This window comes from Centruroides vittatus, unplaced genomic scaffold (genome assembly GCF_030686945.1).
Source record: "Centruroides vittatus isolate TY-2023 unplaced genomic scaffold, ASM3068694v2 contig_459, whole genome shotgun sequence".
In the NCBI taxonomy this organism is placed as follows: Eukaryota; Metazoa; Arthropoda; class Arachnida; order Scorpiones; family Buthidae; genus Centruroides; species Centruroides vittatus.
Window position 1 is genome coordinate 165,745 of NW_027122255.1, and position 54,091 is coordinate 219,835.

Below are 54,091 nucleotides of genomic sequence, written 5' to 3' on the forward strand. Positions count from 1 at the left end.
TGCAACTATTTTTTATAGAATATATATATATAATACATATATATACTAATAATATAATACATACAATTTATATACAGGGTGGGCCAGCGAAAACGAAACGGCAGAGTGTTCGTGTTCGTCCAAGCAAAGCGCTCGGACAGGTCGATTTTACTCTCGAGGGGACATCTTTTGCAATAAAGTTTTTGCGATTCTGAATATTAACTAAACAAACATTTTTTTCGAAATAAATGTTTGTTTAGTTAATACAAAATAAATGAGTTTTTAAAATTTTTTGTTGTCTGTTGTATTCTTTTTTTTTTTTTTTTTTTTTTAACTCTTTCCGCCCTGTGGGCACTAAGAGGGCCTCTTTTAGTAGGCCCATTATGGGTTCGGCCAGGCCCACAATGGGGCGACCGGATGGTGAGGGCGGGGCCCGACATATCCGAACGGACCACCCCCCCGAAAAATTCCTGGGGATTATTCGACCCGTTCGGATTCGATCCCGGGTCCCCCAGAGCGGTAGGCTGCTACCTTCACCGCTCGGCCATCCGGCCGTCTGTCTGTATGTATTCAAAATCTCAAAAACTTTATTGCAATAGATGTCCCCTCGAGAGTAAAATCGACCTGTCCGAGCGCTTTGCTTGGACGAACACGAACACTCTGCTGTTTCGTTTTCGCTGGCCCACCCTGTATATATATATATATTAATTTATTATATATATAAATATATATATATATTTTGAAATGCTAACCCCAAGTAGATCTTTGCTTTGCTGATGTCTGGAACAGGCCTTGACAATTACAATAGGAATATTTTGAATACAATAATAGCAATATTAATGTTGTTTCTTCTAAAAAACGATTGTAATTTACAAAAATGTCACATTTCAGCTTTACTACATTCCTAAAATGCGCTATTACTTTATGTTCATAATTTTGAGGTTTTTCTGAAAGATCTTTTATAATTGGTTAAACTATATCTAAGATAAAGCAAAATACATGCAAAAAAAAGGGATTAAATAAAAAATTTGATAAATTATTCATATCAGGTGCAGGAGCATGTAAAAATTCAAGGAGCAAAAAAAGAAAAAAGAAAATGGTCGCGATTTTCTGTTCTAAGATGCCCTGAGTTTTCATCAATAGCACTTATAATGTATCTCTAAAAATATTTCATTGCTATTTAAATAATGCAATATAAAGTTGAATCCTGTTTCGGTAGGAAAATCATCCCGCTGCAGATTGAATCGGTAATATCAATATGCAAGAATAATTTACTTTGCCTTAGTTTCCGATCATAAAAAATATAATTTATGAGTTGTTGGATTAATGATTCCATTAAAAAAATTATAGGACTTATAAGAGGGACAAAAATAAATAAACTTTTTTCTTAAAACGAGCGTTTTAGCTTAATTTTTTATTTTTTTCTCTTTAACTCTTTCCGCCCTGTGGGCACTAAGAGGGCCTCTTTTAGCAAGCCCATTACGGGTTCGGTCAAGCCCACAATGGGGCGGCCGGGTGGTGAGGGACGGGCTTTTTTTTTTTTTTTGTAACTCTTTCCGCCCAGCGGGCACTAAGAGGGCCTCTTATAGCAAGCCCATTATGGGTTCGGCCAGGCCCACAATGAGGCGGCCGGGTGGTGAGGGACGGGGCCCGACATATCCGGACGGACCACCCCCCGAAAAATTCCTGGGGGATTTCTCGACCCGTCCGGATTCGATCCCGGGTCCCCCAGGGTGGCAGGCTGCTAACCTTGACCGCTCGGCCATCCGGCCGCTTGGGACGGGCTTTATTTTATTAGTTACAAATTTATTTAATTTTTAAAAAAATGCATATTAAAACTAAAAATAATGCTTTAAAGCTATTGTTATAAATTAAGTATTAGTTGAATTATTTTTATTCACAATTTTGAATTTTTTAATAAGATTTTATATTTTTTTTATATTATAGATTCGTATATTAAAACCATATTTTTTCATTAATGTAGGGTGGCAACATTTAAAAATTCAAAAGTGTTAAATCAATTATTTAAAATTTTAAAAAATGCAATTTAATTAATTGTAATTTATTATTTATTAAAAATTAATTTTAACTCTTCTGAAAATGCAGAATCATCGATAAATCTAATGTAAAAAATTTGTTAGAAAATTAATAGATTTCAAGATGGCCGCCTCCAATGGAGGAAGGAGTTTGTTAGCTTTGACGAAAAATGTTTCCACCTTCATTCGCCCTTTTGAATTTCGAGTAAGCTCAATGATAATAAGCTAATTTGTGATTATTGCACGAATAAAAATTGAAATTTAAGATGTTTAAATTTTATTAATTTAAACATACTTTCCCATACGTAATGTAAAAATATCACTTTATTCATATTACAACAATTTTTATAAGCAATATTGAACCAAAATGCATTATAAATTATATAATTTAGGGAAATACATTAATACAATTACCTTCTTAGTCAAAGTTTGAACTAATTTTATTAAGAAACGTAGAAACTTTACAAATACTTTAATTAAAAGTAATAAATTATAGTTTAGTTTTGTTTTGTGTGCTTTTTTTAGATGACGATTATGCCTAAGAAGACACAGATACAGCATTAAATTAGCTATTGTTAAAATATTCATGTTGTATTTATATCTTGTTTAGCATTATTTTTATGTCTTTTATTTCATTTAATTATTTACACTCTTATAAGATTCTTGTGCAATTTACCTTAATAGGATCTTGTGCTAAAACACCAGCTGACATTCATAATTTGTCATGATAAAAGTTATAAAAATGAAAACATTTTTGTAAGAATAAGATATTTTGTATTACCACTCCCTGTAACAATTTTCAATTTAACTAAACATTAAAAGATTTTTTTAAAATAATTTTTATTTAATAAAATTTATCTTTTTGTCTGCATAATACTTTTATAGTAAATGTTAGAATTTTTTCAAATGATGAATATTACAAAATATTTTGGTGTGTGATTCAGTATTCTAGGAAGTGATATTTTATGCATGCATTATGTAAAGTTGAGAATCTAGCATAAAAAAATCCAGTTATAATATACTTTATTTCAGAAGCTAAGCTCAAGGCTCTGATGTGTAAAAACTATAAGTTATAAGCTCTTAAAATCTTATAATAGCAAGTATTTGATGCTACTAATTATAAGTAACTGTATAAAATCAAATTGCTTATGACTAGTAGCTTGTAACTTTTATGAAACTTTTTATTCAACAAATTTCACATTTTAGATTAAAGCCAAATGATTACCAGATTGTATTGGGCAATATAATCTGGCAATTATTTGGCTTTAATCTAATAATTGGGTTTATGAATGTTTATATTTGTATACATTTTGTTTGTAATTTGTAACAACTACAATAGAGCCTTGAATGTCTTTTCTACAGTTTAAAAAAAGTATTTGCATTAAACTTTATTATTTTTCAGGTCATATTTTAATTTTAGTGATTTATATTATATTTGTGATCAATATAGATTATTTATTATAATTACGTAAATTTATTTTGCACAACAGCTAGTACTCAAGGGCAAGTGATCACCTCCCAAGTGATAAGTACAAAAACTTCCAAATTTAAAATTACAATAAAATAATAAGTAAACAAATAAAGACCAATAAGAGTATAAAAATTAATATAAAAATGGTAAAATGTTTACATTTCTATCACATAAAATTATTTCCTAAAAGAGAATAATATATAGAAGTAAAAAATAAAATAATGTAAAAAGATCTTTACATTGTCATTTGTGATTTAAAAAATTGAAGTGAAGTATATCCTTGAGACATTTTTAATGGCTACAATTTGTTTGTTTCAGTTTTTCATATCTGGAAAAAAAAGTGCAGCTCAAATGTTCAGTCTGTTGAATTCACATTTCTTATGAATATTAGCACATAAGAAATATTAGCACATTAGATATCTTATGTAGATTTGATCTATTGTTGTTTTTCATTTTCTTTTCTTATGTATTCTATAACTTGCAATCTTTATAAGTTGCCAACTTGGTTAACATAGTTAAAAATGCCTTTTCATAGTTTATATATAAAGTTACATAATAATAAATATTGTAATTTCTGATTGTGCTAAATGAAGAAACCTAGGTAATTCAGGTGAAAGAGCTTTCAATTTTATGTAATTTCAGTAAAACTTTCTACTAGTTAATAGTACTGATGACTTTTTATTAACTAGTTTACAGCAACAATCATTTAAGTTAAATTATACTTTTACTTCTGATAGGAAGGATTTCTGACGTATGAAAACAAAGTTTTCTAGTTTTATTCAACTTATTAGCTGTTTTTGTTTTATATTTCATTATTTTCTATTAGAAATTAAAGCAAAAGATTATTTATATTGTATTTAATTTTGAAAATTGTCTGTGATATATTTATTATAAAAACAATAAGCTTATGAAAATTTATAAAAAGTGGTATAATAGTAATCTAATTAAAAATATTTATATAATAAAATTTATATAGTATGGCTTATCATAATTTTGCACATTTAATAAATTTTAACTTCCATTTAATCTAAAAATCTATAAATGTCTTAATTTGAAATAAAATTTTTTCTATAAGATTATTGCTGTTTTTTATGTAAGCCCCACTGTTTTCATTCATTTCATTAGTATAGAAAAAATAACTTAAGTCAATTGAGAGAATCAGCAAGCAATTTGTAGTGATCAATTTCACAGAATGCATTGCCATAGAAGTTGCAAAAAATTATTTACATAACAAAAATTTTCTCTTTTTATGATTTTCAGATAAAAAAAAACAGTAAAAATAAAATTTTGATTGCATTTTCATTAACATTTTGTCTTATATTACATAAAATGATTGAAAGTGATATTTTCATATACAATTCAAACTATTTTTATCAGTGTGTTCAATAATATTAATATATATATATTATTATTATTATTATTGAATTATTTAAAGGAAAACTTAAAACTATAAATAAAAATTCTTTTAAAGTAGAAATTAGAAGCTTTTATTTTAGTAATTTATGTTTTTCCTAAAATACAGAATATAATAAAATTTTAAAAATATCTCAAAGGTTATTAAATTGCATTGTTGGAAACCAAAAAATAATTTCAAGTAAAATATTTTTAATTTTTTTATTTCCAAGATATAAAGTGTACTTGTTAAGATCATTGCAGAGATAAACTGATCCTTAAATTACTGAAAATATTGAAATATTTCTTTTTTATTATGTAATTTAATCAGTAAGCTAGATCATCCAAATGAAAATGGCACTGGATGCATAGCAATAGAGCCCCAAAGAGGAATGAAATTTGAAAAAGAAAATAGAATAAAAATATAACAGTTGCATGATGCAACCATTAATTACATGTATAGTCAAATACCTTTTGTCCTGGCCTTGTCTATAAGTGACAAATCCAAGTATATTAACATGATTATGAATTCATACATCATATTGATGATGATTATTTATTATATTATTTAATTTTATCTTATCCTTTTTTCAAATCAATTTTAATTTCATAACCATAAAATTAAGATTGATTTCTATTGAATTTGAATTGATGACAAATATAAGATTGTTTTATTCAGGTTATTTTTTTGTTTATGAATTTTTTCTAATTAATTAGCATATTATCTTTACACAAACCATGTACTTAATAAAATGAAAATATTAAGTAGGTTCAACTCTAATAGCCACATATAAGATTCTATATTTAAGTAGATATTAATAGCCTGCATTGTAAAATGCTAGTTTATGATGATTAAATTAAGTAGTAGAAACATATAAATAATATATGAATTGTAAATTTATGTTTCTGTGCTTCATTTAATCCAGTGTTTCTCAACGGGGGCAATATCGCCCCCATGTGGGTGTTTTTCCACATTGGGCGGCAATTAGTAACAATTTATATTTTGGGGGCGAAAAACAATTTTCTGGGCAATATAGTAAAACATTATATTAGGAATAATTAGATATTTTATTTGTTATATCGTACAATAATTAAACAAATAACATTATACTAGTCACTAGTTTATTCAATGCAATACGAATTTGGCATTAGCCTCGGCCCTCGGCATCGGAATTTTGAAGGTTGCAGCAGGGATTCACAGCGAATAATGCTGTCATCGCAATAAAAAGCATTATATTTTTATATTTGTTAAATTTGTTAATACTTATGTTTTTTAATTTTGTTAATTATATCAAAATCTAATACATATTCTGAGTAAATAAATGTTTAATTTTTTACAAGTATATAATTATCAAAGAAACTAATAAACCCAACAAAATTTTTTTCGAAGTGAAGGGGGTGATGATTCGTTAGATGTTGAGAAACACTGATTTAATCCAATATAGTTCTAACATATATCTATATAAAAGGGATAAATACAAGTGAGAAGCAAAGTATAAAAGTTATCTTTAAAGGCAGTGTTTTCCGATTTGTGGGGTGCAAGGCTATTGCAAGGGGGTGTGTAGTTTTTACCAAATTATCATTTTTTAATACAAACTAATAAAAAAAAAAGTCAAATCGTTGCCAAAAAAATGAATCAGCAAAATGATTATGTCTAATTCATAATCTTTGTTCAAACGACTTGGGTATAAATGCTAAAAATGCATCCACACTCTTGCCAAAACATCTCGACAAGAGTCGAGCATCGAAGAGTCGAACAATATACTTTATTTAATAAGGTATATTGTTTTGTAGTCATTAAATAGATTATAAGAACAGTATTTATGAAATTAGATTGTTATGAAAATTGAGGGGTGCAACAGTTTTTTCTGAAAAAGAACCACTGTTTAAAGGTATTAAAACAGTTGATAATACTGAATGTAAGTGGATAAGATTGAAATATGAATCTGTCAGATTATAATATATAGAATATCAGTGTACATATTGCAATAAATTTTATCAAAAACATATGAAGAGTGAATTATGTGATGATTAATTAATACCTGATATACTTCACATTTCATATGAAAGAAAACAAAGTACACTTATTAAAAATATGATTACAACTCTTATATAAGTAAATACCATTAAATTAAAACTTTATTTTATAATTTTTTTAGTTTTTTAAACTTTATGATTATTGATATAAGTTAATATGTATTTGTAGAAAACAAATGTATTACCACTTATTAAGGAGCAGCACCGAGCATTGACTGTATATCCAGTAAGTATACATATATAATAATAGTTTAACATTAAAAATACTATTTATTCTTTGAGTAGAACAATTGTTAGAACACAAAAACAATAAAAACCAAATCTATAAAGATTATTACGTATATAAAGCTAAATATTTAGGAAAATTATTAGTATTTTGATAGAAGTATTTCTGTTTAGATATATTATATATTGTAAAGAAGTAGGAAAAGTATTTTGAAATCATTGTAATATGTTGAAGAGATTAATATCACCTGTTACAGCTGATATTAATATTGGAAAATGTTAATGCTTTTAGCATATTTACTAAATATAACTATATTTGCATCTAATCAATTTATTTCAATGAAAGATGATGTGCTTGTAAATGTACATTATCTGATGATGATACAATTATTAAATTTAATGTTTAAAATTCAGATAAAATTAGTGAAACCTCAAAGTAAGAAAGTTCAAATGATTCCTCTTTGGACAGAACTAGTAATCTGTTTTATAACCAGAGATTTCTTGAAATTAACAAGAAAACATTAAAAGTATCTAAAGAAGTAAACTTCAAAATTTGTTTTATTGAGTTCACAACCAAGCCCATCATCAGGGAATATAATTGTATCTCTTGATGATGGACTTAAAAAGTACTTGACAAACTGATTCACATGTAAATTAGTGAACTCTAAGCAAATGTTTAAGTTTATTAATTCAGAAATTGGAATTTTAAACATATTTGATATTTATGTGACAATGTGTGAAGCACCCCTATGCTTCGCACCACGGGACCAAAGGGTCGACACCGTGTTTGCGATGACTAGTTCATCAGGACTGACACAGAAACCTAAATTGCTGCAAATTTCATTTTTTAGCGTGAGCGGTCCCATTTTTAGGCACTTGGATCCAACACAAGAGATGGCACAGATTGAGGAAGTGCACCAAATACAATTCTAAGAATTCTCCATTTATTAAACTAGTTATACAAATAAGGTTAATATTTTATATTTAAACTTTAAAGGTTCCTTGCGAGTTCTAGCTTGGAGAGAGTTTACATATAAGGTTCATAGATATGTGGTAAGGGATCTGAGATGAATTGAAGGATTGATGGAGTTCACTTTTAAGAAGTACAATTTGATGGAGGAAGGTCATTAAGGTAACCGATTGTAGATATCCAACTCTGACTAGGGCGAACTTCAATGATGACGGATTCTCAGGTGAATGGCTGTCCCCTTGTCGGCAGATGAACTCCTCAAAGGACGGACGAACTGTTGTCGTCATCAGTCATTGCCTTTTATTGGGGGTCCTCCCTCTTTTCTCCCTTGCCCTTTTTTGGCAATGTTGCAGTGCCTATGTCCAATAACAATTTCTCGTCGCCAAGTTCTAGTGACACATTGGATATATCATCTTGAAAGGGAAGTGGCTCCACAGAGGAATAAAATCATATCCTTTACAATTTTAACAATTGTAGGAAAATCTTATAACAAGTTTTAATTTAATTTTCACCTGAAAAAAAAAAATTAATTTTTTTTTTCTCAAGTCCAATCTCACATTTATATATTTTATAAACTTATTAATTCCTTTGAAATTAAAAGTAAACAATGCTAAACATATTTTCTTGTTATTAAAAATAATAGTCTAAACAATTTTCTTGATCAGGCTAGTCAGTTAAAAGCAAAATATGGAGGTCGATTTATGGTTTCAATGCTTCCTGGAGATGGCATTGGACCTGAAATGATGGATTATGTGAAGCAAGTGTGCAGGTTTGTAAACTTATGTAAATATATATTTTTAAATTATAATGTTATAATTTTGTTGTTTAATTGTTACTTGTTCTCCTGAAGGATTCTTTAGTCATAAGCATAATTCTTTGGTAATGAACTATATTCTGTATCGTTTAAACATCAGCTTAATTGAGGAATGTACAATGAGTTTTTTACAGTGGTCAATAATGCTTTTTTTAGATTTATTATAAAAGGTTTTTCTTTTTAATCAACTTTTGAATTTATTTAACCTTTACTTAAGTTTTATACAATTTATCAATACAAAGTTTATTTATCAAATGGTCACTAATATATTTAAAAAAAAAACAAAGATCTTTAATAAAGGACTAAAGAGGAGCAGAAGGCTAAAAATGCATTTCCTGGTAAAACAGTTTGCATAGTCAATTACTGGTGTGCTCCTTGTGTGATTAGTTCCCTTCAGCAAAATTTATGCTTATCACTAATGTATAATGTTATAAATTGTAGTTATTATGTACATATAGTTGTAAATGTTTTGGTTATAATTTAATACATAAGCAGTGTAATTTTCATATGAAACTTATTAATTTATTAATTATAGTCTCTTTGACTAAAAGCAAAAAATGAAGTAGTATTAATAAGCTTTATTTAATTAAATAAGTATTTATAAGTAGAATGTTATTTATTTTTGCATTATTGATAGATGGATTGTTAAATGCTTTTTGTAATTCTGTTACACCTAACATGGCAGTTTGTCTGCTTCTTGGACTAGAGTGAATAACTACAATTTATAAACATGTAGGAAATTCTTCACTGCAATTTAAATAGAGACATTTTTCAAACTTTCTGTCATTTTAAGTTTATTATTTTTTAAAAATATCATTTCATAGTTAAGGTAAAATTTCTATTTTAAAGTCACTCATTTTATGCTTTCCTACTTTTACCAATGTTTTAAATATTCTATTATTATTTATTAAATGTCATATTTAACTGCTGTGTTTTTTTATTAATTATATTTCCTTTAGTTAGAAACCAAAGAATGATGTAGAATTTGTAAACTTTGTGATCTCAGTGCATTGCAAGTCAAATAATATTTCTAGAAATGAAATTTTGCTTTTATAATGCTAAATTTACAGGAAATCAGTTTGATTATTGATAGCTCTTTAGAGAGAGTTTTTCAGGAACCAGTTATACAGATTTGAGCTCTTATTGAAGACTCCACTACGAGATCAAAATTTGTCTGATGATCTTGCCTGTACATGTTGAAAGTTTGCAGACAGTTGATTTAAATTATCAGAGATTTTTAAATATTTTATATATTTATATAAATAAAAATATTTATGCAATAAATAATTAGATATATGTATTGATTATAGAGCAGGAAATGTTCCAGTGGATTTTGAGGTAGTGAATTTAGATTCAACCAAGGAACATGTAGATCTGTTAGCTGAAGCTATTACATCGATCAAAAGAAATGGAGTTGCAATTAAAGGTATGTATCATTAAAAACTTAATTTATATATTATCAACTTTCCTAAAGTTTTACTATCAAAAATCTTAAAAGTTTAGGCAAATTGTTTATAAAAACATTTCTTTTCTTTTGAGATTTTTCACACACAATTTAATATTAGTGCTCAAATGATTTTTTTTTCTTTTTGGAAATTTTGAAATTGTAATTGGAAATTTGAACATCCTTTTAGACAAAATGGAAAAATTATTTCATTGGTGGAAAGTGCTGATATCAACAATGTCATAACAAGATATTTCTGAAAGATGAGACAAAGTTATAGGTGTACTTCAAAGATGGACTTTCATGTTTTAGAGAATGTGTCTGTATCTCTTTTGTATAAAGTGATGTTAAAATTTTCATACATATGTTAGACTGCTATTTTAATCTGAAGATGACTGTTTAAAAAAATTATTGAAAACATTTGTTTTTGTTATTATTTAGTAAATTGTTGGAAATTACTGGCATTTTTCATTATTTATAATTAAGTCCAATTTTTTGAATAGTGAATAGTTTTCATTGTAAACAAGAAGATCCATTCAAAAATTAGTTAATGATTTATTTATAGAAGTCAATTATGTTTTTTAATTATGATTGCTTACATATCATATTTAAAGTAAACAGCAGTTAAAAAAAATATTCATTTTTAATTTATTTGTTTAAACTTTTAAGGATGTTAGTTAAAATTTTTATATTAACAAATTCCCTGTTTTTTAAAATTTATTAAAACAAAAGAAGAATTAAGTTTACAAAATGCTGGATTATTTATTTTGTAACACAATATTGTTAATTACAGTAATTGCTTTTACAATTATGCATAGCATGAGTTAATTTACTCTCTTTCAATGTTCTATCCTTATCTTGAATTGATAATCCTTCCTGTAGGATTGTCATCTGTTTTGTCTCAAAACATGAGAGACCAGGAGAGGGATCAAAAATAGTTGGAATTGATTGAGCAGAACAACAAAGTTATTTATAATTGGACTAGAGGAGGAGATAAGAACTAGGACAATGAGAAAAAGAGATAAAAACTAAAAAAAAAACTAAACTAAAACATCATTACTATGTTAAGGTCTAATAACATCTGCCAATTAAATTGCTAATTAGATTTACCTGAATGATAAGCTATTCAGGAAATCCCTTAACAAATGTATTGATAAAAAGATATATTTAAATGTCAAAAAATATATATATATAAAATCCACTAATCTGAAGAATAAAATAAATATAATTGTTGTTGTTAATTTTTGTGGTAATTTTTAAAATGATAACTTATGTTAAAATAAAAGATTATTATTTTAATTTTAAATTATTTTGTTAAAAATATTATTATTTTTTTTTAATTTTTAGGGAACATAGAAACAAGACAACACAGTAAATTATTTAAATCAAGAAATGTTGAACTAAGGTAAATACATAGAATATTTATTTCATTAAATTTAATATTAAAACTATTTAAATGGTTTAAAAAATTTATTATTTTGACATATATGAAGATAATGAAATTAATTCGAAAATGTTTTAAAAATTTAATTATTTTAGATCAAAACATATAGTTGATTTAATTTTAAAATTTTAATGATATGTTTAATTGAATTATTATAATCAAAATTTTTGTAATATTTTCATTATTAATTTTAATGTCAATAATATTTAAAATATACATTAACACGTTTACAATGTTTGATCAAAAATATGTAGACTTTATTAATAAAACAAAAATATATTTTTCAACTATTTAAACATTATCGCCCTCAAAATAAGACTCTTTCTCTGGAATCACTTTTTCAGTTCTGAAAAAGCTGCCATATATGTTGATTTTGGAATGGATTTGAGTTCATTTCAGAAATTCGTAGTAATTTTCTCTCGAGTCTTAAAATGTCAACCATTTAATGCTTATGAAGCTGTGGAAAAAGAAGTCTGTTGGTGACAAATCCAGGGAGTAAGATGCTGAGAAATGAAAAGGAAAGAATTTTGTGCTAAAAATTCCTATACTAGCATAGCTATGTAAGGTCTTGTATTGTCATGATGTAAATGCCAAGTTTTCCTCTTACATAAATTTTTCTTCTTTTGCAAAACTTATGGAAGTGTTGCTCTTAAGTGTTGCAAAATACACAAAACTCAATATTGACAGTATATCTCCAAAACTGGATTTGTATAAATACACCACACACACAAAACCAACACCAGCACTATGAAAAGAAAAATTTACTAATGTTTTTGTCTATATGAAATAGAAATCATCAGGTACAAGTGATATAGAACAAAATGACTAACAAAAATCGGAAGTTTTTAACATAACATATAAATTTTAATGCACTGTATTCTAGTTACATAATCAATTCGAACATTTAAAAAACTTCAATTTTTAATAGCTGTTTTGTTCTATATCGTTTGTACTTGATGATGTCTATTTCATATAGAAAATATTAGTAAATTTTTCTGTTCATAGTGCTGATGGTGGTTTTGTGTGTGGTGTACTCAATATTGACATTTGTTCCAAATGGTATATATTTAATGTTGATATGTGCTTTTTGTTCTTAATTACTTTTATTATACCAGTGTCCACTTTGGAAGTTTTTGTGTACTAGGACTTGTTATACTGAGGAGTGTTTCTCTTCTCTAGTATAATAAGTCCTAGTTCATAAGAATGTTGAAAGTGGACACTAGTATAATATAGGTATATATTTAAGTTGCACTAATCCACAACAACTTAAAATCACAACAAGCATAACTTTTGCATTTGAATGACTTACACATCTTTTTTTGGATGAGTTCATCTAATTGTCTCCATTTTCAGGATTGTCATCTAGTTTTAAGGCTATATTCATAGACCCGAGTTTTAGAGTATCATCATCACATTTAAGCAGATCCTGGACAGTTTTCAAGTATTGGTGTTTGTTTTGATAAACTTCTTTATGGGGAATTTCAATATTAATGTGTAATATCTTTATAAGCCAAACTCTGTGTGCTCGTGAGATCTGTCTGGTCACTCAAAAAATCCAGTTACAACTGATCAAATATCTTTATCTTTTCTTTTCAGAAAAACATGACATATGCATTTCAGATTGAAGTGTAATTAGCAATCCAATACATCAAGAAAAAAAATACATGTAACACTGAAGAGGGATCGTTAATTACACTTCAATCTGACATGCATATGTCATGTTCTCTTGTCACTCTATTGTAAGCTGATACTTGATGGAAGAAACTTGAAAGTGGCTTAGAAACGGCAATGTGGCTTAACATTAGGAGAAACTTTCTCCTAATTTCATATTCTTTTCTTTGCAATTTTTAAGTTTGTTGATTAAATACAGTGATTCATAAAATAGGTTCCTGTATTATCAGATTTTGTGTATTTATTAATTACGATTATTATTTTTTTATTAATTATTATTTTATTAATATTTAATTTATTTTTGAATCAAATAAATCATTTTATTAAATTTTATTTGGTTCTATAAAATACAAGGCCAAATTATTTAGTTCATATTTATTATGGAGTCATGATTTTAACATTAACCAACAAATAAATAAAAACTTTTACTTCTTTTCTAGCAAGAGAGAGTTCCAACACCATTTGGGAGACTGGAATAATTCAACAATAAACACATCTGTCAAAAAGCTTTAATTGAATTCCAACAAGATTTAATTTAAAATAAAAACTTTCAGACTATTGTTTTCAATCTGCAAGTAGAAATCTTCAGGACTGTATACTTGATGATGGTATACTTGAATGGTACAATAATGGTTTTTGAAAAATTAAATATTTCTCAAATACATAAAAAATAAAAATAAAAGGAAATAGAATGAGGTACAAAAATAAAACTAAAAAGTAACCAATCAAATTATATAAAATATAAACGAGAACATTCCATTATAATATCCCTTCTTCATGATGTTATGTCATAGCTTGTTACTTGATCATATAGGGATTGCCATGCATAAAATAATTGTTGTTGTTTTTAAAATTAACATAATTGCCCTTTATTTCAGATTTAAATATCTCCAAAGCTTCAAGTATCATGATGTAGTTGCAATGTTTTGATCTCTTGATGATGGAATTAAATCTCACTCAATTAAGGCTCTTTGATAGATATGTTTATTAAAGTTTTAATATAGTGATGAATGTTTTTGGCCTAATTTATAGGTCAACATCAGGTCTATAAGTTAACATAAAATTCATATGTTCAACATTTGGAATGTCTTTACATTCCAAAATTAATTTTACTGATTCAAAAATTTAAAAAGAATTTACAGATTTTTAAAATTTTTTAATAGAATTACAAAGAATAATGTGCAATAAATTTAAAAAAACTTTTCAATAAAATATAGAAACCAAATAAGACCAAGATAACATACAAAACATTAATGCCAAGAATATGATTTACATTTGCCCTGTCTCTTTGTTTACTCTGTGGTTATAGCAAAAAAAGTGTTATGCTGAAGATAACCATTCAGTTTTTTTGAAATTGATTTTTGTTTCAAGTCCATTTTAATATTAGTTTTCTTTTCTCAGTTTTTCATATTTATTTTATTTTTTTTAAGTTTTAGTTGATTTTATATATATTAAGAATATTGTATACATCAAAAACTACTTTTTATTTGGAACAACTTTACTACATTATGATAAGATTTATTATTTCTTGACCATCATTATTTCTAAAATAATGTTTAATTAAATTTATTGTTTCCACACTGCAGATTGTAATTATGTAAAGAAAACTTACAATGGAAAAAAAACAACAGAAAATCATATCCAATTGAAATAACTACATATCAAAAATAAAAATTCATTTGTGATGATTTAATATAGTCTAATGATAGTCATCCTATTAGTTATATTACAAAATGGCATATAAAGTTATATACATTATAAACTTTTCAGCAAGAAAACTGCTAAAATACTTTATATTTTACTCTGACTGTACTTCAAACACTGTATTAAGTAAAGCAAATTTATTTAACACAGATAAACAGCAATATTGGTAGCAGTATATGTTGTAAGTAGTTAAATTACTTATCTTTAACATGATATTGAAATGGTATTGTGTTCTTAGAACTCGTAATGTTAATTTTCTTTGTAAAAACTGAATCAAATTGCTATAATGTTTTACTTGTTCATCATAAGCACATAAAAATATTATTTACTACATTATTTAAGTAGATTTTGAAATATAAATGTTTTAGTTGTTCTTGAAACTAAAACTATAGTTTCATAATTACCAATAAGTATAGTTTCATAATTATTAATCAGTGTTTCTGTCAAATGATATTATTATAAGTTTTCTATCTTTTTAAGTAAAATATTTATAGTATCGAGTGACATGTTTGAATATCCCTCTTTTATATTAAATTTGTTTGGATTACAAAAATTCAATTATTCTAAATTTTCTAATGATTATTAATCTTTCAGATTACAGTTAGATCTGTTTGTTAACATCCTTCATTGCAAAAGTCAACCTGGAATAAAGACACGTCATAACAACATTGATATTGTTTTGATAAGACAAAATACTGAAGGAGAATATAGTTGTATGGAACATGAGGTAAATAAATAATTCTAATATTGATCTATGTTGTGTAAACATAGAATTTAAATTAATATTTAATTATTGATGCTTTTCAATGAACTTATTTTCAAAAACTATAATATGGCTTTATAGAATTTTTGACAAATTGTGTAGAAAAATTTTGAAAATACAGTTTTTATTATAAATTTTATAATATTTAGGGTGATTCATTTTAATCAATCCACTGGAATAACTTAAAAAATATGCATCCTGCAAAAAAATTCATTAAACTAAACATGTTAGACTTTAAGAGAGCCAGAAGATGACACTGTTGGTTTCATCATAGATAGTGTTACAATTGGTGAAAACAAGGTTAACCTCATTTTCTTAAATATGAATTCCCATTTTTAATCAACACATCCACACAGTAAGTGGGAATTACAAGCCCTGTTCTAGGCTGATTCTTTTCTTCTAGAAAATTCTAAATTTATTATAATCATTAAATCTGATATAAAATGGCAGTATAACTGCCTATCTTTAGACAAATTATTTAAATTAATTACATAGCTATATTACAGCCTGATAATTCATCAGTAGTTTGATTTTTTTATGTTAATTAAACTTTTAGTAGAATGCTTAATTATCACAAGTCCTCTTGCCTCTCACAGTTTTCTCCTTTTGCAAATGATGATCAAAGACATTTCCATTTTCCTGAATGTGTAAGGCAATTCTTTGTTAAAATGTTTCACAGCTTTTAGTGTCACATTCCATAGTATATTTGTTAAAAGCAGTTTGAATTTTCCTAGAATCTTCTCTAGTTATTGGTTCCTGTTCATAGAGAGCATTCTTTAAATATTCTCATAAATAAAAGTCAGCAAAGTCAAGCCTGATGATTGTGAGGACTGTTGTACTAGTCCACAACTTTGTTTTTCTTTCTTTTCGGTTCATATTTTAGAAAAAAGTATTTCAGAAAATTGTTTGTTTTTTATACAGAATCATGATTTCCATTTAAGAAAATGAAATTGAGTTTATTTTTATTGGTTGTAGCACTATCTATGACAAAACTATTAGTGTCATCTTATGTCCTTGAAATATTTTTAATTTGATGAATTTTTCAGGATGCTTATTTTTTGAGTTATTCCAATAGATTGATTAAAATGAAGCAATCTGTTTAAATACTGTATGTGTATTTGTGAATGAACTCTTATAAAGTTTGTGTATATTCATATAAATAATTATGAAAGAATATTTTCTATCATATGTTAGAAGTAATTATTAATTCTAATTAGAAAAAGTTAAAATATACTTTTAAATTTCAAGTTCAAATCAAATATCCAACTAAAAGAAATAGAATTGCAGTTAAATAAGTTAGTTATCCAAATAATTTAATTGCATATCTTTTAATAACTAAAAGTAGAAAAATTTATTATAGTTTAGGGTGTCCATAAATTATCTTTACAACTTCAGACATTGGTACAGAAATCAGGAATTGAGATATTTTCACACAGTTCTTGTAAGCGAAACATAAACTCTCTTTTCTTTAAAAGTTGAACAATGACTCCACTGACAAAGTTTACATTGAGCTCTGTGTGGGTTTGTGTGTTCCATCATACTGAATATGACAATGATCAAAAATTGGAGATCTTGCAGTTGAGGTAACATAAAGTTTTCCAGCATGTTCAGGTAAAAACTTACATGAAAACATTAACTCTGTTTTTCAATGAAGAAAATTGGATTAGTGATTCAACTTTACATTAGTGCACACTATGCATTTACCTTTGTGTTGTCTTGACTTCTTTTACAAAATTCTCAACATCAATCACAAATACACCTGTAAGTGAAGAGAAATATTTGTATAAAAACTTTAAGAATATATTGCACATACAAAAAACTATGTGAAAATATTTCTATTTCCGATTTTTGAAATTTGTTGAAAGTTTAAAGTTCTAATGTTTGTTAGTGAATAGAAATAAGAATTTTATCATCTTCCATTGTATTAAAATGTTTGTATATATATTGTATAGATATGACGTTATTAAATTATTATTGCTTATAATAATAATTGTTTATTTTTATTTTTTTAACTTTAATTATCAAAGAATGTTTCTGGAGTTGTGGAAAGTTTAAAAATTATAACCAGGAAAAGATCGGAAGAAATTGCTCGTTATGCATTTGATTTTGCTCGCAAATATGATAGGAAAAAAGTAACAGCTGTCCATAAAGCTAACATTATGTATGTATATTTTATTATATACATATATTGTGATTCATGATAATACTGTACTTTTATAAAATCCTATTATATATGTATTTATATAAAAATTCTTAATGATTTTATTTAATTTTTTCTACAATTTCAGGAAATTGTCAGATGGTTTATTTCTAAAATGCTGCCATGAAATAGCTCGAGAATATCCAGAAATTAAATTTAATAACATGATCATTGATAATTGTAGTATGCAGGTAAATTATTTTAAATATAAATTTTCAAATATAGTCTACTGTTGTTATATGTAATAATTTCAAAGAAATTTATATTTTGCTGATATATGTCTGTTATTTTTATTATAACAATATAATTAAATAGTTTAATATAATGAATTAACTAGAAGTAATATAATAACTGTTATGATTTTATGCATGTTTATACAGTAAAACACCACCAAATTGGACTTTGAATAACTTAAACAATATTTTTGAAAAATTATACAGTAATTTAAAATTTTTTGACAATATAAAAATTATAATTAGCAAGTGTTTTTGATATCCATAAGTTTTTACAATACTGTGCATTATATTACTGTAGTTGATAAGTTACTAAAGACTGTACATTGCTTAATACTGTACTGCCATGAAATTTTTTGAGCTCATTTCCTGAAATAACAAATTCAGAAGCATAACTTACTGAAGCTTAATAAAGCTTTTGTATAGAGCTGATCATAATAAATTACTATACTGTATATTCACCTTTTTGTTTTCCACATCATCAAAGAAAACACCCCACTAATTCTGACTTTTATAAACTTGGACAATCATCACCTCTTATTAGTCTGAGTTACTGGAAGCTTACTGTATATGTTCATAAAAAAATATGATGTAAAAAATCCAAAAGAATTATAATGTTTATGGCATTAATTTATTATCAGCGTACATTGTATTTTTGAATCATAAATGGTAAGAGTTTTTAGAAATGTCAACTTTATTACTGAAAAATTTTTTAAAAATTGGATCATCATTCTTAAATTTAATACTTTGTTTGGGTATTTTTGAAATAAACAAGTTTATAATATATATACAAAATGTATTTAAAAATGTATGGACTAAAATCATACAAAATGACAACATACAAGAAAAAGTTTGTGTTAACTTTCAAAACATATTCTTCATGAAACTAAGCACTTGTTAGTATGATCACAAAGTTTTCTTATGCTCATGCAATAAGTTTTGGCAAATATTTTATTTAATTCCTTTGCTTTACAACAGTGTGAATGCTAAAAATAGCCTTGAAAATTTTTTTTAAGTGTGAATTTCAGTTTATAAAAGAGAATTGGATATAGGTTGAAATAATAAATAGAATAGATGGTGTATAGTAATGTTATCAAAAATTACTTTATAATTTAAGTGTGTTTATTTATCTACGCGACAACATATAACAAGCAATTCATTTAAAAACACTAACAATACAATAATAATTGAACTTAATTAGCATATAAAAATAAGTGTTTTCTTATTACTTTAAATTACATTGCTAACATATTTACAACTATAATACTTTATTATGTATAAAAAGTATGTCTTTAACTTTAAATATATTTTTGTTGTGTCATGTGCAACAGTTCAAAATTTAATGTAGAATATGTTAAGAAAAAATGTTGTTCTCTATTTATGTATTGATTAGGTTGGGCAAAGGGTAATTTATTATCCGAAAAAAACTTTTGTTTTAGAATTTTATATAATAAAATTCAGTACAAAAAGCTTTTCAGTTGAAGTTTCCTCTAATTCTTTATGCTCTCTGTGTTTAATAATTGTTGGTGAGCAATTATTAAACATTAATAAAATTAAATAATTATTACTTTTATGCACATAATATAAATAGTTTAATTTAAATAAGTATAAGTAATATAGGAATATAATAATTATAATAATATATTTTTATTATAATTAGATTTAAATTATTATTGTATACATATAATAATAATTTTATTATAATACTTTATTTAATTTATAATATAAATTTAATAATATAAATAATTTATAATATAAATTAACCAAGCAGGCTCAGAGCATAGAACAATTTGAAATATTGCATAAATATTTATATTTTTATTATAAAATTAAAATATATAATTCTAATGATGGATATTATATTTCAGTTGGTATCCAATCCTAATCAATTTGATGTCCTATTGTTACCGAATCTCTATGGAAATATTTTAAATAATATTGCATGTGGTCTTGTAGGTGGTCCAGGAATAACTTCAGGAAAAAATTTTGGAAAAGAATATGCACTTTTTGAAACAGTAATTATTTCAACTTTAGTTTTCAAATTAAAAATTTTTGAATTTTAAAACTTACAATATATTAATAAATATTATTTCTCAAAGATTGCAAAGCCTGATATGTATGTAGAAACATAGTCAAACGATTGCCTTAAGTAATTGGACTATAACTCCACTAATGTAATGATTAATACTAAGTAATTTGCTACTAGAGGTAGATGTTAGATGCCATCTCTTAACTAAATTAATAATTATAATTTTAATAATTTAGAACCATCTGGAAGAAAAGAACTGACCTGGGGCAGGGGATGAACCTGCAACCTCCATTTGCCATGTGGTTCACTTGCTAGTTGCACCATCTGGACCCTGAGCAAGCCTTCCAGATGTATTTAAATTTAGATATAACCTTACATGGTTAATCAGTTCTTTTCTTCCAGATGGTTCTAAATTATTTAATAAATTATTAAAATTATAATTATTAATTTAGTTAAGAGATGGTGCCTAATGTCTACCTCTAGTAGCAAATTACTTAGTATTAATCATTAAATTAGAGTAGTTATAGCCCAATTATTTAAGACAATTATTTGGTTATGTTTCTATATTATTACTTATTTCTAATTTACAAATAATCTTTAGTTAAATTATCCTTGAAAATTCAAAATATGAATGACAAGAGTTTGAATATTTTCAGTAGTAACACTTGTACAATGATAGACTTGTGTGAGTTAAATAAGTAAGAAGAGTCAAAGGAATCTCAAATGTATAGATTAAGCCTAAAAGTGTATCCAATCATTATTAAATATACTGTTACAGAATGAAAATTTTTGCTTTAAGCACTACTTTCAAGGATTGTGTATACTAGGGATATCTGTTCTGAGAAGAGGGTAAGCTGTAAAAGACAAGATGTCAAAAAATAAGATTTGTTTTGTTTTTGAATCATCATAGCAACAGACATTAAATGAATGTGAAATTTTCAACTGATTTTTTAAAAGAATATTGTTAAAATTGGGGATAAATTTTCTGGCATACAATATTAAAATCTGTATTAGATATTTGTTGAACAGTGATGTTTGATATTTTGATTATATACACTGAGTTTCATTTTTGCAAAGGTATGTAGAAGAAAAAAGAAAAATATCACCCATACAAACCTCTTAACTTCTTAAGAACTTAAAATTCCCTTCTGGTGGAGATTTGCAAAAATTTAACAAACTCCCTTCTTTAAATAGGGTTTTATAAAACTCATTTCAAGCAAAGTCTATTAATTATAGTTGACTAATTAAGTTTTGATGATTAAACATGTCTGTGAAAACAAGCTACACAGGTCTGATAAATATGTTTTGGGGGCCATACTTGGTCTGTGGGCTGTAGGTTGGAGACTCCTATGTTATACTATGCATATACTATGTTAACTAAGGATTATCTGAATATTCTAGAAAATTTTAATCTTTGGATAAACTAGAAGTGGTTTTTTTATAAAATTAAATTTTTTCAGGGAACCAGAAATACTGGAAAAAGAATTGCTGGAAAAAATATTGCCAATCCAGTAGCAATGTTAAATGCTGCAGCTGATATGTTAGAGTATTTACAGTAAGTTCTAAAATTATACAATCAAAAATTCTAAATGTATGAATGTAATACATTACTTATATTTTATACAGGTTGAATAAACATTCTACAATTTTGAGAAATGCTATTGATAAGACAATAAATATTGATATGGTAAGATATTGTTTAAAAATTGTTTTGAAAATTTATTTTATACATTCCGTAATAAATAGAAAAATTGCAACATATTTTCAGTAGCCGAAATATTTGAAAATTTTTTTTACTATTGAATATATCCTAGTAGTATTGATGAAAACAACATATACATTCTTTTGATACACTAATATTAACAAACAATCTGCCAGATTGTTTATTAGGCTATAGTAAGACTAATTAATAATCAGATACAAAACAATTGACATAAATGTATGTGGATCTGTTTAAAGTTGTAAAAAATGAATAAACCAAGTGTCAGTCATGCTGTTTTGAGTTCTAAAAAATGAACTTTAGTTTGATATCAGTTTGATGACTGCACAGAAAGGTACTAAGCTACTGCCATGGGATCCAAATTCATATTCAGTTTAAACTTTCATAATTTATTTCTTTTGTTTAGTACAAATTTGGGCATATTTCTATATATTTTACCTTTTCTAGCTGTGAACCCATTATGTAATCAGAAAACTTGCCTATAATTGACTCTATAGTCTTAATATGCTTGTTTCTTGTATTAAACAGCCCACCAGTGGTCAAGTGGATAAAACCACTGAACACTATTTACAGGTTTGCACCTCATCAATGGGCTGGCCATGTGGAGTTTTCTGCATTTTCTTCACATTTGTAACACCTAAATAGAGGCCAGTTTCCCCATAGAAAGTCTTTCCAGGAGACATCCCTCTTGGCAGATTATCTGTATTGAGTTGCCATATGAGTATCCCATTGTGGTTGTGTTGCCATCTTGTATAATGTTATAAAAAAGATAGTGGCATAGTTTGAGCTCTAGGCCAAACTTGTTGGAATTGACGTCTCTGATAAATTGTTGAATGTCTGGTTTTTCTTTCCCTATATCAAGATGTCATCATCATAATGTGCATATACTAAAATGTGTACAGTGTATTTCAGTATTGATAGTGGCATATATTACCATCTTACACAAGATAGTAAGAAAAAGCCTACTTTTATAATTAAATTTCAATAATAATTAATGTAATTAATCTATTATGTTTTAAAATTAATTTGGATTTTTCTAAATCAAAAATATAGCATATTTTTGTACAAATAGTTCATTTATTTCATAATATAGTTGATTTTTCTTTTGATATTGATAAAGAAGTATGTTTATTATATCTATATTAGTAGTTTTTAAAAGAAATTTTGCATTATATATAATGATTTTTTATTAGCTTTGTTTAAATATATCAGAGTAAGAATAAAATAAATTATTAATTTGATATTGCAGTAAACCAGAGTATTTGTTTCACACTTCAATATTCAATACAACACATACAAAATTCATTTATTTATCTAACATTTATGTAATAGTATGCACATTAGGCACTTGCACCTTATCAGTTATTATGAAAATTCAAATTACATTAATTTGTTGTAATCACATAAAATTGTTGTTAAAAGAATGAATTTTAATCTATGCAATTTGAATTTTTATGGTACTAACTGATGAGAGACAGGTACCCAAAAATTCATACTGTTACAGAAAATGAAGTATTGCAACTTATCTTATTATTCGATAAATAAATGATTTTGTAAGTCTAGTGTTGACAATTATAATGCAGAATGAGTATTTTTCAGTTTCCCCAATGTAAAATTAAGTTAGAAATACATGGTCATAGAGAAGGAAAAATTTCTCATTATTTCAGTGAGTTTTTAAGAATAAGTTTGATCAGTTCTCATTGCTTCTGAGATGATAAAAGTATTTTGGATGGCTTCACAAATTATATATTTTATATAAATGTGTCAGTTTCAGATAATTAATACAATGAATTTCTAGAGTCAATATTATATATAATGAAGATAAAATTTCCACATATCTATTAAATATGTTGTTATAGTATCTTATAATTATTGTTGATATATGATAAGATAATGTTATAATATCTGTATTTATATTAATTTATAATGTTAAATTTTTGAGAAATAATTTATATTTTCTTACTTATTTACTAGACATTATCTAGTAAGAATTATCAATATTAGTATTTCTATCTTCTGAATTTATTTTCGATAATATTTTTATTTGAATTGTAATATATAAGTTGAAAAATGTTAACAAGTTTTTCAGCGAAACTTCACGAATGGCTGTAAATAATAGTTTTCGCAACACAATTAAAAAAATAATTTTTTTATGCGGTCAACAGGGACCGCATAAAAAAAGTCTCACATAGAAAATAACTCAAAACCGTACGAAATAGAATTTATTGACAACAGATGTCAGCACTTGACTGCATCGTCTGGTCTATCGTCTGTTTTACATATTTTTGTCCAGGTGGTGTTTTGTTGACTTAAAAAGTAAATTATTTCATTTTTCGCATATTCATGCAATAATATTACTATAATAAGTGCATTTATGCTATAATAAGTTTATTTAGCTATAATAAGTCAACGTGAGACATGACGAATCGCACGAGACTAGTCGCCAACTATACCGCACAAATTAAAAATTCGCATTAAAAAAATCGCACAAATAAAATATCGCACATAAAAAGAGCGCATAAAAACAGGTTTGACTGTATTTCTATCTTCTGAATTTATTTTCGATAATATTTTTATTTGAATTGTAATATATAAGTTGAAAAATGTTAACAAGTTTTTCAGTGATGAAATACATCATTCATTTGCTTTTCTTAAGTGGTAACCTTTAGAAAAGTGGATTAATGTCTAAAGTTATAGCTATAATTTCAACTTAACTTACAAATTACTTACTATAAAACATACTTTCCATATCTTTCACAACTATAAGTTATGGAGAATCTGAACTGTACAGCATATAAATTAACTACAGACGTTAATGGCTTTATTTTTATTTAAAATAATTATATGAAACATTCAATATTGAAGTCAGGATGTGATTTAATCTGGATAAACCTTTCAGAATACTATGCTTCAGCTTCAGATCTACACAGCTATAGAATTTGAAGAATACACAAATTATGCTTAAGGCTGATTGTAATCTCTTTAGTTATGCATGTGATTTAAAGCTTATGGCATTAAAAGTGTAATACTTTTTCTATGGGAAAATGCTTAAAAACAGAAGCAGTTAGAACCAAACAGTTTTTGCAATAGAATATTATTTAATTTTTTTATTCACATATGATTTAGCATTTTGTAATGAAATTCATTGATTTTCTATGATTTTAAAAATTTGTAGAAAATTAACAAATTCAATTATCAAAATTCTGAATATTATGTTAATAGAAGAATTAAATTGGATTCTTACAGAAAACTGTTTGGTTTTATCTGCTTCCATTTTTGAGAATTTTTGGAAAAGGTTTTTCCTGTAGAAAAATCATTAAATTTTTAGCTGGAGATAATGTGCAATCAGCTTTAAGTTGAAAGTATACCTATGGCTTCACACATTTACCATTTTTTCTGAGAGGAGGGATGCAAACCAACATTTCTAACTACTATTATACATATTATCATACATCTAATGTAATAAAGTTACACTGTTCTCACTGAAGATTGATTCACTTGTTCACTAACATTAAATGTTTGAATAGAAGCAAACTTACAGAAAAATGAAATAGTTAAATTCAAGTGCCATCTGCCCATTTTTTAATTTTTTTTTTTTTTAATTAATTTGCTCCACATTATTTTAAATAACAATATTGTCTTTTGCTTTATCTTCAGTTATTCGATTATTTTATCAGTTATTTGATTTTTCAATATTATTCATAGTTATTTAATTAATATTGTTTATATGAAAAATTACTTTAAACTGCAACAGATGTGGAAAGTACATTGCAAAGTGACATTAAATATTGGGATTAAACTGCTAAAGATGGTCAGGATTCCATAGATCACCTACTATTATATATGTATCTTAGTGGATTACATATTGTATATAATACAAACAGGGTGATTCGAAAGGTCTTAGACAAACTTTAAACATAGGTCAGGAGTACAAAAACAAACCATTTTTACCTAGGAACATATAGCCTCAAATGCCATCTGGAGTTTCTAGAAGTACAGGAATAATCATGCTGATAGGAATACGAGTAAGGTATACAACATGTTTATTGGAACACTCGAATGACATTTGCAACTGTAGTTCCTAGATAAAAATGGTTGTTTTTCTAACCTACCTTTAAAGTTTGTCAAGACCTTTTGAATTATCCTGTATACATTACAAATAATAACATTTATTTGCTTTTTTTATGGAATTATTAAACATACAAAAGTAAATATAATTCAAAACCAATAGTTTTTAATTTAAGACTGCTTTTTTATATATCCTAAATGAATTTTAGAATTAACCAAATCATTTTCATATTAAAAATATATACATTTTTGTACTTATTAACTTTCCCAACTCAACAAAGGTAGGCTGTATCATACAGGATGTGTGTTTAAAAGAGCATGGCAATTAATTTATTTGAATTGTCATTGTAAAAGGTATTTGGGTCTAAATTCCTCTTCAGCTGTTGACAATTCCTTAAAAGCACTGGTCCTGGGATGGAGTCACAATTATAGATTTTATAAATTGAAATATGATCTAAAAACTATGTAAAATATTCTACAGTTTAAAAAACTCTTAAAAATTTGAAAATATTAAAACTGATAAATAAAATCACATAAAATTATTGTAAATCTGCATAAATTATTTCATTTAATAGATATTTATACTGTGTAAATAAAATAAAAAGGGCTAAAAGATAAAAATATTTTTTAAAAATTTTTTCAAATTTATGAATAAAATCAATAATGAAAGTTAAAAAATACATATATTTTATTGTTGCAGTGTAGAAAATTATGTAAACACATTTCTTTCTTGATTTTGTAAATCAATTACTGACATTTATTATTTTTTTCTAAATTTAGTAAATCAATTCTAAATTCTAATTTTGAAGACAAAAACTATATTCAAAACTATTTACTGTAAAGTTTACCTTTATTTATAAGATATATATCATTGTTCTTGTTAGATTCTCTGGATTTACACATTTCAAAGTCTAATTTAATTAAACATGATTTAAATTTAATCAAAATAAACAAAGAAGATATTGTGTATCTGCATTAGTATAAACACATTAATAACCTTGTAATATTAAAATATTTGTAAGAAGAAAAAGTTTTGAGAAGTTTTGACAATTTAAAAATATAATTAATTAATAATAATTAATAGTCGTTTTTATAAAAAAAATATCTAAGATCTGTAGAAGAAATAATTTCGTCTGATCAAATATTAAAATTTCTACTGGTTGAATTTAAAATGCACTTAATAAATGAATAAATTTTAAAGAACTAGATACAAAAAAATAAGAATTTTGTATAAGTTTTAAAATCAAATGATCAATTTAATATTAGGAATATTATAATATGAATACATTTACTTATAAATGTTATGATTATTTACCAAGAACCAAACCTAGCTTGTAACTTATGTTCATAAAGCTGGCTTTTTGTGACTGATGACAAAATAATTTGTGGATGTAACTTGCACTTTACTTTTGATGTGATATAAAAAATTACGTCTTATTTCTGTTTAGTTTTTGTAAAATTAAATTGACTTCTTGATTTTATAATTTTAGTAGATTGATTGTAATCATTCACTATTCTTACTCATACAATATTTTGGCAAATGAGAGATAATTTCAATTGTATCAGCTATCTCACAGATCCATGGGAAATGTACTTTGTAAATATAAATTAGATTATCATTAATAGATTTCAATACTAATTTACATTTATTTGGATGTACTAGTAAATATACTCAGCATTGCTTGATATTGTACATTGCATCATGGAAAATTTTAAAAAACACAATTTACATTCAAAAATAGTTATATATATACAAAAATAGTTTTTATTATAAAACAGATTTACATACAATATTTTTAGTTTTTGAATAAAATAATACAATATTATCAAACACTGCATATCATTGGAAAGGGAACGGTAGTTAATGAATTTAAAGCTTGCTTCGTATCTCTGGAGATGTGTGTGCAAGCTTGCGCTGAAAACCAACATACAAGTTCACTTACAGAGTGATTTATATACTGGCTGTTTTGTTCAACAGTTGCACACACACTGTGATGGCAAGTACCAATCGATCCAAAAACAGGATTCGTGGTATGACAGAAAGCTAGGTATCAGTTTGGATACTTGATCTAGGAATTACAATTAAAAATGCAATATTAGCATAAAATAACCCTCAAAAACCTCTAGGTACTGTACATGTCCTGTACTTGCTCAGAGCCTAATGTTCATTAGTGCTTTAATATTAAATAATGCCATAATTCTTTAGTCAGATAGAAAGGCACCCAGATTTTGGAAAGTTTGGTTGCATTTACTCATACCATCTTCAAAAAATCATCTTTATATATATATAGATTATAATATAAATATAGTTTTATTACTTAATTGATTCCTGAGGAGCTGTTATAAAATGAATCATCATATTTCATATTGATTCACCATCATAAGTTGTGAAGTTACATACCTAGACAGGTTCTGATTGAGATGAATTGAAACTCGTAATAAAAGAAACATTAATTTGTATTTTCGTACTTGATTTTTAACTTTTACCCATTTTGCCTTGTGAATGCTAAGGTGGCTATCAAATGTTTTCCCAAAAGGGTAAGAATTTTGTGTGTGTCTGAGACCTGAAATAGGCTCAGAGAGAGAGCAGAGAGAAATACAGAGATATATCTCCTCTCTCTCTCTGAGCCTATTTCTGGAAATAAAATTTAAACTTATAACAAGATCAAAATGACCAACAAAAACAGTATGTCAAGTAAATATGTCATCTCATGCATCATACTACCACAAAATTTAAATCATTTACAACTACTAGAAGTTTTAAATAGAGGTCTACTGTATTTAAAAATGTAATTTATTTCATATTTAATATTATTCTATTGTGTTATTTTGTTCAATTTCATTCATAAAATTCCATGATGATAGATTTCTGCTAAAGGAATATAAAACATTGTAACAAGACTTGCTTTGACATATAAATATCAATATTTATTCAAAGTTAGAACCATAGTAATGGCTAGTTTCATAAACATACTGATTCTCATGATCACTATTGTTAAACAGCATGGGGCTAGATGATATTATGGTTGGAGATGACATAAAAATGGGGCTATTGTTTATCCACTTCATGGCTTTGGCTGGACCAAATCTGGATAAAGGGTATCTTATAAAATATAGCTAAATCTTGTTTTTCTCAATAGGAAAGAGATATTAGTGACCCTATGATTCAAAATTAGAACTGTTTCTCAATAAATAGTAACTAAGTAATTACCATAAAATAAAACATTTTTAAAAATATGTTAATACTATATATAAAAGGCAGAATCAAAAATAAATGAAGAAAGAATAACAGTTTTATTATGAGAGAATTTATTATATGTTTTCTGTAAAATAATGAAATCAACATCTTTTTAATGACTTTCCAACATTGTATTGACGAAGTAGCCCGAAACCCATTTTTTGGGTATCTGTTAAATAGCTTAGTGCAGCACTCAACTTTTTGTGATGACATAAAATAAAATGTTTTAAGATACTCCTTTAAACATGGAAAGAGACAAAAATTTATTGAAGTCAGATGTGAAGAATAAGGCAGCTCTGGGAGCACAGAAATCCTCTTTTGGCCAGTTACTATTGGACAACAGATACTTGATGCATGACATAGTACAATGTGTCTTGGGATTGTCAACGATGAACTTGATACAGATTGTCTATTGATTGCTGACAACCTTATCTAATTTCCTCTTAAGTTCTAGTAATTATATAAATCATGTTATGTGCTGCTGCTGATCTACTTGAATGTAAATCAGGTCACCTCTTCCATATCCTTTTTCAATTACTTTCTTTTATATAGTATTTTCATCATAAACCATTTATAAAGTATCATTGAAAGATATTGAAAATTTACAGCAAAATTTAATGTTAATCTATTGTTCCATTTTTAATATTTCAAACTTTGGAAGCAGTCTCTTAATTTATCAAGGTGGTATTCTCATATGTTAGTAAGCTTACTTAGCGCACTTGTCAAAATATGTTATTACACATTAAGCTTTACTATACAATATGAAACTATCAGTCAAACTGCCATCTGTCATTTCAGTTCCCCTTTTTTGTTTTTTTGCCTTTACCTTGTATATTTATTTCTTATTGAAATGATTGATAAATTAATTAATATGAGGTATGAGCATATTAATTCTGGCTGTCACAGTTACATCCATTAGGAGCTGGTCTAACTTGCAATAGCAATCCAGCCTATAGAGATGACAGATGAGAAACAATGCTCTGACTCATACTATTTATGATAAATTGTGGGGATCTGGGTCACTTCATGGTGGTAAGCTGAACATTTTATCACGGATTATCCGACCAACTTTATTGAAGTAGTATTTTATTAATTATACAAATTTCTTCTTTTAATATATTGTAAATATTGTTTAAGCTACATTTTAGATGTGATCTTATTTTTGATTTGATCATAGAAAGTTAGCTTCGACTGTATATCAAATATAAATAAATAAGAAAATGTTAAGTGTATTATCTGATTTTATAAGTTAATTTTTCAATAATATTAAAATTTTTAATATTCAGAATCTAAGGAATTACCAAACAGATTGAATTATAAAAAACTTTTTGATGTGTTTGGAAAAATGCGGAGACGTCCCTGATTCATTCAGTTTATAAAATAAATATATATTAGCCTACATACTTATTTATTTAATTTTTATAAGTTAAATTTAAATTATAATGTTTAGATATTCTCTGTTCTTAATTATCGTCATCAATTTTGCATTGCTTTAACTGGCACTTTCTATAATTAATAATGAACAAATTGTATTGCTTGAACTGGGAACTGGAGCAATGATGTTTGTTATATATTTGAACTTTATTTATTTATTTATTTTAAAACAAGTTATAATGTGTTTATTTACAGATTCATACTCCAGATTTAGGTGGAAGTGCCACGACACAAGAAGTGGTAGGGAATATCGTCAAAGAAGTCAAGTCAAATACCTCTCTGTGATGTAAATAAAAATCTCGTGCTTCCAATCAGATGCAACATACCATATGCTTCACTCACTCGATTTGTTAGAATGTTATTTATATTGTTGGAAAGATTTTTGAAGTAGATAAGAAATTTTTTTGACATATTTTAAGTATGGTTATTTTATAAGTAATCTTTATTTTTAATTAAAGATAACTTGAAAGATGAGCTAAGTGGACTGCTCCAAGCTTTTTGTTAAAAGAATAGAATTTTTTTGAGTCAAGAAATATTTATTTAATGAAAAAAAGAATTATTTTTTAGAATATTGTGAGGTAGACAAAATAGTTTATCATTTAATATTTGACAATTGTAACGTGAATGGAAAATAACATTTTAATCGTTAATGTAATTCAGCTTATTGTAAATAAACTATTTAACAGTGTAATTCTAAATTTAGCATAATTTTTTTTTAGATTTTTTCCTTAAAATATTTACAAGCTTATTACTTAAATTATCATTCTCTTTGTGACATTAAGTATTTTAAAAATATATTTTTGGCCAAATAAATAGACTTTCCCAAGTTTAACGAGCGCAAACAGTTTTAGCTACTGCGTAATTTTTATTCGGCTCTTACGTAGCAACAAGAAACATATTTACTTACCAAATATTACTAGACTTTTAGGCAAGTTTCCATTTATCAATTTTTCCCTCAATTTATACCATTATTTTAGACATTTTAATGAATTGGATAACAAAAATTGCCATTAATTCAGTATTGAAACTTTTATTTTCTTCATCTTTCAAATATTTAACTAATATGTACTGTATATTAATTTTATTGTATCAATTAATTAATAAATTGTTGACATAACATTAACTTTATCATCCTTTATTGCTTTATGAAAGTGTCCATAAATTGATAAAAGTATCATTAAAGTAAACTGCATTTGGTAGATTAATGTCAAGTGTAAACAAGGGAAATACTTTTGACTTTGGCCTAAATATTTTCCTTGTAAAATATGAGTAATTTAAACAAATGAAATAACTGCTTCCCACTAATAAACATAAATAATAACAATGATAATCCTTGATTCTCCGACTTAAACATTACAATTTGTCATCAAAGTTAAATAAACATAAATAACAACAAGAATAATTCTTGGTTCTCTAGCTTAAATACATTGCACTTTGTATCCAAGTTAAATATAGTAAAACTTATTCTTGATTTATTGACTAGATTTGTACATTTATTTATAATTTAATGATAAATATTATAGTTTTATCTGTAAATTTACTCTCAAGCTGTCAAAGAGTTAAATTTTCATTGTTTTGTGTGCAAATTTATCCCTCTTAAGCTTTCAAAAAGTGAAATTTTGACTCATCACAGATACAACAGATGTTCTCCCTTATCAATTCCCATAAACAAACGTTTAGAATTACATAAATAGCAGAAGAAAACAAACAATATGATAATATCAAGATACATAAGATATGTATCATGAAAATAACTGGTTGTTGGCTGTAAGAAAACTCTCACATCTTAGAACTTTGAGACGTCACGCAGACAGAAATATCAACATGTATCATGTAACCCCCTTATCAATTGATACTTTATACTTAAAATAAATGATTTTTCCGGTAGGCTGCTACGAATAATAGAATCTATCACGGATAATCCAACTTCAAAAAGTAGGAAACGTATTTATTAAAGAGTGTCACGTTATTCATGTGGAGGGAGAGTTGGGAAAATGGGAAAAGTTTTAACTTTTAACGTAGAACAAATGCACTTAAAAGTTTCTACACAATTTTTTTTTTTTTTTTTAAATTGTGCTTATTGTTATTTTTTTAAGATAATCCAATAAAAAGTACATTACGTGGAAAATATAAATCTTTGACCTTCACAGAGCCATAGCAGACACGAATAATTAAAGTACAAACCTTGAATGTGCAGTTTTTCCCCTTTTTATTACGAAATAATCTTTTCTGAGAATTTTCCAGTATATCATTTTAAATTTGGAAATTCTGTTTTTCAGGATTTGCTATTTTAATTTTAGCAAAATACATGATAAGTAATCATGCATCAAAATTTGTTTATAACATTATATCTAACCATTTCTAATTAGTTTTAGACTAATTTTTATTTTATTTTCTTCCAAAAAATAGAATTTTTAAGTTTCAATGGGGTTGCCATCTTGTTTTACTATTGATTTTTTTTTCTTTTACTTTTGATTGACAGCACGGAGGTGACTTTAGAAGAGACCTTGGACTAAAAACATATCCTTCGATTATATTACTCGTACTGCTACAATATTTGTTTACAAAGTGAACAATTGTATTTATGGCTTTATTTGTGTAAAAAAGAGGGTTTTTTTTAGATGAATAATTGATGAAATTTTTGTTTTATTTAGAAAAAATTTATTTTAAATTCAACTTAAAACATTTATCTTATAATAATAGTACCATAGCAAGTTGTGGGATAGCAAAAAAGTCAGTTTTGTAAATCCGAAGAAAGTATTTTTTGCTGTTGTTTTCACTAAAAGAACACGAAAGTTTTCTTGAAGATTTGTTTCTTTTTTAATAAATTGTATTTTCCACTGTCTCTTCTTCGGAACCGTAACCCGTTTCTCTTAAATTATCTTCAAGAAGACGAGGATCGGAAAGATCTGATTCGATTTCTTCGTTGTCGTCGTCGTCGTCTTCCTCCTCCTCTTCGTCGTCTTCTTCGCCTATTGCTTCCTCCTCTGGTAGACTTCGATCATCATCTGTTTCCTCCTCTAACGGCTCTTCTTTCAGCGTATCGTCATTATCTTCATCATTATCGTCGTCAGTTTCTAAATTTTTCACACCATCATCATCATCGTAATCTGTCACTTCTTCGTCTCTCTGAGAATCCACTTCTTTCTCGTTTTCTTCATCTATTTTTAGTTTATCATCATCATCATCATCCATTTCGTCTTCAATAACAGGCTCACCAGCTTCCATCATCATATCTTCTTCATCGTTGAGAATGTCTTCCATGTTGTCGTCTTCTTCTCCTCTGAAATCTTCGACTTTTCCCTGAAGGCTCCAAGGAGCTTTTTCGAATTCGGACGGACTGATTTGATCATCGTCTGAAGAATATAACAAGAATTAATCTTCAAAAAATTGTTTTTTATGCAAAAGTTTATAATTATTTACAGAAAACGCAAAAATTACAAAGGTGGAAACGTCATCAAGTGGCTCGATGCCGTCCCCAACTCAAACAAGAATAATCTAAAATTACAATGGTTACGTAACGAATTGCGCTTGTTTTTAGAAAACGTGTTGGGTGAATAAAAGTCCATTTATAAAAGTTTTTCCCCCCCTGCATTTTCGTGCCTGCCGATGAAAAATGGCACCAACAAGAAGTGGTGTGAATCATTCTTAACAGAGTTGAAAATTTGCAAGAATCCTACCGTGCGTGACGTCGCACAATATTCCCTTATCACACGTTACGTCATGGCGCGTGACGTCATATACGTACAAGGCCATATTTTACGAAGGCCCACACGAAATTGTGTGGTGTCACGCGCGTTTTATAAAGGACGATGCAGCGAAATGTAGAAGTTTTGTAGTGCGACGTTGGTGAATTTCAGGAAGGGTCACACACACAATTTCCCGTTCGATTGTTTCGAATAATTTCTTTAGAACCATAAAAAAAAGTTTATTGAAAAGAATGGTTCCATTCCAATAATAAGCACGTGATGCATTAAGAAATAAAGAGTTGTAAAAGGGGGAGAAAGGGAGGAAAACAAGTCGAATTCGATTCTTTTTCAAAATAACAATCAAAAAACACAATCAACAGCATCGACGTCGTCATGGCAACGTCGCGACGTGACGTCCCATTACGTAATAGGATTGCGTGGTTCTCGCCCGGTATGTTTTTTGGCAAGCTTCGACTTCAATTCGTAGAAACCGAAAGAGAATTTAGAAAGGATCTAAAATATACGAAGGTTAACTCTTCGACTTTTATCATCATGTGATTCGAACTTTTCAATTTTCTATAGAATATAAACCCTAACACTACTTTTGTGTGCGCCCGTGACAAAATTGTTGTAATTTCGTTACGTAATAATACGTCATCAAATTTAAAAATTTTTTGAATTTATATAAAACAAAATCTTAATGATAAAAACTCAATAATTAATAATTATACAATTATTGAAATGAATGTTTTTAGTTAAATAAAATGATTCTTAAAAATTTGCGCTTTTATGAATTTTTTGAGAAATTTATCTTTAAAAATAAATTTATAACGTGTATTTTTTATTTAAAAAAAATTAATTTATTCGTCTCGAAAATTGATCCCGCGATCAAAGTCTGCAGGTGTAAAGAATTTCTCCTCTTCTGAGTTCGTTGACGTGTATCAGGTGCCAAAAAAATAATTATTCTTGGTATTAAACTGGATGAGGTGGGTGCCCTTCCAGATCAGGGGTGCAGACGGAGGATTCCACAAGAAAAAAAATAAATAAATAAAACGCAGCTGGATTGAGGAGGATCACGAAGTTGCCTATTATTAAGATGGGGGTTCTTTTTTTTTTCTAATTCAGAAACTACACGACTCGAGTTACTTGCATTTTACTTGACCTTCTAAGTTTCATTTTGAATAATTTGACACCCACGTCCGTTTAATAACGTTACAAAATTTTTTAAAAATATTCCTGGACACACTTCAAGGACGATAGAAAGATGCGTAGATAACTAATGGAGAAAGTGAAACAATAATTTGAATTGCCCCCCTTCTGTTTACATATTAATGACTTGGAAAGCTGCTGTCTACGAAACACGAGTTTAAGGTTCTTTTTCAGGAAAGTAACGTCGGAGGATGCAATTATTCGTGGATCCAAAGATTTAGAGTGCAACGGCTCATTGAATGAATTAGGGAGCACTGTTTAGGGAATCAATAATATAGGGAAAGACAAGGATCAATGGTTTTGGAAGCAACTATTTACAGAAGCAAACCGTTTAGGGAACAAACCAATCACAGAAATCAATGGTTTAGAGAGGCATTATTCAAGGTATCAACGGTGTAGGACCGATATTATTCATAGAAATCAATGCTTTAGGAACAATTATTTAAAGAAAAAATGATTTGTGGAGCAACTATTCATAGAAATCCCGTGGTTTAGAAAGAAACTCTTCGGAGAAATAAAGATTTAGGGAGTAAATATTCAGTAATTAACAGTAGAGAGCATTTGTTGAAACAGAATAATTTAGGGATTAACGATTCAATGAAATCAATGGTTCAGGAAATAAACCGTTGATTTCTTATTCCCTAAACTTGGTTCTTTAAATCGGATTTAAACGTATAAACATTAAATCACGAATTTACCTCTTAATTAATTATAATTTATCCAATGACGAATTAAAATACAATTTTTCTTGCGTGTATATTTTCTAAATAACGACGCGTATATTCATCATCACAACCAAATATTATAATCACTTTAATTATAAATTTAACGGAATAAAAATTAGACCTTTGGGACGTGTCATACTTTCATTAATAATGAACGATCTTAGGACAGACAAGCAACCGATCTTTTCTTAGAACGATTAATATTAATTACGTGAATTAATACAGCGATGATGATATTCTTTACAGTACCCGAAGGGATTTAAAAAATTTCTTTAAGTTTTGCGTGAAATTTGTTTAATTTACTTAAGGAAAAACAAAGGATAATGACGTATTTTTCCTATATTTTTCCAAGATAATTAAATAAAGGTGTAGGAGGTAAAATAAAGGTGCTATAGTCAAACAGTGAGGAGTTACATGGAACAAGTAAAGGTGGGAGAAGGAAGAATGCGGCAAGAACTATAGAAAAACCAGTTTTTCTATAGGCGGGAATTTGATGGCGTTGTCATGACAACTCTCTCTCTCTCTCTCTTGTTTGTAGATTCCGCATCAGTCATCCACAAATTCCAATGTTGAAAAACGGAATATATTTTATTTTTAGTTTAAAAAAGGGAGTTATATTTACTAAAATAAGTTTTCTTATTATTATTTATTAGTGTAAATACACTTTAATAGCCTACTTTCTACAGGAGGAGAATGTTTATTTTCTTTGGACAAAGTCCTGGAAGTATTAGCAAACAGTGAAGAAAGCTTTAAAAAAAAAGACGTATATAGAAAGAATGAGTGTTTTAAATGCTAAAAAAATGATATATATAAATATAGAAACGACAGCATCATCATAATTGAGTAACGAAGAGGAAACGGTGCTCAAAGCTCGTATATATGTATATAAATAAAAAGCACCCCTCTGCCAATTTTAGTTTTATTTTTTTTTTTTTTGGAAGATTTTCTTTCATTATCATCCGCATCGCTCGAGATACAAGGATGTTTTTATTGATATTTTTAAACGCAAATTTCACGTGTTAAAAACTACGAAAGGAGAGCGCGTGTATAGATTTATATTCTGGAATTTTAACTCGAAAAAAAAGAAGAAAGAAAATGCGATTATTTTAAGAAAATGGGACATTTTAAAATATACATTTACCATCATCATCAGCATCAACGAAAGGTTTCTTGGCTTCTTCGTGCGATGTTTCCGATACCTCAGCCAATTCTTTCAAATCAATATATCCATTCCCGTCCAGATCGTAGCTACCAAAATCTGTCGGTAAAGGAACAGGTTGGAAGTCCTTAACCTCGGTTGTCTGGTTTGTTGCTTTCTTATCAACGGGATAACACGATATTGCAGCAACAAATAAATAACATATGATCAAGTGACTGCTTAAAGAAGCCATAACCGACCCAAACACGTGTAGACGATTAAATGAGCTGTGTGTGTGAGTACACAGATTACGAGTGGTGCTACTAACTACGGTGGCGCCTTGAAAAATCGTGGACGATAAGGGAACTACCCTTAATGGAAAGCACAGGTGGATTGAAAAATTCCCGAATTTTCTTGAAGAGTTGAAGGTCGTTTCGTGTACTTTTCTACGAAATTGCTTAGAAAATTGATCGAAAGAGTTGTTTTTTTCCTTCTCGAAACATTTTTTATTATGTTTTTTTTTTTCCTAATAAAACTTATCTTTATTACTTTACTAACTGGATTTTTTAGATTTATTTGAGTTTTTTTAGGTGGATTCTATATAAAAAATATAATAAATAAATGACCTAAGAGCATCTTGTATAAGCACGAACTGATGGAAAACTGTTGTTAATTATTCATATATTATATATATATATATATAAATATATAATTATGTAAACCATTTAAATAATTTAATTTATATTTATATTTATATTTTTTTTAATAGAAAAAAGTAGATTAAGTTGAATAATCTGTATGCTGTTGGATATAGTTAATTTCTGTTTCTCCAAAGAGAAAAAAAGAACAAAATGAAATTCTTATTAGATTTAACAGATGGTGCTAATGATAAATTTGTATAGAATTTTGCTTTTTCTATAACTTTAAAAAATTGTTTTTTTTCGAATTTTTCTTTAAAAACTCCACAAAGTCTATGAACGTATTATTGCATAAGGGTAGCCTTCAAATCAATTTAAGGAAAAAAAAAAACAGGAAAAATAAAATAAAATTCATGTAATAGTGACTTAAACAATTTTTATAATTTTATTTTTAATTTATTTTTAACTTTTTTTTTAAATAAAAAATAAATAAATTTTAATAATAATAAACAGAATAAGAAATATGTTTAATTATAATTTTGTTCTCATTAAAAACAATACAATTTTTTGTAACTTTTTCATATTAAATGCTGCTTAAAAATTAAAAATATAAATTAAAATTATTTATTTATTTATTTAAAAAATTATTCTTAACATGAATATTTTAATAATAATAAAAAATTAAATTTTAAAATATTTTAGCAAATTATTCTAAAAGTTTTAATTAATGAATATTTAATTTTAAAAATCTATTAATATTTTAAAATTTAAATAAAATGATAGTTTATTCACTTTAATTCTTGTTTACTCGTGTCTTAATCACTTCTTCATTCATAATATTTATACATATTATATTAAATTTAATTAATAAAATTTAATATATATTCAAGAAATAATAAATATCATGTTTAAGAATTTATTCTTTAATTATATTTAATTTTCAGAAAGTTTTTTTTTTTTTTAATTTATGATCATCATTACTTTTCATTTATCATCCTGATTAATTAAATGTCTTCCTGCCAGTATTTGCAGCTATATATAAGAATTCTATCATCATAAAACATTTTCTTAAATATTTTATAATATATAGTTATTATATTTTATAAGAAATTTCTTTATTTTTCTATTACTTTTTAAACAAATTGATTATACAACTAAATTAATATATTATTTTAATAATATCCTTGATTATATAGTATAAACGTAGAAAAATGTGGCTATTCTTATAATCAAGGAGTAAGAGGTAATACATAAAAGTTGTGGAGTTTTCATCCCTGTTCAGAAACTACCAAATCATATAAATAAAAATAGATTTTTAGCCACTTCAGTTTTGTATTAAGCTTTTAAACAGAGTTTTAAGTTTAAATTTTGAGGCTTTTTCTGTGTTCAGAATGTTAACCAAATGGCATTGTCACTAGTGCCTCTACCTAAGCCTGATTATAAATGACTTAAAACTTATATATATATATATATTGTTTTTATTTCAGTAAGTATAACGTTATAAATTATCATTATCTTGTTAAAAAAAGCATTGTTTTAGTTTTTAAATTGCTGTAAGAAGTTTATGGATTTTCTTATTGATATTTGTATAAAGTACGTTAGAAAATAATACAATAAGTAATACTTTATTTATATTTTACTCTCAAAAAGAAATATAAAAAGAAAAATAATATCTTACGACTATTTTTTTCATCTTAGTATAACTCTGTACAAGGCTTGATAAGTGCAGTATTTTTTACAAAAAAGGTAATTTTTTTAAATATTATTTCTTAAAACACAATATAATTTTTTATTAAACAACTAAAAACGAAAATTTTAACATTTTTAATCATCAAAATTTCGAAAATTCACTCATTTTTTTAAGTATATAAAATGCATTATTTTTATATTTAACCTTCAAAACAATTTTTTAATATGTAAAATATAAATAACTTATTACATAAATTCAATAAAATATCAAATTTTCTAAGTAAAAAATAAATAAATAAATTTATATTCAACACCATATTACCTTTATACCCTAAAGAGAAGGTTAATATTAGAATTATATATCATGAGAAAGATAAGTTATTTATCAAACATATGATGAAAGATTAAAAAAGAAAGAAAAAAATTGGGCGAGTCCTTCTTTCTTTTCATCTATTGCATCTAATAATTAAAGTGCATAACACCTGTCACCATAAAAAAAAGAAACATAATGATCACTTCAAGAGCACGTTGAACTTTTGTCAACTTTTCTTTCGAACAATTAAATATTTTAAAACATCAAAAAATAATTCTAAAACTTTCTACTCATCAATTTATGAGTAATAAATAAATAAAATATTCTTTAAAGGATATAATTTTTCTTTTTATCAATATTATATTATGATGTGCATTATTGATGCCGATCCTGATGCTCTAGAGCATCAGATAAAATGGAAAACTTTATAAAAAGTTTAGGAAAACAATATGAAAAATTAAAATATATAAAATTTTTGAATATTTATTTAAATTATTAAAGCTCTTATGATGTTTAATTATTTTAGAACATTTTTTTTTTTTTTAAGTTCATTAATTAACATTTATCATTTTACTTATCAGTCAGGGTGCTTATCGTCAAAATTGATTAATTTTGATTTTGATTTTGAATAATTTCATTGACTAATTGATTAATTAATCTATTAAAATTGCTTTGAATCTTAATTTTAAGTGAACAAAAAAGGTTTTTTTTTGCTTAATTAAAAATTGCTATATTTTATTTAGAGAAATTACTGTTTAAATTTACGAAAAATATTTTGTAAATATTTTCTTAATGGTTTCGGAATATTATTTTGTAATAAATAATTTGAAATTATTAAAAAAATTTAAAACATTTTTTTAAAATAAAATTACAAAATATCAAATATTTTATATAAAAACATTTTAATTTCAAATAAAAATCATAAATCTATTATTATTTTTTTAATTAAAAAAATATTTTATCATTTTTTCGAATTAAGAAATTGCAATTATTAATAAAATATTTTATAAAATTAATACTTACAAAAAATAATTAACTAAATATTAATAAAAATTAATTTTTACAATAATAATAATCAGTTTTCACGACAATACATCAAATACGCAAAAGACGAGGAATTTTCCAGGAAAACCCATTAAGTTCACTTTGGTTGTGTCTGGCCTTTAAACTCACTATCCAATGAGTTAAACAACACTAAATATAGATACAAAATCAAACACAACAAAACTTAATGCGTATTATCTGATCTCATGGACAACATAAAACTCTACGCAACCATACAAGAACAACTAAATCATTTATTAGAAGTTAGACACTTACTCTAAGGTCATTCGAATGGAGGTTCTTTTATGGGGAACCGCAATTTTAATGTGTAATGTTCTCTATAAGCTGAACTCTACGTGCCTTCGAGGTCTCTCTGGTTCTCGCAGGCAGGTAGAGTTCGGTTTATAGAGGATATTACACATTCAAATGAAGTTTGGCCTAGGCAAATGCAGAAGACTTCACATAGAAAAAGGAATCCTGAAGAAAGATTATTCTATACACGGAAATGGAGAAGTTATTGAATCCATGGATGATGGCGAAATCTACAAATTTTGATATTTATGATTCCAAATAGGCCAAAATCATAGAACACGCACAAATAAAATGAAGACTAACAAAAGAATAAATCAGATTAAACTTGATACCTGCAACAAACTGAATTCAAAAGACATTTAAAGCAATTAACACATATGCACATATGTCACACCAATATTCATGGATTCATTTGGGGTTATAAATTGGACACACATAGAACTAGAACAACTTCAAACGAAAACACGAACATTAACAAAACACAGCAAACTCCACTCTAATTCGTCGATAGAAAGACAGACCATTCTGAGGAAAAGCGAGGCCTCATACGTGTTTTAAACCTGTACTATAAACAAATACAAACACTGCGAGAGTTTTTCTTTAGAAAACAAAAACGATTACAATTACACAAAGTTGTAACTCTTGCACACAAAAACAGTACACCACTAACTTACACAACACTGACCAGGATCTAACACATTACACAAAATGCAGACACCATCAAGCAGTGTTGGATTCAGAAGGAGCTCTACATTAGACACCACAACGATCTCAGCCAGGATCATGTTGACAGAACTGCGTCAAACTGCTGGCTGACTCGTGGAGAAATGCACAAGACTATACAACACATCACATTGGGTGTAAGCTTCTAACAAAAACAGTAAACACAAACAGTAAAGAAAAAAATAGTAAATACTCAGATCTCGACTACAATAAAACGTCTGTGAAAATGGATGAGGTACGTATTGTGCCAGCACTCCTTTCTTCACAGATGTCATACCACACACATCCCACCAAAATCTTGAAATATTAGGGCTTTACAACAGCACATATATCATTGTACAAAAGGCTGTCATATACATTACATAGTCAGGAAATTCTTAAACACAGATACATACACAAATAGCACGTAAAGAAAAATATTTGTTTTCTGTAGTTAGGTTCTGATTTTGGTCCGGCATAGGACTAAGCACTGATATATGTCGTGTAGGATACATTTCAACAACACATAACAACAACAATAATAATAATTAGAAAATAAATTGGAATTTATTTATAAATAAAATTTATAATTAATGATTTTTTTATATTAAAAATATATATTATGTATTTTGTAATACAAATTTAAGATAAATTTATTATAAAAATTGTTATTTTAATTAGACATTTTTAAAATCAAAATTATATTTTCTTTATAATTAAAATCATTATCTGATAGAAATTTAAATACATATATTTACAGTATGAGAGAGGTGAGATTGAGTCTGGCCCGTTACAAATATTGGGCTCGATCCCTATAGCAAAGCGATAAAAATATATGAATACAGCCAATAAAACAAATAAAGACAACTTTTTTGCCACTTTTCAAAAAAAAAAAAAAAACTTTAATTTATTTCACTTTCATATCACTTTTTAACATAAAAGATTTAATTTTCGAGGCCCTTCTCACATGTGGAAGCTTGATATGGAAAAGATTTTGGAACCTCAGATAAAGAGGACTCTCCAAAATTTTAGGAATCCCAGAAAACTGGAATCCCGCTGCCCTCCTATATCTGATCCTGCATAAAGTATAACCAAAAATAACTTTTTAATTATTGATTTTTATATTACATGATATGATTTATTATATATATTAAATTAAGTCTTGGAATAAAGAAAAACAATAAAATGTTATATTTAGAACTAAATTATATTGCTTAATTGATATTTAAATTTATATTGTTGACACAGATCCTATTTTTCATGGTTCAAATAATATGAAAGAGATTCAATTAGTTTCATTTACTCTAACTTTGTTTGGATTAGTTACAATTAGAAAATATTCATTGATTTAAATGAAACAAAAGCAATCGGAGTGTTAAATCTGTTAATTCGATCCTCTTGAAACTTTAAATTTAACTTTTGTTGATTATTTCAATGGATTTTCATTCCAAATCTCAAAGGTGTAAACGTTGCTTGCTGTTCCTGAATGACCAATTTTTCTCTAGTAAAATTTATATGAAAACATTCAAATAAATTTAATTTATTATAGTTTAATAATAAAATTCGGTTAAAATTTTCAAAATTCAAACGAGGAAAGTGGTTTTTTAGAGATTAAAATGAAGATTAATTAAGTTACGGAACAAGATGCTCTATGTTGAGGAATTAAATCGAATTCAATATATTAAATATATTGCAATTTAAATCATTTTAATAAAAAATTTGCTTTATAAATATCACGCTTAAAGTTTATTTTTGAATAAAATGAAATTTTTGTTGATATCACAAAGGATTAGGAGTCCACATCCTAACCAAGAATGCCATTAGAAGTATAGACTATCCTGACGGATTTTAATTTAGTGGATTCTTCATTGGGGATCCTCATTGTGAGACCCTTGCAACACGTGCTCTCCGACACATGTTCTCCTCTGTTCTCTTTTTAATATTTTATTATAAATTTAATTATTTTATTTAATTAAACGCTTAAGTTAAATTTTTGATAATTCCTTTGACAGAATTTTATCTTGTGAAATAACGGATTTATGAATTATAGAGTATCTAAATTAATTAAATTCACGAGGTGTTTCAATCAAATTTATAAAGAAAAATGGAACTGTGATTTACCGAGATCGATTGTATCAAAACAATTCTTCTATGAACATGTTGCAATGATCGCGAGGAAGAGAAATTGCGTATAAAGTTTCTCTTGTATTAATTTATATTTTGTGTTAATAAAACTTATTTTTGGACAAAATTGTATAAATAACGAAACAAATTAAATAAAAAGTTATTTTAAAAAATATTCAAATTTCTTAAAATAAATACTTCTTTATTTTTGTTCAGATTAATCCTTCACTTCAGAACTTATTTTCGTACTTGAAAATACTATTCTTTTAATGCTAATAAGCTTTCACAATTTCACGAGGACTTGATGCTACATTAGTATGTAAATATACTGTAAATCTCCGACTTTGAAAAATCTTCAGTGTCGAAGCCGCACAAAAATGTTCTGCATTAAGCACAGCTCTTTCTTTTAAAAACACCTTAAGTAAAAATAAAGCACTTTAGTTTCTTCTCCTGCGTAAGCTAATATATCATCCAATTCTATTTTGTTAGAAGACATTGTTAATAAAAAGTTTTTCTTCGGATGGTGATTAATGTTGAAGTTAAAATTGAAGACTAAGTCTGTCAGAAAACAGTCGCCGTTTATTCGCTTTCACTGTTCTGGAATACAGCCTTTGACAATCCATATTTCTTTGTAGACTACTCTATCACCAAAACTTTAAAAATTCCCTTTAAAAACAACGAAAATATATCCTACCAAATGTACATTTAGCAGTATCTACCTGGGTAGATAAAAAAGCTCGAATGTGATCCTGATGTAGGACGGATGGAAAAGAAAGATGTCCGTGTGGTTACCAGCTCCGAATTTTTTAAAAATATTTATATTTTGTAAAAGTTCGAATATTTTTTCATCGTTTTTAAAGGGAATTTTTAAAGTTTTGGCGACAGAGTAGCCTACAAATAAAGAAAGATCGGTTGTCAAAGACTTTATTCCGGAACAGTGAAAGTGAATAAACGGCGACTGTCTTCTGACAGACTTAGTCTTAAATTTTAACTTCAACATTGTTAATAAATATATACGACAGCTGTTCTCATATATACATACAATTATACTATTTCGTGTCTTGTAAAGCTTCCCTCTATAGTTTACTTCAGTCGTAATAAACTTTGTTAATAATTATTGACCAAATCCTGACCACTATTTATGATAAATAATCATAAATAGTGGTCAGGATTTGGTCAATAATTGTTAAAACAAATACCACAAAACCATACAAAGCGTTATTTCGTAATAACACGACAAATATAATCCATTTAACATACTTCAAATCTTTAAAGAGGAAAAATAAATAGAACTACTTTAACTACTTTACAAGTAATTGTTAACAATCATGTTCATAATTATACTCTCTATTTATAGAATTACATTGTGCGTTCTTCCATAATGAATCGCACTTTGAACAATTTTTTGAATTTAAAAATTGATTAAAATCAATTTAAGATTATTTCTTGACGACGTCTAGCATTATTATTGTATATCCATCTGTTTTTTCATAGACAATAACCAAACAAGCATTGAATGTGAACTGATTTATTGAAAATTTACTCAGGCATAAAATGAATAATAGGAAATTAGATTAAAATTTCAAGTTAGCACCTAAAATAGCTGTAAAATTTTTATATAAATCCGTTATTAGATTTTCAGAACTATAAGGAAATTTGTTTCATCCATTTGATCTTGTCCCCCAACTATTGAATACTGATAGTTAGATTGGTCATGTGGAGTTTTCTTCACCTATTTAACACCTAAATAGGAGCCAGTTTTTCATAGAAAGTCTTCTCGGGAAGTATCCCCCTTTACAAAGTCGTCCATGTTTTGCGTTTTCGTATTCCTTTAAACCAAACTAATTCAAATCATTTAATTTTAATTATCTGCAATTTAATTTTTTCGTGCTTTATTCATCTTGTAAACTAATAATTATTTAAAGAAAATAAGATAAATTTTATATAATAAACGATATACACGGGAATGATGGAATCAGTGGCGTAGCGTAGTGGGGGCGGCAGGGGCGGCCCGCCCCGGGCGGGACTTATAAGGGGCGGCAAAATTTCACAATAAATAATAATATCTTGTAAAAATACCTAAATAAGGAGGCGGCGAAATTTTTCTCAGCCCCGGGCGGCTGACACCCACGCTACGCCACTGGATGGAATCGAATATTAAAACAAAGTTATTGGTTAACGTTACTTTAGGTAGCCAAGATGGCGGCTCGTCTCTAATTTCAACAAGGAAACAGTGGGACGCACGTTTTAACCTAACCTAACCTTTTCTAATTATTTGGGTGCTAATAATTATGGTAATTTATTAGAATAGGTTAGGTTAGGTTAGAACGTGCGTCCCACTGTTTCCTTGCTGAAATTAGAGACGAGCCGCCATCTTGGCTACCTAAAATAACATTAACCAAGTTGGTTAATAAATAAATAATTTGAAGGCATTCATTAATAAGTAAAAAAAAAGAAAAGCTTTATGTAATTTATTTTAAAAATCAGTAACATTTTATACGAATTTCAAAAATTTCGTATATTTTTCATAATTTTTTGCATTAATATTATATAATAAAATTATTTTTTGTGAAATCCTTGCTCGATGCAATGAGTTGATCGATCGTGTTTAGTCTTTTATTTATTATAATTCCTGTTGCAAGTTTTACTGTCTTATTTCATCAGCAAATACTTTCCAGGAAGGAAATGAGTCAACAATATATTCATTGCCTTAAAATAATGCCAAGATTGTAGATTAACTAATTGAATTTAAAGAGTTTAAAAATAAACGAGTCAGTCGTTTCACAATCTGATCAACTACCTTGAATTTCCAAAGGATATCTTCTCGATCATTTTGATCGATCATTCAGATCGAAGTTCGTGAATTTTATTCGTACTTTGTTAATGTATTGCGCTGCTAAATAAATATATATTTAAATAAATTAGTTTAAAATTACGACGACATTTATATCAGATGAGTGCAGTAAAGCGTAGAACCGTATGATTTCTTGACATTACGAAATTTCTATGAAATGCGTTTGTAACTGGGGAAATATTTTATAATGTACATTTTTTTTCGAATAAATTATGTTTTGTGCCTACAATAAACAAACCTCTATTGAATTTTATTAAGTTGTTTTTGTTATATTTTAATAAATTACTCAGAAGATACTTTATATGGAGCAAATATTCAAAAAGTAGGATTGTTAAAATTTATTATTAGGACTGATATCAAAGTATAGGGTTTGAAACATGTCTATTGTTATCCACTTAATCGCACGTTTTTGTATAAATTAGACGTTTGTTTACTGTTCTAGAAAATATTATCATATTTTCATACATTATTCTATCGGAAAACTATATTTTCCTCTATATGATCATCTAAAAAAAAACCTTTCCGTCGTGAATGTTTATCTTAAACCATCTAACAACAAATTTGATGGTTAAATCAATAGTTAATAATGTTAATGTTTTCTACAATAAGTAAAATACGTCTGATTTTTCAAATTTTAATATCTTAGTAATAATTTTACGTGTTGTTATAACCAAATTATTCTAGAACCAAGAGTACAATTGTCGTATACAACTTACAATACCTGGAATCTCTAAAAAAATCAAATATTAATCAATGTAGTGTAAATGTTCTTAAAATATAGATTTTATAAGGAATATAATTAATTTAAGTTTATTTTATTATTGTAAAATTTTAAAATTGCTATTTTATTTCTTCTAAATTCATTAAAATGTTCATTAACCCTTAAATACTTATTATATAATTCTATTTAACATTTTTCTATTTATTTTAAATTAATATCAATAAAACTTAATAAAACAATAGATTTTTTAAATTTATTAATCGAAAAAAAGAGATAAAAGTTTTAAATTATTGATTTTTTAAACATTTTTGATAGTATTTTAGGTCAATTGATATCACTATAAAATTGCTTATAGTTATTATATATAATAATATTATTATTGAACTTGTATTAATAAAAGTCATCTGAAACACATTAGAAAATTTTCTTTCTTATTAAGTCTTAAAAAATTATTTTATTAACCTTCATGCCTAGGTTGTTTTAGAAAATAAATTCTAAAAATTCCCTTTCTTAGACATGCAATTATTATAGTATTTCCCCTTAACATAAATGTTAAATAGGGAAAATACTTTGATAAATTCTAAAAATAAGGGAAATTATTTCTAAACAATCATGAATGAGTTATGATTAGCTTCGTTATAAAAATGATAACAAAGTATAAAAATAAAGACTTAATTATTTTTAAACTTAATGAAGATAAAAAATATTATTTTTTAAGTAATAAATATTATTATTTGATGAGAGTTTTTAAAATTTAAATAAATTCTCGAGGGATGTTTAAAATGTTTTTTCTCCCTTTAATTTTAATGATTAAATTTAATTTTAGATAATTTTTAATACAGTTAAATTACAAAAGAAAAAAAAATACAAAGATTTTATCAAAATTTTACTATTTTTCAAACAAATTTCCAGTAATTAATTTATGAAATAACTAAATTAATTGTTAATTAATTTAAATATATTTAAAATTAAGAAACTGAACCATTAATACATTTAAAAAACATTAAAAAATATTATTATAAATATTTAATTTATATACAAAAAATTACGGTATGAAATTTAAAATCTGTATTTTAGAATTAAATTAAAATATAAGTTTGTAGATAATAAAAATAACTTTAAAAAAATAAGATTTATTTGCTCATTTAACATTAAAAAAATCAACTTTAAACAGTTTTTTTTTTAATTTTTCACAAGGGAAAAAATTGATATTCTTATTGTAAATATGACAAATTAAGAAGAATTATAATTTCAAAAAATAATGTAATATTTATTATTTTTTTAAACTAAAGAAATTTGATTAATGATCTCGATATATTTGCAGTTTCTTAAAATATATATATATTTTTTTAATTTTAAAATTATAGATTTCTCATTTAGATAGCGTGCATTTAAGTAATTACATCTGTAGTAATTTCATGTAAAACATTTTGCTATTAAATATACATTTTTATCTAATTATATTAATTTTTTAAAGTAAAAATATAAATATAATGTTGCAATAAATTACTCTTTAAATAATTTACTTCTATGTACAGAAGTTGAAAATTATAACTTAAAGTAAAAATAAAGAAAATTGCGTTCTAAGAATTATATATTATTATTAAAATTTAAAAAAAAAAAAATTGTTTTCAAACTGGTTTAGTATAATTATATTGATTTTTTCTCGTTATGACATTTTACAATCTGTTCTTATCGAATGTATGTTTTTTAAAGGTTTAAAATATGAAAAATGAATAACTGTTTTAAAAAAAATGTCAAAAATATGTATTTATAAGTTTCTTATTAAAGAAATACTAAGACAATTCCATGCGAGGTCATTCGCAATAATTATGATCAATTTCATTCGGGCCTAGCTCTATTTTACTCAAGGAGAAATGGGGCCTCATCAGGAGGTTTTCTGAGATTAGGATTCCTCGGCATGTGCACCCCCGATTCTCTTTGTGTAACCCCTGGTGTACCCCCTCCCCTCTTGTGAGTCCTCCCATACATATATCCAATTCCTCTTGCGGGCAGCCATGATGCCATGATTTTATAGCAGCATCGGGACTGATGTAACTATACAATCTTAGAATAATTCTATTTCTTTAGTAAGTTAACAGTATTCAAACATTATAGCAACCGTATATACTTACAATTCAGTATATAAATACATATAAATTAGTATAAACACACACACACACACACATGTATATATATATAGTTACATTAATAAATTATTTAAAATAAAATATTTTAATTTTATCTTTGTAGATCGCATTGATTTTCTCCTTTCTTTATGAAAGTTAAGAATAGAAATTTAAAAAATTTACGATTATTATCACTTCAAATTCTACTCTTTTTAATGTTAAAATTATCAAATAAATTATATATATAATTTTATCTACTATAAAACTGTAAAAATATTTTAAAATGTTAACAATTATCGATTTTTTTTTAAAAAATAAAATAATTATTTTTGTCAAGAATTATTCAAAGATATTTTTATTAAAAAATTAAAATAAATAAATTAAAAAAACATAAGATATTTCTAAAATAACCTTATTATAATATGTTGTATAATAATATACAGATAGTCTGTAGAGTAATTGACAGATTAAATAATTTAAATTTTAAATCGTTGATTAACGGTTATCTGTTTCGACGACCGTTAAAAGAAAGTATAATAAATATATAAAAACAAAAAAATTCTTAAATTTCTTAATTAACGTTTAATTATAATTTAAATTCTCAGTACATTAAAGGTTTTTGAACTCAATTATTACTCATAGTTGCTTCTTATTAATTAACTTCTTTACTCATATCTTTATTTTTAATTACTTGTATGATAATTATCGTCGAGTGTTGAAAGAATGAGGAAAATCCTGAATTAATTCTCAGAAAGGCGAATTAGTGCCAGATATTTTATGATGAAGTTGATAAATGATATCGATAATAATTTCTTAAACAATTTGTGATTATCAAATAAGCATTAAATAATTTATTTGTTTTTAAAATCTATTGGAAAATCACAAGTGTGCTTACCGATTAAATAATATAAGTGACGAAAAATTAAAGAATAACAGGTTTATACATTTTGTAAAAAATTTATGAAATTTGTTTCTTGCCAAAAAATGAATTGTTTAGGTTTATTTCATGGATATTGTTTTATATTTTTATTTATCACGAATTATAAGCAGTACTGATAGGGTCGCCGAGCTTGTATTAAGCCCAGGCGTAAAGTGGTGGCGAAATACGTAAAATTTATCTTTATCAATAAAATTCATTCTTAAAGATTTTATTTTTTTAATTAATAAATATAACATTAATTTAGCCAACAAATGGCCGGGTGGATAAAATCGCTGAACATTGGTAGCAGGTTCGTGCCTCACCAACGGGCTATGTCAACATCGGAATAAAGGCTAGTTACCCGTAAAAGACCTCTCGAGAGACTTCCCCTTAGCAGATCACCCATATGTTGCGTTGCATTTCACCAATCCAATATTAATTTGTAGGACCCGGAGAAGACTTAGGAGCCAATAGAGCCCCGAGTTTTTCCGGGCCTACGGAGCTAGGGCTTTTCCTCAGCTTTTTCCTTCTTGACGACACTAATATTGATGTGTTATACTCATTAAATTTAATCAATTTTAATACTAATTTAATTGAAGTTATGAATATATCGTAGAATGTTTCAATATTCTTCAAATGACCCTTCTTTAATAAAATTATTTTTATTTTATTCATAAATGAACTCAATTTTTTGTGATCATTCATACTTATTTTTCAATAATTAGTTTTTAATTAATAAAAGAAAAATATGCATTTTAGTTATTGTTCTATGGTTTCAATGCAATTTAAATTACAGAACAACAAGCAACTATAAAATATGCACCACAAATAAATTTAAAGTATGCAATTCCAGTGCAAGCATACCATAGAATGTATAAAATATTCATTACCAAGTAAAGAATAGTAACATTGTAGTCTTTTCATATCTACCATCAGAAAAATTTTGAATTTATTATCTTTCACTTGACTGACTTTGATAGAAGAAGATATGTTAAATATATCATTTCTTTTTCCAACAATAAAGATAAATGAATATAATAAATTATAACTAAAATATATTTTAATTATGAATGATTATCTTTATATTTCTTGTCCAAGTGCCAAAAAAAAAAAAATTAACATTTGATGTGTAGAATCCCGAATAAAAATACCGTATTAAAATTATGCTGAAAAAGTTTGCGTGTCCAAAATTTGTAGACTCTCTAGCATTAAAATTCTGTTAAATATATAAAATTAAAGGAATGTCTTGTATAAAACTCAATATATTTTTTAATTTAGTAATAAATTATTTATAAATATAATAACATTAAACTAGAAAATGTATATTATTTTATAGTTTAAAGCTTTAAAAAAATATTTTATAAAAATTCGTATTTTTTTTCAGGTTTATAAATGCAATTTTTAACAATTTAAAGTTCAATTTAAATTTTAAAAATTAAATTACAGTTCACTTAGATTGTCAAGGAAAAATATGAAATATTATGAATTTATTCTATAACATCTTTTAGCTGTGGATATGTGTATATATATATCTTATGTGCAGGATGATCCAAAACTCAGTTAATCGAGATCTATTTTAAGATAATTTTAACCATAAATATGGTTAAAATCATCTTAAAATTGTGCTAACCTCTACCCTATTAGTGTATTTATATAGATACTTACAGTTAGTGTCTATATAAATGCACTAATTGTATATAGAAACATATTTTCAAAATTATTGAATTAATTCATGTTATTTATTTATTTAAAATTTAATTATTATAATACCAATTGATTAATTTTAATAATTTCTTTATTGAAATGTACAATGGATACTTTTAATCAGGCCTCTCATAATAATTATAAGCCCCTGACAAATTTGATTCAACGGTAGAAGTTCCAGTAAGGATCCCAGCTCTTGGCAACTAAGTTTATAATAATTATTCAATTATTTTATTTTATGATTATTTGTAATATTTATTATAATTATTTTTGTATTTATTTATAATACTTATTGATTAATTACTTGTTTTATATACAGTAAAATTCATTTGACACATGACAAATGATAAAGATGTCACGCAGAAACTTAGTAGTCATGAAAGTAAATTAATACATTAAATTGTAAGTAATTAACGGTAATATATTCATATTTATATAATTAAGAACCTAATTTGTGTGTACAGTTCGTTTTCACCTCTTTATATTATTCATCTTTGTAAAATTTAAGGTACCTCTTGATTCAATTTAACATTATGTAAAAAAGAACCAAAGAAATTTATTTAATTTTTTAAATCCAAAATTATGTAAATTTATCATTAATTTGGATAATTACTTGATTTTTTAACACGAATTCTTTTAATTCATGTGAAAAACTAGGTGATAGGCCTGATATTATATTACTCAATTCTGTCAGAGATAGTAAAAATTTAAATATATATATATTACTTTGGGTTATAAAACATATTTTATTTTATAAAAATATATATCTTTTATTTTAAAAAATTATTTGATAGAAAAATAACAGAAAATAGTGCTGTAGTTGGTATAAAATTTAGCAAATGTTAGCTTTTAAAGTAAAAGAAGTGGTAGAGCATTACACAGAAATAGGAAACTCAAATATTTGGTAAAAATTCAACTTTTTACTTTTCGATATTTGTTTTGTTACATCGATTTTCTTTTTGATATCGCTCTTTTATGTATCATACATTTTTGGTTTTGATATCCATTTCCAATACTTCTCCTTTTCCCATACGGTACTTTTATATTTTCAGTGCTCGACACCGGAAATATTTTTGCATCATACCTGATGTTACCATGTGACTACATTCCATTTAATTTTTTAAACTCTAATATCTTAACATAAAATTTTTGATTTCGAGGAACGCGACTAGTTTTCAAACGATACAATGGTGTATTATCTCGTAAGAAAAGATATTTGACTTTCTTAGACCCTAATTCTAAGAGGCCCCAAATGACTTTCAATTTATTTGTTGCCTCCACTTTTTTTGTCGCCTGGCAATTCACACGT

At 26.3% G+C, this 54,091-nt stretch overlaps 2 protein-coding genes across 2 annotated transcripts; one reads left to right on the forward strand and one right to left on the reverse strand.

Moving 5' to 3' along the window:
* The first annotated feature begins 2,068 nt into the window (after window positions 1-2,068).
* On the forward strand, window positions 2,069-31,563 carry LOC136977412 (isocitrate dehydrogenase [NAD] subunit gamma, mitochondrial-like). Its single transcript, XM_067272881.1, has 12 exons — window positions 2,069-2,220; window positions 7,085-7,141; window positions 8,776-8,879; window positions 10,235-10,350; window positions 11,716-11,773; window positions 15,782-15,914; window positions 17,978-18,111; window positions 18,239-18,341; window positions 20,252-20,398; window positions 21,873-21,967; window positions 22,039-22,099; window positions 31,068-31,563. Exons 1-12 carry the CDS (start codon window positions 2,140-2,142, stop codon window positions 31,155-31,157), a joined length of 1,179 nt encoding a protein of 392 aa, XP_067128982.1. The 5' UTR covers window positions 2,069-2,139; the 3' UTR covers window positions 31,158-31,563.
* A 1,947-nt stretch (window positions 31,564-33,510) lies between these two features.
* On the reverse strand, window positions 33,511-37,936 carry LOC136977413 (aspartic and glutamic acid-rich protein-like). Its single transcript, XM_067272882.1, has 2 exons — window positions 37,637-37,936; window positions 33,511-34,228 (listed from the first exon to the last, which is right to left on the reverse strand). The coding sequence occupies exons 1-2, from the start codon at window positions 37,884-37,886 to the stop codon at window positions 33,693-33,695; spliced, it is 786 nt and encodes a 261-aa protein (XP_067128983.1). The 5' UTR covers window positions 37,887-37,936; the 3' UTR covers window positions 33,511-33,692.
* Window positions 37,937-54,091: the final 16,155 nt, after the last annotated feature.

Excerpts from the sequence above, each read along its gene's own strand:
- LOC136977413 (XM_067272882.1), bottom strand. The coding sequence starts at position 37,886 with ATGGCTTCTTTAAGCAGTCACTTGATCATATGTTATTTATTTGTTGCT. Across the intron at positions 34,229-37,636 it reads CGTTGATGCTGATGATGATG|ACGATGATCAAATCAGTCCG; the intron begins GTAAATGTATAT and ends TATATTCTTCAG.
- LOC136977412 (XM_067272881.1), top strand. The coding sequence starts at position 2,140 with ATGGCCGCCTCCAATGGAGGAAGGAGTTTGTTAGCTTTGACGAAAAAT. Across the intron at positions 7,142-8,775 it reads GAGCATTGACTGTATATCCA|GCTAGTCAGTTAAAAGCAAA; the intron begins GTAAGTATACAT and ends TTTCTTGATCAG. Across the intron at positions 18,112-18,238 it reads GTCCATAAAGCTAACATTAT|GAAATTGTCAGATGGTTTAT; the intron begins GTATGTATATTT and ends CTACAATTTCAG.